Genomic DNA, 72,089 nt, shown 5'->3' on the forward strand with positions numbered 1-72,089 from the left:
ATACATGAATATAGTAAAGTAGTAAGAAGATAATTCTTATTTTTGCAGGATATTAACTGAAAATAAGGTGAAATGTAGGTGAGAATTGAAAGAAATAAAAAGTAGTGTTATTATATTTTTCTTTTTCATATTTAGTTGGTCTTATTTTTTCTTTACATCCTAATTTAATAATGAACAAAATATAAGCATTAGAGGATAAAAAAATAGATTAATAAAAAATTACAAAATAACCTCTATTAAATTTCATCCCCTTATTAGAACAAATATTTCATTCTCTCTTTTCTTTTTTCTTTCATTCTCTCTCTTTTTCTCTATCCTCGTACAAATATGGTCTAACTTGATATGGTTCGGTCACAAAGATTCACAAGGACACTAGCTAGTTCAACTAATATATTACTTAAAGAGAAACAAAACTCAACTCAACAGAGAATAAGAAAAGATAAACTCAACTCAAATGATAAAATTCGTAATAACTCAATAATCTTCTTACAAAATGATTTTGGGCACTTATATAATCATATTCCTTCCTCTAAAAGCTATCTTACAATTATTATAACTCTCAATTACTTTTGCTAATACCAAACTACACTTACTAGCCTCCTAGAGACTCTAAAAACTCTCCTACAAACCCACAAATAAATATAATTCAAACACACTTTTAACCATATTTAAAACCCACTATCAACTCACAACCAACTAATTAATTATAACACGCAGTCCAAACCTGACAAACTCTTTTGACACGCCTTTTTGACTATGACTTCTGATTCTGGAAAAACATGAAACACCAAAGTTGTAGATAATGTTGTCAGCTTTTCACAGAACTTTAAATCACTTTAATCCGAGTTCGTATGAACCAGAAATGACCAAAATATGTATTGAAGCATGTCAAACGACTTCTGCTTGGGTCCGATGTCCATTGGACCCAAAGTGGTTCCAATAGGTTTAGTAACCGCCGGATCTGCTTTAGAATTCGTGTATACGGATTTTAAAGCAGACGCGAAATTACGGACGCGGATCCTAAAGCAGATCAGACAGTTAGCGAACCCATTGAAATCACTTTGGATCCAATGGGTATCGGACCCAAGCTGTCCTCATGTCAAACAGTTGCAGATCTATTTAAGTGTATGAATATTCTCAAGTCCTGTTGAAGTACTTCATATGACATGCCACATTGTCACTAAATAATAAGAACTATTCAAGAATATCAGAACAGTGCAATTTGGCCGATGTGATAACCTTTTCTTTTTCTTTTTCTTTTTTTACTTTTACCTGTTGAGCACAATATTTTTATTAATTATTGCTAACCGTCAATTTAATAGGTTTTCATTAAAAAGTGTTATAATGCTATCCTACAGTGTCCAAACTGACATGCGCATTAATTTTCTTTGATTTAAATTTGTCAATTTATTTATGAATAATCTTCGGTGAAACCAAAGAATTGTGACCCTCGGTTCTCAGCAATCTATTTTTCATTCGCTACAGACCAGATAATTAATTATGAGTGCATTAATAGATTAATAACAAATAAAGTATTCATTTTGATGCGCCTCACGATTCAGAACTGATAAGCTGTTTATGTTTGTAACTCTTTTTAAAGAAGAGACAAAATGGAAGAGTTATTTGTAGGGGTGTAAATGAATTGGATATTATCCGATTTTGTTTGGATCTCTATTCAAAAAATTACTTAAATTATTTGATTCGTATTCATATCTGAGACTATCTGTATTTGTATTTGTATCCAAAAAATTATAACGGATAAAGATACGATAAAGATTTTAACTATCCGTATCCGACCGTTTACACTCCTACCACAACAAATGTACTCTATTATCTTAAATTGATTTATTAAATTGCATATACATATCAATGATTTATTAAAATGTATATACATATATATATTTTGATAAACAATATAACACTATGACATGATTAGTGACTAATGTTTTGATAATATGATATATATTTTGTAACCAACAAACTTATTATGAAAAATACTAGATCTAATTTATGAATAAAAAAAATTATATTTAGATGTTATTATTTACTATAATGTACATTAGTAATTTATTTTTAATCATTCGAATTATATTTATATCTGTATTCGTATCCATCCGATATCCAATCCGTATATGTATCCGTTTAATATTCAATCCGTATCCGTATCCGAGACTATCCACATTCGTATCTATATCCGAAAAATTATAACGGATAAGAATACGGTTTAACCACTATCCAATATGTATCCGACCGATTACATCCCTAGTTATTTGCATCCTTAAGCCACATTTTCTTCGCAATAATATAAAAAGACGAAGGTTCATCTCCAAGTTTCTTATAAATTCTATAATTTTTATATGTTTGTAGATTTATTTATATATTGAGTACAAATAATAAAAAAACTAAAGAAGTGTTAATGAGGAAAAACCAGAGGCGGAGGTAGTAAAGACTAAAGACCAATGGAGCAATTAACTTTATTTTATTTCAATTTTTTTATATTTATATGTGATTTTCTATATAATTTAGAATAAAATATTATTAATACAGTAAAATTTACATCTTTCATAACATATCAAATTTACTACCAACACAGACAACAACAAACAACCAACACAGCCAGAAAAGAAAGAGAAAAGAGGATGAGAAAAAAGATAGCACATAGCAAAACGCCAACAAACAACCAACACAGACAACAACATATAAAGTAAGTATCTATATGCACAACTCAGTCCACCCACTCTTCAATTGTCAAAAAGAGGAATAAGAGCTTGAAAGAAGATAAGAAAAAGTTAATCAATTATTGTGAAGAATAAAAATCCCAGAAAGATGAAGCAAAAAGCTGGAACTAGATTCAGAAAGCAAAAACACCAAAAAAAAGAAGAAGAGCCAAATGACTAGGTGAAAGCGGAAATAAATCAGTTGAAATTCTGAGATCGGGTACTGTTCACTCTGAAATTCTTGTAATCTGAAATCCAGCCATCAAATTTTTTTTTGAGAACGCATCTCGAAACAGCTGGTTTTTCCTTGCACGTCTTTCGAAACAATTTGACGGCTGGATTCGGATTGCAGGGATTTCAGGGTGAACAGTACTGACCTCGGATTTCAGCAGATTCGGATCCGGTGAAAGCACATGCTAGAAATAAAAACGAAGCAACGAGCGGCACCGCTTTTCCTAGGTCGGCTTCATTCCGGAAGACCAAAATTGTTGGGGAGAAACATAGCAATTCTCTTGTAATAACATAAACAACAAAGCTATCTTTAATACTGAGCATGTGCGTTTAAAAGTATTGATGAAATACGCATTCATTTGTTTTAGGTGTAGACGTCTACATCATTTTGTATTTGTTTCACACCTCAACACATTCGTTCAAATAACAATCTTGAAACGTATCTATTAAAATTTAAAAATCCAAATATGAATAATAATATTTTTGTTTCTAATTATGAAATGGGAATGGAAAATAAAATGATGTTGATCGAATTAGGGGCGGAATCAGAATTTGAATGTAGGGGAAGCTAAACATCATTTTAAAAAAAATAATAAAAAATAAAGATTTTATAACATAAAATCTTTCAAATCGGCTAAACATAATTTTTAAAAAAATAATAAAAATTTTATAACACAAAATCTTTCACTGTTTGACTTCATAAAAAGATACAATAAATAACTAGCATCAATAAAATACCATGTCTATCAAAACTAAATTAAAAACATGAAATTCATATATTATTTAAATTTTGACCTATGATTTTCTAAAAAATCAAATTCAGCAATAATCTCATATGAAACCGGTAAGACCCCTTAAGTATGTAAAATTTTCTAACTACATCTCTTTCATTAGAAGAGTAATCTGACAGTTGGAGACGCTTACTTGGATCTCTTTCATATTTAAATGATCTTAAAGAACTCTGTAAAGGCCGCTCTTGATCAATATTCATCACATGTGGAATTGTTCAGAAATCTGATTATCAAGACTTGAAATTTTAGTCAGAGTTTGAGAATTTGAGTTGCTTTCCTTCACTTTGAAATAAACAAATATAAAACTCAATTAAAATTGAATTGCGCAACTCTTTAATTTTGTTTTCTGAATTTCTGCAAATTTGCTCTGTGGGATTTCGTCACTTCTCTGAATTTCTTCTTGAAGAGGAGGTGAGGTATTTAATTGAGGCTGTTTCTGGTAAAGACAAAAAGTAATAAGAAAGTAGAACAAATCACACAATCTTTTACCTCTGATCCGCAGATTCCTCTGTGACATTTCCCTTTTTTTATTTGGTTAACTTTCCAAATTCCAGTAACAAATGGAACGCAAATTTAGGAGTCAACAAATGCAAATGGGAAATTAAAAGGCGGTCAAAAGTTGCTCATCAAAATTTAATTTTAGACCCTATAAATTTACAATATTACATAGGAGGGGATATCATGTAAAAAAATAAAAAATTACTTGAACTATGTACTTGATTAAAAAAAAAATTAAAAGGGTGGCTTAGCACCCTTTGCAATGAACTATGTTCCGCCACTGGATCGAATAGATACAATAGCTTAACTTCTGTACTATGTAACAATTCTGACAATACGGAATGGACAACATGTTGTATCGCTATAGAAATAATTACCCGATTAATAGTTTATTGTTATCTTTTAACTCGTGTCTTTTTTTATTCTTTTTTCTCTTTTTTGCAAAAGTGCATGCCCGTTGGCTGATTTCATGAGTCCGCATCATCTACATTAACTCAAAAAAGAATCTTTTCAGTTCATACATCTGGTTGATTGTAAACGTAGCCCATCCGACTCTCGCCTATAATATAGGAGGTCTTTAATATTAGTGCGGATCTAATCCGCACGGATTTTAAAGCTGATTTCATTTTTGAGTTAATGCAGAGGATACGAATTCTGATTTCATTTCCTTCACAATCCGTTACAGTGGCTTCATTTTTTAAAATTAATACCATGACAAAGTCATATTCTATGAATTTAAAAACCGAAGTAGACTCCTTTTAATATTCAATTAGTACGACTCCAAAGCTATTGGTTTAGTGGTTAATTAATTACAGTCGCAATCTTCTAGAAGACAGCGATGTGTGTGATTACTGATTAATAATTGGACGAATTAACAATTAGGCTTTTCAATACCAAAAGATTTCTAATATTTAATTCTTATAATAGATGCTTAACCGTGTGCACTATTATTATTCCATTGTTGTGTGCAAGCTTAATTAATAGATATTAACTAATATTTTTTATTTATGCAATAGACGGCTATTTTGCACTCTGTTATTTCGTATCACTTGTCTTTTCGTTTCAAGCTTATTCTTCTATTATATTTGTTTCTTGATGTTAAAAAAATCCACAAATTTAAACAAGTATAGATTTAAACCTGTACAACATTCACACATAATAAAAAAAAATTATAGATAATTTAAACTTTAACTAATGTCAAATTATGTTAAAATATATAAGGTATCATGCTACACAAATTTAAATTTATATAAGTTTCACACTTAAAAAAAATATCAAATCATTAACAAATATATCTTGCAAAATATGAGTCATGTATAAATTTAAATCGGTATAGGTACAAGGTTGATTCTGTTGGAGCAAAATAAAAAAAAAATAAAAAAAAAGTTGGAAAGTAATAAAAAATAAATGAAATAAAGAAATTAAGATTGTAATATCGTGGATTGCTTTCTACTTGTAAAATATAATTGTGGATTTGATTAACTAAAATACCAGATCACAAATGTGGATTAGAAACCCTTAAACATCACTAGAATCAATTTTGAAGTAAAAGTTGATTAAAATTTAAAATTTAATTAAGTATGATGATAGCCTACATCTTAGTAATTGCATCTCGTAACCTTTTCAATCGATTACTATTAGAATTTAGTTTTCTATAAAATTTTGAAAAATCTGAATTGACTTAGCTTATTGAACAAATATAATTTAATGGATCAAAACTATTATTATGATTGACACCCCATCTATACTATTACGGTAAGTTTATACGCTTGTACATAGTGGCAAATAAAATTATCAATTTATTAGTTTTAATTTTGACCCATCATCCTTAGAATGCCCTTTCTTTTTTTTCAAAGTTAGGTGATTATATCAAAGATAGGTTTATAATTATTATATGTCCCAACTTAAATAATATCATTATAATGGAGGAGAGAGAATGCCAGAGAGGGTTTGTTTAGTTGATCATCTCTTAGACATGACTGAAAAAAAAAAAAATACATTTTAAAATTTCCATAGCATAGTTTCATACCAAAAGTATGCAATTTAGTTAGCCTCATGCACATATCATTTTTCTCTCGATCGTTATATAAATTCTTAGTAATAGGATAAATGTTGAGGACTGGACATTAAACTAACTTTTCTTTTTCGAATATAATTATGCATGTTTATCCAAATATTGATTAAAAAAATAAGATAATGTAGGATAATTAACTAATAGCAAATGATTTAATCTTATATTTTTAATATATTATCTTACATAATAATTTATATTGATTTATTTAAAAATATAATATGAATAACAAGAGTAATTTAAAATATATATTAAAATTAGGAAAACACTGAAATCATAATATTAAGAATTGAGAGAAAATTTTGTTTTATTGTACCCATTTTGTCCCTATTTAAGTCTCTTATATATTTACTAAGTTTATGTCACAATTAATAGCAAACACATTTTCCGATTTTTTTATTTTGCCTATTAAATACTTTCTTTTTTCCTTTAAACTTCATAATTTTAATTTAGATAGAAAAAAAAAGTTACAACTTGTAACAATTTGAGGGCTTAGCATCTCAACAAAATTAAGAGTTTAATCATATGAACCAATTAACTTAACTTGATTTTAGTTGTTTTAAATGTTGTAGTCAATGGATCTTAAAAACATTAAATAAAAAAAATTTGAAATTAACTAAGTTACAACTCTTTTGTTGCTAACCCGGAAGACTTGTTAAATATTTGATTTGTAAATTTTATTTAAATCAAATTTATAATTTATATTTAATAAATTTCAGAAGAAAAATGTGAGTTAAACTGGAATAAGTTAAAAGGATTGGATATTAAATTAACTTTTTTTATTTTCAAATATGATTAGGAATGTTTATCCAAATATTAATCAACGTTAATGCTCCTCATAGCATCTGGATTAACTTACTCCGCGCCTAAAAGACCCGCTGTCATAAGCAGAGGTTCATTTTTCAAACTCCTACACCTCTAGACAGATTAATTTAAGCCATATATGAGTAAGATGGAGTAAGCAATTTAATACTCATTAACTCTACCCCACAACCAGGCATGATCTTAGGGACGTATAAAGCATACATGCTGCTGTGCTTATTGCAAGTTAGCTAGCTAGCTAAAAGAATATATAAAACCTAACGACCGATACACGCAACCTTTGTGTGTGTGTGTGTGGAGCAACAAAAAAATTTAACAACTGCGCCCATGTAGCACCTAAAGCTTGTTACTCCCTAAAACCCAAGCCCAATACTTCCATAATATCATTGAAAAAGCCCACAAACAATGAAGGAAATAAAAATCCACAATAACCAACAACCCAACACCACACCACAATTTAAAAGAGCATCTGGCATGCAACAAGTTTTTAATCAACGAAAATACACAAATAGCAGTTACATAACTCCTGGTGAAATTAACATCTAGACAAAAATGTTGAAATGCCAAACTACAGTCCATGCTAATAATAATACACACAAAGTATGCTACAACACAAGCATGGTAGGTACTAATATAAAGCCAAAAGAACAAAGAAGAATAGAGAAGGGCTAGGCTGAGTGAGTGGGTGAAACTACTATGCACACGCTAAAAGTGGTCGACCTTGAATTTCCACTCACCTTTGAGGGTGTTGTAGGATATGAAGTAGGCCCCCTGCTGGCCAGATTTTTTCTGTAACATTTCAGTGTACTTGCGGATCCTGTCAGGCTCAAGGTACTGCTGCCCAGTCTTCTTGTTGACCCACTTGACATTGAGCAGGGTGACCTCGGCCGGCTTGTTGAGCCCCTGCCCCACCGGAGGCTTGCTGCTCTCGTCCCGGTAGACCACCACCTCACGGTTCCCGAACTCGATGATGGCATCCAGGTCCAGGCCACTGACATCGGTCTCTCCATAGAACATGATGCTCCCGTACCCTTCCCTCCCTACAACAAAGTCCTTCACCCGCCGGCAGTACCCAGGCTCTGCACGCTCCCTCTTTTCCAGTTCGGAGATGCGTGGCACCGTGTAGTAGTCCTCACGTGTCAGCTTTGGCAGCCTCAGGGAAGTGCCCGCCTTATTTGAAGTTGTGCTGCCGTTAACCTCCCTAAGGGACTTGACAGGGGTTTTGTTCTGCACCGCTGTCTCGAGGTGGTGGTCCAGCCGAGTGCCCATCCCCCCATTTACTGTTCCTGCTGGCATCAAATTTGAATGCAATGAGTGTCACTCACTATGATGGGATGTTAGAGAGAGAAAGAGATTGGCAGTTGCTGCCAAGGTTTTAAAATTGTGTAGAGAGAGAGAGAGATGCATACTATCAGCATGTTCAGTCCAGGGCTCTTCTTCTGGTCCAAACCCTGACGACAACCAAAATGAAAACAATTTCAACTCAAAAAATGCCACACAAGCTTGAAACCAGAGCAGCTTAAACCTTTATAGGTCAACACAAAATTTAACCAAATCAAAACAGAATATGATGAGAGAGAAAAGCAGACCATTTGTGTTTTCAGTAGGTCCATCTGTTGATAAGACCTCGGCATCAGTGCTGGTGTAAGGGGGCCACTGCTCAATGGGACGGAGAATGAGGGATCTGGGGTTATCTCTAGGGATTAAAAATGCATCAGCTTTAGGGGTCGATGGCACTTCATCTTCATCCGCAAAGTAAGGCACCTATTTGTTGGTTTGGTTAAATTAAAAGCACAGGGAAGTTGAGATTATTTTCAAGTATTAAATAAATGACAATATGGTTCTAAAAAGGTCAAATTAGGCACACACGAGAACATGCATATTACCCTTGGGCCATCCGTTTTGGAAGGATATCTACGAGGAGGCAGCTTTATTCTCCTTTGAGAAAGATGCCGTGGTACCAACATCGACGATGTTCTAGTAATACCCGAAGAAGCCTTGTCAGCAACCTGTTTAATTCAGTGTAGTTCAAAGTTGACCACCATTTCATTACTAGTATATAAAATGAAAGCTACTTATTGTCTAAACCTTGGAGAGAAATATTTACCGGCATGCTTGAAATACCATACTGAACAGAGGGGGTGGAACCCACACGGCCGATGGACATTGTTGGCATGGCTGGAAGAGCCCCAAAAGGATTTGTAACAGCAACCTGCTGAATGGCCCCATTACTCTGAGTAGCCGACCTAAAACAACACAATGACAAAGTATCATATTTTTCTACCTTTTAAATCTAAAAAAAAAAACAGGTAATGTCATAGAACTTGAAATTCGAGAGAGAGAGAGACTTACAATTGGCCATAGGCATTCTGACCAAAATTGCCACCAAAGCCAAATCCACCTGAGCCAGCTTAATGTACCAAAAAAGAAAACAACAAATGCTTGTTTTAAAGGTTAACAAACAAACAAAGATAAGAAGAGAACTCTGAATGCAAAAGGAACCTGATTATGGATCAACACGAACCCAAAATTTTGACTCTATCCAATTTTCTTATATGATCTAAAACAGTATGTTCAATAAATACTCTTCTTCTTTTTTATGATCCAGAGAGTCCAAAAGCAGAGCCGAAGGTGTACATTTAAAAAGCCAGAATCACATACAAATAGACAAAGAAAAGATTTCTGAACGTTCAGTGGGCATTTCCAGAGGCACCAAAATAAAAATCACTAGAGTATAAAATACCTGATGGGGTCTGACCCAAATTGCCAAATGAAAAGGCACCCGAGGATTGAGCCGGAGCAGCAGGCTGGAATGGGGTAGACAGGGTAGGCTGGGATAATACAACAAATGAAAGTACAAAATCATTAGTACAAGTTCAAGACATATAAGAAACAATATTCATCAGGGAAGTTCTTATCTAAATCAAACAGAATGATATAACTACCAACAAAGCTGATGCATGAGGCTTACAGTAGTCTGGCCAAACCCAGATGGGGTAGTGGAAGGAAACAATGAAGAGGTGGTGTTGCTAAACATACTCCCCCCAAAGCCAGTGGAGGGGGTATTGAGTAGGTTTGTCGATCCAAATGCAGGTGTAGTTTGCTGAAACCCAGGTGCAGTGGCAGGCTGACCAAAAGGGGACGGATTCTGGCCGAATGAAGGTGCTGATGAGTTAAACAGCCCCGACGACTGGGTCCCGCCGAATGTTGAGCCAAAAGGGTTGGATCCAGTAGCTGGAGCAGAGCCAAAAGCAGTACTGGTGCCGCCAAAGAGAGATGAAGAGCTGAATGAGGGGGCAGCTGCAGAGGAGGGGGCGCCAAAGATGGAAGGAGTTGTGGTGGTGGCGCCGAAGGAGGTCGAGGAACCGAATGGGGAGGAGGAGGCAGAGCCGAAGAGCGGGGTGCTGGTGGACCCAAATCCAGTCGAACCAAAACTTGGGGTGCTGGTTTTGGGGCCAAATGGGTTTGATGGGGTTGATGATGAGAAGGGGTTAGAGGCTGCTGTCTGCCCGAATGTGCCTGTCGCACCGAATGGGCTCTGCTGTGTAGGGGTTGTCTGCCCGAATGCACCTACGGGATTTGGATTAGGTCCTCCTGACACATATTTTACATGCAAATCAACATATGATCAGCAACCAAACCATTATAATATAATATGAACTGGTGTACAAATACAAAAATCTTTATATACATATGAAATAAAGGAAAATGCAAAAACAAGAGAGCAAGAAAAGAAGACCTTTATCACCACGCTGATAATCCTCCCATCTCAACTCCTCGTGACTCTTGTCTTTATAAGCCGGCATGGCTGAAATGGACTCCAACTTAGCAGTCTGGCCCGTCGTCCCACTGGCACCTTCTTCAGGTGTTGGAGTGAATGGAGTTAACCGGCTTCCACCTCCTTGGGCCCCAAAACCGGTTTGTTGCCCAAAACCCGGGCTTCCATAAGTTGGGGTTGTTGTTTGAGCACCTGGCCACCATCAACAGCAAGTTTTTAAAGATTATTTAATGCATGCACGAGTAATTTAAATATTATCATCAAATTTAATATGTGCAAGAAAATCAGTACTCAGGAGAAGAGTTCACTTGATACATTTTCCCTATAAAACTGATATAGCTTCAAACAAAACATAATGATGGCAATTATAGGACTCAATCCAAACCCTTGTTCCCCAGCCTAATTCAACCACTAAAATCAATCTTGGTGAAGAGATAAACAAAGTAGCACATACCAAATGGAGAGCTCTGGGCACCAAAAGGGGAAGTGCTGGTTCCAAAAGTAGACCCCGTCTGGCCGAATGCTGGCGTCGACCCAAAGGAGAAAGATGGTGTGCTTGCTGCACCAAAAGCTGGTGTGCTTGACGCGCCAAAAGACGGTGTGCTTGAAGCACCGAACGCTGGTGTGCTGGATGCGCCAAATGCAGGAGTACTTGATGCACCGAACAAAGGGCTGCTTGAGGCACCAAAGGCGGGTGTACTTGAAGCCCCAAATGCTCCTGTGGTGTTGCCTATCAAATAAAAAAAATAACAATAATATTGTCTATTAGATTAAACATCCAGAACAGACCACAAATAGTTCAATGCAATTGTAAAGTATAACTGTGTATATCTGAAGACACGATGATGTTGGAAGTATTGAGAATATATAAAAAAAAGAGTAATAGTACATACCGAACAAAGAGGTTGAAGTCGACCCAAATGCAGGGGTTGACGAAGCACCAAATGCGGGGGTTGACGCAGCACCAAATGCTGGAGTTGATGAGGCACCGAATGCAGGGGTCGATGAGGCGCCGAATGCAGGTGTTGAACCAAAGCCAGTGCTACCAAAGGCAGGCTGCTGCGTTTGTTGAAAAGTGGAGCCAAAAGGAGTGGTAGACTGGGTAGGTGATGACCCAAACCCCCCGAAAGCTGGCTTCTGCCCAAACAAAGAACCTGTGACATTGGAGAAAGAAAATAATAAAAAGCAATCCATGATTCAATTCAACAGGAAAAGGAAAAAAAAAAAAAGAATTACGAGGCGGATGGACAGGCAGACGAACCTGAAAAAGCGGAGGAAGAAGCGGCTCCAAAAGCAGGAGTGGTGGGAGCACCAAAAGCAGGAGTGGTGGGGGCACCAAAAGCAGGTGTGGAGGAAGAGCCGAACATTGGAGTCGAAGATTGGCCAAAAACACCCGTTGATGTCCCCCCAAAGATAGAGCTCCCCGATTGTGCCCCAAAAGGGGTGCTTGTGGGGCTGCCAAAGGGCTTTGGTGCAAACGGGTTGTTCTGGTTGGATGGTGGCGTCTGACCAAACGGAGACGTGGACCCGAATGGGCTGCTAGAGGACTGCCCAAACGGGCTGTTAGAGGACTGCCCAAACGGACTGCTCGAGGACTGCCCGAATGCTGAATTGTAAACATTGCAATATTGGTATTAATTGTCAGATCATCACAAATAAATTGCAGTTTATACAGGAACCCTTACCTCGAAAGAAAACCAAATTACTATTAGGCTAAGTATAAGAGGAAATTTGTGAACAGCTAATCCAATCACCAATAGATTTCAAATTCAGTCATAGAATAAAAAGAAAAGAGGCCCCTTGTAGAAAAGAGGAACCAAACCCTAACGGACATGGACACCGAGATTTGGGGATGCAAGAAGGGTTAGTACATTTAGACCAAGAAATCCTAGAGGCAAAGAAAAAGCATAGAGCATTCTTACGATTGGTGGAGCCGAACATCTCCGCTGCGTCGATTTGGTTCGCCTTGCTTTGCTTTGCTTTCGTTTGGTTTGCTAACAACGAAGGCAGAAGGGTTTGCTTCTTCGCTTCTGGCGATCGGCACCGGGTTTAGGCACCGTCAAAGACAGATCGAATGGCACACCGCGCCAGAGGAGGCGCTTTGAGTGCTATAAGACTGTTGAGGAAGGAAAAGCGAGAGAGAGAGGGAGAGAAGTTTAGGTCTGGAGAAAGGAGAAGGCGAAAGCGCACAAACTTAATCACGCAAGGGCCTTCAGCTTAAATTTTAAGCTGGGTGTTCATCGGTTCAAACCGAACCGAACCGAATTGATTTAGCATTGCAATCGAACCGAACCAAAGTTTTATTTCGGTTTGTTCGGTTCAAACCGAATTATATTAATTTAAAGTAATTGATTTATAATAAATCAAAGTATGTTAAGATATAAACTGAAGCATTAAGAAATAAACTGGAATATTAAGAAATAAACCGAAGTATTTAAAGCAATTGATTAAGAAATAAACTGAAGCATTATGAAATAAATTGGAGCAGTCCGGACCAAATTCATAAAATATAAAAGTTCAGTCGGTTCGGTTATTTCGGTTTTAAAAAACAAATCGATTTGAACCATTAAACAAAAAAAATGAACCGTTTAGTCCAAACTAATTCGGTTCAGTTCAAAACCGAATAAACCAGACCCAATAAACACCTCTAGGCCTGTAGTGAGGTAGCCTTGACAAATAAAATTGAAGAATAATTATTTTAAGATGGTTTTTAAGTTAAACCATGTCAAATTATAATTTAATAATTTCGACAAGCTTAAAAGATTAGAGAGATAAATAAGGACTAAAGAAGCAATGTTAAGCTCTATAAAGGGAACAAATGTAAAGCTTGTGAAAATACTAAGAAATTTTAAGGAGACTTAATCTGGCAAGGGATTTTAGCTTAAATTTTAAGCTGCAGTGAGGTAGACTGATCGATAATAAAATTGAAAAATATTTTTGTAAGAAGTTTATTTTAAGTTAAATCAAGTATAATTTAATAATTTGATTGAGATTTAAACTATAGAATAAAGGATTTTTGTCACAGTTAAACTGTCAAATATGATTTAATTGAATCAGACGAAGATTACATAAGCTGATTTTTAAGTAGGCTTAAAATGTAAAAAATTAAGCTAATTATCAAGATTGGGTTAATGTTTAGTTTACGCTTGTGACTTAATCTAAAAGAACTAGAATTAATGAGAAAATCGCTAAATTATCCCAAATTAGGCTTTCAAATTTTTAAACCCCAACCAAACACCACCTAAAGAAGTAATATTAAGCTCTATAAAAAAATACTTGTTTGACAAATTTAGAGCTTCTAAAAATACAAAGAAATTTTAAGAAGACTTAGTTTTTTCTCGTCAAACAGCACTACTATTTTAGTAGTAGCCCAATCAACAATAAAATTTTAAATTGGCAAGGACCTTTAGCTTAAATTTTAAGCTGTAGTGAGGTAAGCCCGATCAACAAATAAATTAGAAGAGTGATCTTTTTAACAATATTTTAAGCTCTATAAAGAGACAGACAAATAACTTAAGGACTAAGAAAATGTTATTAAGCTCTATAAAGGAAACTTGTTTGACAAACTTAGAGCGTCTTAAAATACTAAGATTTTAAGAAGAATTAAAGTATTTTCTCATGAAACAGCACCCCCTTTATTTATTGGTGATCCGCATTGGACAGTTATTGGGCTGTGTAGCTACAAAATTAATAAGTACAAAACATTCGTTAACAAAAAAATCATATTTTCTGTAAGGCCCATTGGGCCAATTTTAAAAAATCATATCTTCTGTTACTTGATTTTTAGTATTGCTTTTCTTCCATTTACACAAAATTTGGAACATTTTAACTTGATTTGCTTATTAGCGTTTCCCAGTACAATTAATTTAATATTTTTTGCATATAACATCTCGAAGAAAATATTCTACTCCATGTACAAGAGTTCGGATTACATATTTTAAAGTGTTTATAAAAATTTAGAACAAACAATTTTAAATAATAAAATTGTCTTTAAACAAATATTTCCACGGAGAATTTACATGCCCAGCTAATAAACAATGAAACTCTAATCTTGCTGTCAACCAAGAAAAGCTTCTGATTTAAATTCACGCATCTCTCAGTGTTATAGATAGAGATAGTGGTACTGACATAAGAGAATTATATAAATTTGAGACGTGCACTCAACATTACTGAAAAGCCCAAAACAAAATATGATTGCTATACTGATTACAAGCCTTAACTAATACAATAATTTATTTCCAATTTATGAACAAAATATATAAAAAAAAGTTATACACAACCTACTTACACTTCTCTGTTTTGATTTACATAATGAAACACGATGCATATCACCGGAATTAAATACAAGGTAACAGTGAAATATTATCAATGGTATTAATTTAAGCAGAAGCTATAACAACATCCCCAGAGAAACGTTGCATGCTGGATTTGCATGCGTGAATGCGGGTGCACACATCCTGTGTTTCTAGAAACTTCTCAAGCCTCGCCAGAAACAACGGACCATATGTCAGTACCAATCTCTTACACTGAGTGGCAATAAAAAGGAAGCACAAGTGAGTGATGGATTTAATTAGCAATTCAATTTTCTGGAACTCTTCAATAAATTGAAAACTCACCTGCTTTACATAATTATCAGTCTTCTTGCATTCTTCGAGAAGTATCTTGATAATTTCATACTGCCAATATACAATAACAAGCTTAAGAGAGTAATTTTATCAACAAAAAAGTAAATGAACTAAACAGTAAATCTTAAAGAAAAACCTGAGTGTCTGGATCTTTGAGCTTTGTGGCAATTTGTTCAACCGCCTCCTCACATATCGAGCAAGTATCCTCATTAAATTTCTCAATCTTTTTATGAATATGAGTAGCCATCGATACGTCCTCAGAAATGCAGAAATGTGTTTTTTCACAAAATTTCTCTGGGCTTATTTTCTTTATCTCAGAAAATAACAGAGGGGAATAATAATCCACCAGTACAATACACTGCCATGACAATACAACACTAATAAATTAACTGAGAAGCACAGTTTCAAACTAATAAATTCCCCTGTATTAGATGCTAATGGTTTGTTATTAATGACCACGGCATCCTGAAGCACAAGAAAATTACAAGAGTAAAAAATGGAAAATTTCATAAAACCTAGACTAGTAAGGTAAGATACTTTTGGTTCAATTGTCATTTGAGTTATGTGGCATATTATCTATTTAATGTTTCAAAAGTCAAGTAAAGGAAGGGATCAACTTGTACTGACAGAAAAATTTTCCACATACCTTCTCCTCAAAGTTATCTAATTTTGCACAGTCCTGATGAAGAAATTCAATGATCTCAGCTTCAGTTTGATTTTTTTCAAGATATGAGAGGGCATCTGTTGCAACCTTTTTGCAAGTTTTGCACCACTGTGAACTTTTCTTACTTACAACCAGCATATTCTCCATCTTAGTTGGCTTATAATTATCACCTAGCATGGAAGAACGCACTTCTTCATTGTACTTAATTTACAAATATTAGATAATGTATAGCTAAAAAATAAATGCACACAATGTCATCACACCTTCGACAAAGCTCAACCATTGTCTGGCATCTCCTTTGCATAATTTAAATCTATCACAGAGATCATCTGGGCTTATATCCTCAACCTCCTTGAACAGAAGGGGTACGTAATAATCCACCATTGTAATACACTGGAAATGAAAACATCAAAGGAAATTAGCATACCAACAAATGACAGGTATGACCTTATGACTACTTAAGACCAATACACACACCTGCTGTTTAAGGTAATCTAGTTTGGAGCAAACGTGGTAAAGTGTACTAAAAATCTCAGTTTGCGTCTCACTACTAGAAAGATAATCTATAGCTTCTGATGCATATTGTTCGCATAATTGGCAGAATTGTGAGCTTTTAACAGTTTCCACTGGTAAAATGATTTCTTCTGTAGGTTGTGATACTTCAGCTGGAACAACAAAATGATGTAAATATTAACCATGAAAGTATAGCTGATGTTGTGTTAGGAGCATAATTTATATAATTTGGTGTAGTTTTATCTGTGGCCTTTTGTTGAAATATGATACAGTATGATGTCTTCATTTTATGCTTTTACTCTGTCAGAATGTCTAAGCTTCTATAATTTCATTACCAGAATCTATTTTTGACATCTAATGATGACCTAATTAGCCAAGTTCACAACTATAAGAAGCAACAACAACAACAAAGGACAAAATTTAAAGCAATCATTGGTCTTCAGTTGGGTTAGCTAAAACCATTATTGGATGGGATGTACCCCTTACAGTTCCATTATTATTTTTATTTTGTTTATTTTTCAATTGGATTGTTGGCATAATGGCATTTGCATAAATCTAGGAGAGCATGAGGCAGAATTTTGTGAAGCAGAAAACATTAAACTGTTATAATTCCTTGTTTAGAGCTTCCAATTTTCTTACATAATGTATTCTTGCTTTAACATAGATCGTACCATCTTTGGTGACTGGTACAAGCTGGTTGGTACCTCTCACTATTTCTGATTTTAATGAAATTGATGGGGTATTCCCCCACTATTATAAAAAATAAAAATAAAAACATAGATTGTACCGTAGCTTTTAATTTTCAGTACCATTGACTCCAATGTGTGTTCTTAATTTGAATGACATGTCATATACCCTTTTTCTTTAGTTATTTGTGCCCCTAAAAGCTTGGATGATATTTACTTAAAAATGTAGTTCTCAGCCCTCAATAACAAATTTCCAAAGACATTGATTTACATGGTTATGGGAATGCTATAATTTACTGCTAATGGTATGAGAGAACTGTACTTTTAGCAAGTATAAGTCGAGAACCATTCTAAAGCAGATCAATTATCAATTACTAATATGAAATAATTCGATCATGAAGAACTTGTAACAATATCAAGTGGAGAAAACTGAGTTTTGAGACACATCAACACAACATGAAAAAAAAAAAAAAACAATGTTTGTTTAGATGAACACATCAGAAAATGATTTGCAGTATCAAAATTAAATTAAATTAAATTATTTCAAGGGGTGAGTTGTTCAATAGTCAATAAGGCCATGAGCCTATGAGCAAAATTTATGCAAACAAAGAGCCCTTCAACATCTAAAATGCTCCAATGTCGCCAAGTCTTATTAAGTCTAAGTTTATGTACCAAACAACTACACATCTAATTTTAAATTTATACAAAATGGGATTTAAATTGATACCTAATTGCATAACTGAATAGGAGTTAAAATCAACTATGATATTAGGGGTTTGATTTGGGTTCGTCAGTGTTCAATTCATGTACATGTCAGTCTAATGGCGAACCAGGAATTTGTGCTGGTATTGGTTACCAGAATAAAATACTTTACCCATAGTTTGTGAAGGCAGCATAGTTCTAGCATTGGTCATTGCAAAGCAGAAAACCAGTGCAGAAAAGAACAACATCTTCTTGTATGACGCCATTGAACCTATGCACAAATTACAGAATAGCTAATTGCATAATACAAAAAGTAACCAAAACCAGTAGTAGATCCCTCAAACAGATTATAAATTAGAAATTAACATCATTGAGATCTAATGAAAGAGAATTTCATATTACTACTAGCCTGTGAAATTCCGCAATTGGACCTAGAAATGACAATGAATACTTACCTAGAATAACGATTTTAGAAGAAACCTTTCTCTTCAATCGGTCGACTGAAAGAGCAAGAGGGGTGGACTCTGTACAGGAAAGTGATAAGAGGTTGAGAAAATAGGAGTAGACATTGATTGATTGAAACGCAAATCAGAACTTCGCTTGCATAATTTCCCAATAATTGATTAATTAATTAATTAGGTCATTTTCGTAAGGGAGGATCTGTGGAAGAGAATAATAGCATAATTAATGCCGTCCTTCGTTAGGTTTAGAATGCGTCACTTTCAGGGACATAAATCTGCTGTTATTCCAAAGGGATCACAGAACCCTGTTATGTCTATCACAACAGTTCAATATTTTTGTGCCCGAATCTCGATAAAGATCAACGGCTGATATTGGAATAACAGGGTCTTGTGATCCCTTGGGAATAACAGCAGATTTATTTCCTGCTTTGCGTCGCGTGCAGGTCTGGACTCTGGATAATCATCCGAACGTGTTGGTTGTAACTTGTAATTCACCAATCAAAACGATTCACCAATCAAAACGAGTATTAGACTCTTCATGTATAACTGTCACTGTCACAGAACTTTCTATCGGAATCAGCCAATCAGGTCTTCAAAATAAAACATAACGTTAAAAAGGTAAAAATTAAAAATCGTCGACAGCAGGGTTCGAACCTGCGCGGGCGTAGCCCAACAGATTTCAAGTCTGTCTCCTTAACCACTCGGACATATCGACTTTGTTTTCATCTAACTCATTAAATAATATTTATACAAAATATATATTAACTATAGGCCCAACTAGCCTAGGCCCACATATTATGGGCTAATAATTAGGTTGGGCTTCTATTGAAAATTCTGGACAAAACTTCGCTTACGTAATTTGATCATCGACTTGTAGTTAATTAATACAGTCCCTTTTATTTTGCCTAATTTTTGCATCGCACTTTATGTACACTTTTTGTGCACTTTTTTTTCAGTAATTGTTGTTGATATTTTGGACTCTTCTGGATGATTGCACTAAAATAGGTGCAAGGCCTAATGGCTTTCAAGCGGTTATATATCAGGTAACTATTTTAACAAAGACAAAAAAGGTTGATAATGAGTCTATATATGTTGAAACACTTCAATCAAAATAGGCACTTTGAATCTACTAATCACAGCCTTCAGAAAATCACATGATTTTGATTCAAGTGTTTGTCGCTTGTAACGAACAGAAACTCTATTGATGTTGGATGTGACTACCAGACAGATTTGTGTCTTCTTTTATATTTAGTCCTTCTTTTCTTTAAAAAGAAAGAAAGAAAGAACGAAAAGTCTATGGTTTACAAATTACAAACAATGCACATGCAATTGGTTTATCTTTTACAAACAATTAATGCACATGCACCATTGCTTCAAAGCCCTCTTATGTTGTCATGGAGACTAATGAAGATCAAACACATGGTTTTATGGATCATAAATCATTTGTATACTAAGCAAGCATTCCTCTTTTGAGTCATGCGTGATGAATTTATTAAGCAACTTCAACTGTTGCTAAAATACAATCCATTGATCCTTTGGTCGGTTATATTATATGCACAGGCGAATTTGTACCAGTACCGGTACCGATCCATCCATATTATACTAATACTGAGTCATGGTAATTCAAATAATTCAAGCACGATATTTTTTTAATAGATAATATATTAAAATTGATTTTAGTTGTTTGATTGCTAAAGCATTTAAATTAGGGGTGCAAACGGATCAGATAATATCCGACTATATCCGGATTCGTATCTGAAAATTAGATACGGATATCCGATATCCGAATATCTGTGCGGATACGGATACGGATATGGTTTTGAATTTTAATTATTTGTATCCGAATAATAGATATATACCATATGGTTTAACATATATTATGAAAATATTTATGTATATATCTACGGATATCCGACATCCGATCCGTATCCATCTAATGTTCAATCCGTATCCGTGCGTATCCGTCTAATATGCGATCCGTATCCATATCCGAAAATATAAAGACAGATATGGATATGGTTTTACCACTATCCGATCCGTATCCGATCAGTTTGCACCACTAATATAAATAAAGAAAATTTAAAATTAAATTTTTATTGTTTTAGTATATAAATAGATTGAATTATGATAAATGAGAGCTAGACATGATGGGGTCCGCTGGGCTAAATCTATGTTTTCTCTATTGAATTTGAAGGTTAAAATAATTTAAAAAAATTGATCATCTGATAAAATTACTTTGAACTATTTAATAACTTGTCCTTGTAATTGATTAATATATACAGCCTGTTGTCATTTGTTACTTCTATGTATTGGTTCATTTTTAGAACTAATATTGCAAAGTTCAATGCTGTAAAACCAACTAACACAGAAAACCAAGGAATTTTTTCTCTCTTTTATAAGCATAGTCAATGTGCATCTTGGGAAAAGCAAATCTTGGATTCATAAAAGACAATTATTAAATTAAGTTGCTGTCTTAGTCATTGGTTTTGCAATGTTGGGTCAATTCTCTGATAATATAGAATTTGATTGCTCTAAGAAGGATCTAAAATTTGAACAATGCTGATGCTGACGTCTCTCAGAAGACCTTACTATTTTGTATTTTCAATTCATTTAATATTCTACTGCACATGAGTACATCACAAAAGTAAACTATAGGCCACCTTTCAGCTTCTATTAGAATTTAATTATGACTGAGAAAGTAATTGAAATTCTTTTTGATTATTTTTCTGATTATTCAACACATCAGTACATCACAAAAGTTAACGATAGGCCAACTTTCAGCTTCTATTAAAATTTAATTATGACTGAAAAAGTAATTGAAATACTTTTTGATTATTTTTCTGTTAAATTAATATGGTTTGGGTTACATATACTGCTTTCTATACTTGAGACTAACAACTAATTGCTATGGATGTTGAACAAATATTACAAATTACAAACACCCAGAGAGAGAAATTACCACTAAAACTCAAAATCCAGGAGATGGTAGCCCCTCCCCGCTCCCCCCACACACACAGTGGGTCCGCTAAATATATTGTAAGCATAATTACTGATGTTAATGTGATAATAAATGCCATAATGTATAGCAACAACTTAGATCTGGTATCAAACTGTAAAGAAAAGAAAAAACAGAGGAAACGAATAGAGCGATGTGAAAAACGAATAGAGAGATGTGAAACACAAGTGCGTATCTGCCCAGGTACCTGAGGTGCAATTTAAAAGAACGAACGGTCCAGATTAATTCTATTCAAATCAAAGTCAATTCAGTAGCTGCTGTGAGCCTGTGACTGTAGGGGCTGCTTTAAGATTTGTGCCATGCTTAAAGAACAGTCCTGATTTTGAACTTTCACCTCAGGTACCTGGGATGATACGGATTCTGTGAAACACCCCCTACCCTGCTCTGGTTGTTTCCCAGCTTTAATGAGAGGAATAATTTATCTTACCACTGTAAGTGTAAGTGTAACTGTAACTGTAACACCTCACATTTTGGTAACTCCTCAGATTGATATGGCCTGATGCCTGATGGCACATTGGCATTTATCTCTCCAATCATGTGAGAAGTTAAAATATATCTGCAACACACTCACATAGCCATGGATAAAGATTTTTAACAAAGCAATTTTAACTTGATGCAACATACAAGTTATATACAACACTATTATTTTGATTCTATAATTTGTGCACTGTATGTAGTCAAAACTGCCCTGTTAAAATCTTTCCACACTAAACAAATAGTACAAACCTATCTGATTTTTTTCCTAACTACATTATATCTAATTATTCACACAAATTATGTTTGTGGTAGGCTAAAATGCTTTTCAAAGTTGGATGGTTGTACCATGGTTGTACCTAGCTTTTTAGTATGATCTTACATATTGAAGTCTTATAAAAAACTAAAATTTAGATATAATGTATTTTGAATGGTTGTACCTTCTTTGTTATTAGATATAATGTAGTTAAGAAAAAAATTGTCTACGGGGTAAAAATTTGTGTGATGACTTGGATGGTTGTACCTTTCAAAATACATTATACATTATCTGATTTTTTTTCCTAACTACATTATATCTATGGGGTAAAGATGACTTGGATAGGTGTACCTTTCAAAATAATTCACACATTATATCTAATAAACTCAATTTTCTTTTTTGACCTTCTTTTGCGACATCCACTTTTCTCTTTGAACTCTCTCTCTCTCTCTTAAAAAAAGAAAAGAAAAAGAAATTATTTTATTTCTTTCATCATTCACTCATCTCTTACACGTTTTCAATAGATGATTTTTTTTCTTCTGTTTAATTTCACTCATATTTCTGATGATATGTGATTTTTTTTGTAAAACTAAAAATATAAACGTCTTGTACTTAATTTTCTCTTTTATATTATATCTATATTTAAGTACTTGGTTCAATTCACTTCACTATTTTTTCTTCTTGTTAATATGCTATGTATAAAGACTTAATATGTTAAGTATAAATTAATACTTGAAAACTTAAGTATTAAGACTTAATAACTCAAGTATTCAGACTTGATAGTTTAAGTAAAAGACATAAACTATATATGTATAAATACCTGATATATATATGTTAGATATAAATATTTGTTATGCTATATATATGTACTTAATACACTATATAAAAACTTGATATTTTTCTAGGCATGGTGAAAATTTTTAAATCATTTTTATAAAATATTTTACATTAATTAGTTCTACAAGTAATGGTTTTACATTAACTAGTTCTACTTCATATGTCATTCAATTTTCGTCCTTTATTTCATGTCTGGTATCTTGCGCATGCCAACATTTACATGTGCGGGAATAGATGGTAAGGAGAAAGGACAAGTACTTATGTACAGTACACTTACCTTTTTTCTTTTTCTCATCACACATGATTGGTCATAAAAAAAAGTACAAAGACTGCACACGGTCTCTTGGCAGGAAATAAATCTGCTACGATTCCCTCCTTTTTCAAATCCAACCACTCATTTATTTAGAAATTCGTCTATAAAAATTAACTGTTTTTAAAATTCGTACATTCTAAAATATTGATGGTTAGATTTGAAAAAAGAGGGTCTACAATTCTTGTTAGAATCGTAGCAGATTTATTTCCCTCTTGGCATTTGGCAACTCCTTTTTTTTGTTTCTTCTTCTTGAGAACTACTGAATTAGCCGTCGGGCAATTTAGCAATACTTTTTGCTCAACTGTTAATGATCTAAATGCTGATCTGGCGTGAGTGAAGTTTTTTTTTTTTTTAAATATTGCGAAGTTGTGAGGGAAATTAAACTTTCGATATTTGAGTATAACAATTCTATAACTCTTTTTAGTCAACTATGCTACCTCTTTTTTCTCTACTTAGTTTAGTTAATGTGCTATTAATAGGCCATTTTTTTGTCAAGAGTAAGGGAGTAGGCATAATAATAATGATAATAATAATGATAATAATAATAATGATAATAATAATGATAATGATAATAATAATGATAATAATAATAATGATAATAATAATAACAATAACAATAATAATAACAATAACAATAATAACAATAACAATAATAACAATAACAATAACAATAACAATAACAACAATAACAATAATAACAATAATAATAACAATAATAACAATAATAACAATAATAACAACAACAATAATAATAATAATAATAATAATAATAATAATAATAATAATAGTAATAGTAATAATAATAGTTAGGGGTGTCAACGGGTACGATACGGGTCGGGTAGAGATATTTTCATACCCGTACCCATTATGATAACGAAAAAAAATCTTTATCCTTACCCGTCTTTATGAATACGGTACGGGTCGGGTAAACGGATAAAAAAATGTCATTAACATTTCGATTTGTGCTTTCGATAAAATATTTTTCAAAATAAGAAAAAAAATAATGAATACAACTACTTTGTATTATGAAAATTTAATAAAATACAATATTGTGTCATGTATCATCTTCATACAAATATATCTCTCTCTATATATATAAATTTATTTTTAAAAATTATCTTATAGGAAAACGGGTAAGATAATGGAAAAAAAATCATTATCCTTACTCGTACCCGATTAGCTAACGAAAAAAAAATCTTACCCTTATCCATGTTTTCGGATACGATACGGGTCGGGTAAACGGGTAAAAGGGTGCCATTGACACCCCTAATAATAGTAATAGTAGGCATACTAATAGTATTACTGGTATCAATAATAATAGTAATAGAGGAGGGATCGGATGACACCGTGCATTTTCAAAGTCCAAACAGTCGATCCAAACCGTTCAACTTGATCGATATGTTAAAATATGCTTGCAGATCAAATTTTACATTTTTCTGAATTTTTTTACTATTTATTAAGATGGGTACAAAAATTCAGCGGTCTGAATATAGTGATTTTGTTGAATACTTAATAAATAATAAACAAATTCAGAAAAATGTAAAATTTGATCTGCAAGCACATTTTAACATATCTATCAAGTTAAACGGTTTGGATCAACTGTTTGGACTTTGAAAACTTTGAAAATACACGATGTTATTCGATGTCACCAAAAAAGGGTGTCATCCGATCCCTCCTCATAGTAATAATACTAATATTAATATTAACTATATTTTATCTAAACTATCAATCGTAGGGGTTAAAGTCCCAAGCATCATTGACTCTAAATTACTAGTCTTATGATCTAAGACCTATAATACTACCTCTAAATAATCTCTAATTACTATTAGGTCATTGTTCTGGTACGTAGATCGCTAGCTTCCACGCAATCATGTCCGAAATCCACTCCTTAGATACATTCCACTCCTTCAAGTCTCTTTTTACTGCTTCATTCCATGTCAATCGTGGCTGACCTCTGTCTCTCCTTGTATTTTCGATACGCCTTATAATTCCAGTACGCACAGGTGCTTCAGGAGGCCTTATAAAAATTAATTTACAATTTCCTATTTCCTCTATATATATGGACGCTAGAAAAATACATTATTTATTTAGTAAATCATAGCGATGATGTACTTAATTTGTTTCATTCTAAGAACATATTTAGTGATCTCTTAATCTCTATGCCACATAGATTAGTTAAACAATATTATAGCAATCCGATAAATTTGACTAAAATTTGACTAACCTGATCAACTTGATCTAAAAATTTGCGAGTTCAGAAATTGTTTGATTGGATACTGGTTGCATTTTGATTAACACAACCAATAATTTATGTGTGGATTCTGATAGAAAAACAAATAGAATCCGACCCGATTTGACTTGGTAAAATTTAATAGGGGATAGATCGTCTGCACATCTGGGCTCCTCTTAGTGACAAATGAATTATTTGAGTTCGGTTCAACGAAGTCAAAAATTCATGATTCGGAAATAATTTAGGTATAATTCGAAAATGATTTGGAATTATCCGGATCAGAGATCTCAGTCTTGCAAGAGAGCAAAAAAACAAAAAAATGTCTTGGGAAAAATTTGAAATTTTTTTGCAAATAATTTATAAAATTCGGGAAAAGTTCATAAAATTCGCAAATTATTTGAGTTTAATTCGGTTAAAGTTCGGTCAACTGAATAATTGAACGTTCAGTTTAGAATCACCAAAAAAACGAATTATTCGAGTTTAATTCACGAATCTTGTGACTATGCTCTTAGGGGTGAAAATGGGTCAGATAATTTTATATCCGTATTCATTTTTTTTACGAATATGGATAAAGATTAGATATTAGATAGATACAGATCAGATATTAAACTGGATATAGATTAGAGAGTAGAACTAGGGTGCTCTTAAGCTCACCAAAGTTTTGGTGAGCTTAACTCTAAAACTCATCAAATCAATTTCAAATGACGAATCCAAACCGTTGAAACCCGCCTACCTCATGTGTGATGTATCTACATGTGAAATTTTTAAACATTCGAATTAATTTAGTATAAAGTCAAGCAGTCAAAAAACGTTCAAAAATGAATGTACTAAAATTAATTTATTAACCTTCTAATTTTGACCGCTTGACTTTATACTAAATTAATTCGAATATTTAAAAATTTCACATGTAGATGCATCACACGTAAGGTAGGTGGGTTTCAACAGTTCGGATTTGTCATTTGAAATCGATTTGATGAGTTTTAGAGTTAAGCTCACCAAAACTTTGGTGAGCTTAAGAGCACCCTAGTTCTACTCTAGATTAGATATCAATTTTTTAATACTATTATTTATTAAAAAAAGGAAGCATCTAATTGTCTACAGCTTTTTGTCCACAGAAAAACTATCATTTGACTTGTGTCAATCCTGTAAAATTACTAATTAAATGCTGTAACTTGTATAACAAATCTTACAAAAAACAGACTTTAAGTTTCTAACATTCAGCAGGACCACTTTGTGTACTTGCAACTTGCACAACTTGCCAAACTAACTGTACTTGATGCGGGACCACTTGATATACTTCTCTAACTTACAGTTAATGACAGTTTTAAAACATTCTAAAACATTTTACAATTAAACCACTTATCAAACTTGCAGTTTTTTCAAAATAATCCCGGAAATTATACAAAATTAATTTTTTTGAATCAAAATTTCTTTTTCAAAATTAAAATTAATTTTAATTTTTTTGAAAAAAAATTCATAATTCTTTTCTTCAATTATTAATATTTATATATGCATCTATATCCTACAAATTAAAACTACACATACTGTAAAACATAAAGATGCAAACTGTAGAACTTCAATACTGTAAAATTTTCAAATGTAAACTATACAACTAACATATGCAAATTATAAAACTGTAAATCTGAAACCTAAAACACAATAAAACTGAGATAAACACATTGCAAAATTCAATACTATAAATTTAAAAGATGTAAACAGTAAAACTAACAGATACAAACTATAATCATCAATACATCAAATATTCACAACCACATTGTTAAACATTAGTAACTGTTCACAAGATGAATACTGTAAAATTAACTGGGTGAATACAATAAAAAGACAATATCACTACTCCATTTCGCCTCTCTATCATCTCTTTCCTCCATATTTTCACAAGATGAATACTGTAAAATTACAAAATGAATACTGTAAAATTAATGGGTGAATAATGTAAAATGACAAGATTAATACTCTATACCACCTCTCTATCATCTCTTTCCTTCAGATTTGTACAAGATGAATACTGTAAAATTAACAGGAGAAATACTGTAAAATTAACAGATCAATACTTCATATCGCCTCTCTACCATCTCTTTCCTCCAGATTTGCACAAGATGAATACTGTAAAATTAACAGGAAAAATACTGTAAAATTAACAAATCAATACTCCATATCGCCTCTCTATCATCTCTTTCCTCCAGATTTGCACAAGATGAATATTATAAAATTAACATGAGAAATACTGTAAAATTAATAAATCAATACTCCATATCGCCTCTCTATCATGTATCATCCATGTCGACTCTCTCAGATCATCTCCTCATATCAATACTCCATATCGCCTCTCTAGATCAGTTACTGCACACAATGAAAATAACAAATTCAACAGAAAAACTTACTAGATTTGAATTTCACTGTTTTCTATCCGATCGAGATCCAATCCTGAAGGTTCTGTCGCGATCAAGTTTAAAAAACGAGACCGAGTCAGTAATCTCAAAAAAAAATCTGCATTGCAAAGGAAAATTGAATGAGAGAAGAAAAATACAAAAAATACAATTTCGTTTGAATGAAAGTCAGTACCGATGAAATGGTGACTAGAAACTCGCGACTAGGAACTCTTGAATCTTCCCTTGAGATGAAAGAGGAAGGAAATAAGAGAAATCAGATGAAATGGCGACGAACTCGCGACTAGGAACTCTTGAATTTTCTCTCGAGACGAAAGAGGAAGGAAAATCACGCTTGAACCTTCCCTCGAGACGAAAGAGGAAGGAAATCGCAGAGTATCTGATAGGAAATGAAAGATTCAAAAATGAAATTAAAAAAAAAAGGAAGGTACGGTGTCACGCGATGACATGTTTAAATAGGAGGAAACGAGATCCGTTAGAAGGTGGGGACCGTCGAAAGTTAATACAGTTGAACCCGGGATTGGATAAAGTTGTGGACAGTATGTGGACCAAGATCTTTTCTCATTAAAAAAAAATATAAATATTATTAAAATACAAAAGTCATAGTATTTTATGTAATTATAACGGTGAATAGCATAAATTTTTTCATAATATATATTAAATTATTTGATATATACGAATAATTAAAATTTAAAATTTTTGAATACGAATCCAAATTCAGTTGAATAATATACAACTCGTTTTCACCCTTAGCTCTTCTTAATTGTTGATATATAACTTCTACATAATATATGCAATAGTTAATGTTCATCTACAATTTGAACCTTTATAAAAAAAGGGTTGGTCTTTTTGTATATTTAAAGACAGTGGTGCTAACTTTTTTTTTATTAGAAAGAAAATGGAAATTTAAGTCTTCTAACTTTTATTTAATTTCCGTAAAATTAAAGATTTTTCATTTGGATGTTGAACTTCTAACCTCACACAGACAATGTTTGTCTTTTAGTACTAGATTAAAGATGGATTCTTGTATCAATTTTTCTTTTAAAAAAAACAATTATTATTTTCATTTTGACGGTCAATATATAATATTGTTACTGATCTAATTGTAAAGTTAGAAAGTAGTTGTACGATATCTATCTAATAACCATCCCATTAAGTTCTTAATTAACCTTCAATCTATCTTTGATTTTGACGGTCAATATATAATTTTATTACTGACCAAATTGTAAAGTTGGAATCTTTGTAGTTATATATGTGATTCTTTCTAATAACCAGTGTAGTAATAGTATATTCGGTCAAATATTTCTATTTGCTCGAATATTTCTATTCGGTTGCAATCCGAATAGAAAATCTATATTCGGTCCGAATATACAGTTTAGAGCATATTACCAGTTTAGAGTATATATATTACCAATTTAGAATATATTAACAATGATAAAAATACCGGTTTATAGTATATTAACAGTAATTTATACCACATATTATCACATACTTATTTATATATATGAATTATCATTTAAAATCTACATATATAAGTCCGCATATGCGACCGCATACCGCATATAAACCGAATATTAAAACACTGTTAATAACCGTCCCATTAGGTTCTTAATTTACCTTTAATCTATATTTCATTTTGACGGTCAATATATGCACTCAACTATCATCTAACAAAATAATTAATTACATATGGCCCCGTGTGTTCATGGAATAAATTTGAGATGAGCAACAGAAGACAAAACACTATATATCTTGAATTAATAACTTGTGTACGAAAAGTAACTTGCACCTCAGCAAATTTTTGCATTGTTTAGTCAATTTTAGGCTTTCTAATGTACAAAGCAATTTGTTGCCCGATTTGGAGTGTAATACAAGGTTTATAATTATAAGCATGCACGCATCAAGCGCTGCTCGGCCCCACCTTTCAGCTGCTACCTGAATAGATGTGCTTTTAGTCTTAATTTGTGATTATTCTACGCAATTGCGTACTAATTATCAAAATATTAGGAACGGTGATATTTCTTTCCAGATTCATGCATCCTATTCCTTGCTAGTCTAAATTTGGAAAAGGAGCCTTTACAATATTTATGGACCACAACAATTTTAGTGCAGCGCTAGACTAATTGAATTCGGATACATATTCATATATGCATCCCATCAAATCTTTGGGTGCATTGTTACCTATTCATCCTAATGCAAGTAGGGGTGTCAATGGGCATCCACGTCGCTAGGATTTTCATCAGAAGTAGGCAAAATAAATTATTATTATTTTATTTAAATTATTAAACTATAAAATATTATTAAATAATTTTTATTGGAAGTGGAATCGGTAATTAATCATGAATTAAAATTGAAAAAATATGTAGAAGTCAACCGAATTAGATCGAAAACTCAATTTTTTTGAAAAATTATTAACACAAAAAAAATAATCTAAATTATTAAAGTATTAAATTTTACTTTGAAGCATAGTTCACAAGACTCATCTATTAAAATTCAGTCCATTTTAAATAGTTGAATCTAATAAAAATAATTTAATGCATTATATTAAATTTCAGTATATTGCTTTATAAAAAAATTTGTTTATTCCTTTAAAAAAAATAATAGGTTTGTGGTCCCACTATCATACCATTCTTAATTACCTTTCTCTTGTCGGTATATTTCAAAATAGATTGATGAAAGACTACCAAACTTGTAACAACTCGGCCAATTTCACTAATCGAGAGCTTTGACTTAGTCAGGAGTAGGAAAAACTCAAATCCAGGGCTAGGAAGAACCCAAACCCAAACCCAAACCAACTATATACAAACTTGGTACCGCATTCCAAAATCCAGGGGTAGGCGCCACTGTCAATGGGTACGGTACGGGTCAGGTGGAGGCATTTTCATACTCATACCCATTAAACTTGACTTTGTCCATACACTACCATATCAATTAAAAATTGACCTTATCCTACCCTACCCTTACCCGTTAATATCATCGGGTAACGAAACATTAGCGAGTGAATAACATATAATACTGATATAATAATTAGTTTTATTATATTTTACAAATTAAACATCAAAAACTCATTAATTTGTAATTACATTTTTAATAAAAAAATAAAAATAAATGTGCAATCAATTCCAACTAATTTTTTTTATAAAGAAAGAAAATTCAAAAACACGAATATATATTTAGGTGGGTTGAAAATTGAATTGAATATATATTTAGATTTTATAATTATCATATAGGGTAACAGGTATGAAATAATCATTACACATACCATTTAGAGGTGCTATCGGGTCGGGTCGGGTCTGGGTACTATTATATTTGGACCCGGACCCTAAAAGTGTTCGGGTCCAAATTTCGATTCATATACTTATTTGTTTCAAATCGGGTCGGGTCCGGATCCGGATACCTATCTACCCGTAGATATTTCGGGTCCAGTCTTTCGGTTCCGGGTAGATAGATACCCGTAACTTGTTTGTGGATTATCGGGTCCGGTTCGGATACGGGGCGGTTCCGGATCCAGAGCGGGTATCGGTCACAACTCCAAACTATTCGAGAAATTATTTACATTTAAATATAATTATAATTTCTTAAACATCTCATACAATAAATCCTTACAATATAAATTAAAAACTACTGCAAAATAAAAATTATACTATTAATCATGTTTATAAATAATAAAATATATCATGCTACATAGCAAAATCAAAATAATAACTCTAAATTATTAGTTGGTTGTTGGTTGTTTGGAGTACTCATGGTGTAACAAAAAATATTGAATTCAGTTTTTTGTTAATAGCTTTTGAATTCAGGAGGATGGAGGAGATATAATTTTTAGAAAGTAAAATATTAGAGATGATGATTTCCTTTTTTATAATTAAAAAAAAATCTATGAATTGAATGTAATAGAAGAAAAAAGGTATAAAATAAGCTGGTTATGGAAGAATAAATTTGACAATCATGTGTCATGTGTCACATGTGTATAATATAGAATAAAAATTAAAGGGCGCAATTAAAGGGCTAGTTAAGGATGTAATTAAAGGGTAGTGTAAAACAGTAGCATAAATTTGGTTAAGTTTTATCAAATTATAACTCAGCTGAAATATATTATCTAACACAAAAACTTGATGCAGAGTTATTAATATATATTTTATCGGGTATTTATACGGGTATCGGGTCGGGTCCGGTTATGGGTCGGATAATTAAATGATACCCATATCCTACCCATTACAGTATCGGTTCCGGTTCAGATCCGGGTCGGATATTAAATTATTAATTTTGTACCCATACCCATAATTTAATCGGTTATATTTTTTAAACCATACCCTATCCAAATTAATCGGATCCGGGTCGGTTCCGAGTCGGATCCGGTTCGGTTCCGGATCGGATCCGGGTAATCGGGTAAAAGTAGCACCTCTAATACCCTTACCCATTTGATAAACGAAGCAAAAAATCTTATCCACACCCATACCCATACCAAATAAGCTAACAAAAAAAAAATATTACCCATATCCACCTTATCAAATACGACACGGGTTGGATAAATGGCTAAAAAGATACCATTGACACCTCTAAATGCAACCATATATAATCTAGGTATAAGGGAGAAAATATATCGTCAGAAAATTATATAACAAATTAAGTAACATGAATTGCAAGTGATGTATTATTAATGATATATATTCGCTATGATTAATGTGAAATCCGGTATTTTCAAATAGTAATTATTACATATTTTACTATTGACATGAATTACTACATGAATTTATGTCAATTCAGAGATACTAGCTAGCTATTATATAATATGATCTTAGTATGGCATATATGTAGTAATTATGTTAAGTCATCAGCACATGTATTAAGTACCGCTGTTGAATTACATAATAGTTTGAGAACAATTAATTCAGCTCCTTAATTAATAAGCTTCTATATATAGCTTATTTATTTATTTATTTATTATATATTATTATTATTATTATTAGTATTATTAGTATCATTAGTATTAGTTTTTGTTACGACATTCAACCCCAACAAAACATGAAAGCAGGCTCCCCCCAAAACAGGCATCTCATTTAATAGATCCTCATTTGATCTTATCTAACCATGTGATGATATTCCTATGGAACTGTGATTCTGTGAACAATCAATAAAACAGGGACAATTTAGCATTAAAATGAAATTAATGTACAGCTCCCTATACCCTAAAAAATGCTTCATAGGGAACTCCAAATTAAAAACCCTCAAAAGCGGTTGCCAAACTCAAATGTACCTCTGAGCAAATTAATGTACTCTGTTTTGACCTATTGGTGCTCTCTCTATGCAATCAACATACTAATTTCGTTTGCCCTTTATTTTTTATTTTTCATATATATATATAAGATAGGAGTGAAAACAGAGCGGATAATATCCATTCAGATATAAATACTAATAAGGTTTTAAATTTTAATTATCTGTATCAAAATAATAAATATATATTATGAATAAAGTTATGTTATTTATCATTCAAAATTTATAATTAGATAAATATTATAAATTTTAGTATTTTTTTAATAATATTTATATAATAATAATAATAATAATAAATATCCAATCCAATCCGTTTAGTATTCATATCTGAAAAATAAAACAGATATGAATATAATTTTGCCACTATTGTTCGGCCGTATCCGATCCGTTATCACCTCTAAAATAAGGTCAAGTTTTGGCAAGCAAGGCAAGTAACTATTTTTGGAAGAAGTGAATAATCATTAACTATATTAGCTATTTCGTCTCATGCAAAGAGTTACTCTGTCTCGTAGTCTGTCTCATTTGCAAATTGAGTTTTGCAAACATCAACAAATCCCAGCTATCTAGTGACAGTCATTATCATAGTGATAATTGAATAATTCGGGTCTGGTTTAGCGGAGTCAAAAATTCGTGATTCGAAAATAATTCGAGAATAATTTGATAATGATTCGGAATTATTTAGATCAGAGATTTCAGTCCCACAAAAGAGCAAAAATAAAAAATAAAAATGTTCTGAGAAAAATTTGGGAAAAGTTCAGAAATAATTCATACAATTTGGGAATAATTCGTAAAATTTGCGAATTATTCATGAATAATTCGGTCAAAGTACGGTCAACCGAATAATTCAGCGTTCAGTTCGTAGTCAACAAAAAAACAAATTATTTGCGAATAATTCACGAATCTTGTGACTATGATTCATTATCCCTCATCTTTTGTATCAGTAATTTAATTCCTATGTCTTAATATATTTTAGTTTACAATTTTATAATTTACCCAAAACATGTACGCTCTTGATATATGATAATATATTTAATGCACTATTTTTCATGCTATTGTAAAATTTGTCAAAATGAATAACCAATTAATAATTTATTTTCACAAATATATGAAATGTGTTCTTTTCTGGACATGTTTAACATATACCTTTTTACACAAAATTTTGAGCAAGTGATCAATTAATGAAATCATGTTAATTATAAGGGTATGTCAAATACAGTACCGAGATATGGTTATTTATGTTAATTATATTATTCATATTACTGAATTTGGTAAATCAAAAAAGTTTTATATGATGGAAAAATTAAAACAAAAGGTACTATATATATCTCATCAGAAATATAACCATTACAGATTTGGTCAGGAAATCCATAATCAGATCGGATACTTAATTAATTCCCCATCTAATCTTAGAAACCCAATACACAAAAGATGTTATTAAATATTTTAATCTTTCAATAATTGTAAAATCCATTGCGCAAATCCAGATCACCTTATTTCCCGGCTTGGTAAAAACCCACTATCTAAATTAATTAATCCACAAAATCTCTTGCTCATTTGAGAACCCGTTACACCTTGTTTGGATGGAGAGTAGAGGAAGGGAGAGAATGAAAAGAAAAGAAATTTTTTCGTCAAATCGTGTTTAGTTGACAAAATTATGTCGGATGTGCGTGAAAGGTTTAACTTTATATCATTGTAAATAATAGAATCGGTTTCCCTTCTAATTTGGAATGTAACAGATGGATATAAATTTTGTTGCAAATATTTTTAGAAAAAATAACACAAATATTCAACTCTATATCTTACCAATATAATTCTCATATAAGTTTTTTTTTGTTACAAATCTACAACAGCAACCAAATTTCTCATTAACCTTCTAAATTTTAATCAACAAAACAAGAAATAAAACGGAAATGAAAGTTAAATTTATTTTCTCTCATTAATCATCCAAATACAAAAATATTAAATATATTAATTTTTCTTTCTATTCCATTTCATTCTCTTCTATTGTTCACCTCCCCTTCCTTCCTCTACCCTCCATCCAAAATGGGTATAGGAAAAAAAAAGTAAACCAAGAAAACTTAACTAAAACTAACCGCCTCATTTTGCTCCATTTATAAAGCATAGGGGACCTCAAATTATTTTCGTTATACTGCTTTATTCCCTTCACCTCCCTCTACAAGATCTCGCACTAATCTTCTTTCTCCTAATCCACACACACACACACACACACAGAAACACACAACAAAAGCCTCTTTTAATTCTCTTCTCCATTGTATCTTTCTTCTCCTTTCAAAAATGCCGCCTACAAACTCAGAGAACAAGTCTCTTCATATAAGCAAAGAAGATAAATTCTACTCAAGGCTCCTCACAAAGGAGAGCTCTGTAGCCAACCCTTCTTTTAGGGTTTATTATGGCGGTGCATCTAGTGCGGTGCCATTCCTCTGGGAGTCGCAACCGGGTACCCCGAAACATCGTATCTACGACGCCACACTGCCTCCCTTGACACCTCCTCCTTCATACTTCTCCAACCTAAAATCTAACAAAACCCCTAAAAGGTCCACAAGTAGGCCCAATTTAATCACTACTATACTGCCAAAACTCTCTCTTAAGAAGAGCCAGAGCCATTCTTCAATTTCTTCTACTTCTTCATCATCAGCTTCGTCTACGTCATCGAATTCGAATCCTTCTTTTTCTCCAGCTTCAGTGGGTCCACAATGCAGGCGTACCAGACTGTCGAGTCCACGATCTTCATTTTCGTCAAGAGGGTAAATATTTTCCTAATATGCATCTAATCGTACGTATCGACAAGCAATGTTTAAGTTTGAATATCGTCTTTACGTACCATTTGTCATGTCTTTGTTTTGTTAACTTAAAATTTTGTATCTAAAGTGAAAGATTAGTACCATATATATAACTTTTAGTAAAATATAAATTAAATCTTATCAGTTTCATTTGTGTTATATTAATTTTGTATCTAAAGTGAAAGATTAGTACCATATATATAACTTTTAGTAAAATATAAATTAAATCTTATCAGTTTCATTTGTGTTATATTTTTCTTCGGTTATAGGGATGATTACGATTCAGATGATGGGTCACCGACCTCAACTCTATGCTTTGGTGGACGACATGGCCCGGCTGGCAGAGTCAGGGGTTACAGCTCAGTTGTCGTAATGAAGAATGCTCTTCTGTCTATAGTTGGCCATGGATCTGGCCATTGAGGTACTTGATGGTTATTTCTAATTAGTTGGAGGGCCTGAATGATAAGTAATTATGTATCTCTTTGTTTTCTCTTTGGATGTAGAATGGAAACATATATCCATCTGGGGTATTATACCTTGTTCTACCACAGATGCATTTCATGGCTTGAGGCATGGTTGGTTGTAGTAGCTCATAGTTTGTTTCATATAGTGTTGTTTCTCTTTTGAAAACAATAATATGATTGTTCCTAAATCAATTAATTATTAAGCTTGTACCAACTAGATTCACTCTTGTTACTCTCTACTTTACTCTTACTTTTACTTTTAGAAGATGCTTTCTTCTTTTTTCTTTTCCTTTTTTTACTCCATTGTTGAGAAGTGAGATTATGATGGCATCTTCTTGTTGGATGTTGTATGATAGCTAAGTCATATATTTTGAGTAATCTGTTAGACCTGACAAATAATTTGTTTGCTGTTCCACTTTTTCTTTTGTTTTTTGTTTTTCCTTGAACAGACATATATATAGCCACTTGTGTTTCCATTAAGAAATTATATAAATATCATTAATTATATTCAACTTGTTAATTTCTCTATGATAGCTGTGATATGTGCTAAAATAGTTTTAGCATATTCAACAATTTAAAAAATTATGTTTAGACATTTTGACGGAAATTTATAACAAAAAAAAAGAGACATTTAACAATTAAATGACAGACAAGAGAGGAATGGACTGCATTAATTTGGTGGTCCTTATATTATTACATTAAATGCATGGCAACAAGTGTCATATTTTAATTTGTTTCTTCATCTCAATGCCTTGCAATTGTCACGTGTACCCACGGAACACATCAAAATATCGATCGGTACAACAGTGTCCCTATATAGATATATATATAATTTCCCAAATTTCATCAAAGATATATATAATTTCCCAATTATTTTTTCTTTTTATTTGGATAGGAAAGTGTTTCAAATTTCCATTGCCAATATTAATTCTTACGTATTTCAAGTACATGTGAATTTTGTTATATATATTTGGCCTTGTTTTGCTATAAATTAACAAATTTCCAGACTTTATATATTTATGTTTTTTTTTTCCTGCAAAAATGAAGTCAAACTGCAGGAGCATCTCAGATTAGAATTAATAAAAATAACAAGAAGATGCTTTCTTAGCTAGTTATTGCATGGCAAGAAATATTGTGACATAGTTAATTATTGGAAGTTGACTAAATTAAGTCCGAATCTAATTCATAGTCAAATTTTGCATTAATAGATCATCATGTTTGAGATTCTCATTGATTTTCTATTTGTATTTTATATAGTTCATTAATTAATTGATATACTACTTAAACTAATTAAGATGCAAAGTCTAACTTGGATTCCCTAACATTATCATTTGACTGTTAATTATTTTAAACATAAATAAAGTTTATTTTAGTATTAGGGAGTCTAGTTATAAATAAACTATGCATGTACTATTTGCAAACTACGTTGAAGCTAAGTTCAAGCTTAAATAATTGAGCTATGTACTATTATATATATTTAGCACAACATTTGAACTTAATTATACATGCAACTTGGTTGGACCAATGACTTTTACATATTATGTGTAGTATTTAATTAGGAAAAAAAAGCATTTGAAATAATTAATATTACACACAATATGTTTTAGCAAACATATAGTAGGAAGCGTATCCTCTGCGGAGTTTTTCCGTGCGGAGCTGTGTGAAGCTTTTAATCTGGTCCATTCATTTTGGATCGGACGTACCCGATTAAAAGTTCCGCAAATTTTGATTTTTTTTTCAATTCGGGCAAGATCTGATCTGATCCGTCTGATCCGAAACGAACGGATCAGATTAAAAGCTCCGCACAGAAAAACTCCGCAGAGAATAAGCTTCCCATATAGTAAGCCTTTTTTCTCATTTTGTTTCCTTAAAGTATGAACAAATAACTTTAATTATGGTTATCAATTTTATAAATCTATTCGTACAAATACAATGAGTTTTGTCTCAGAAATCATGAACTGCTGCTGCTGCATCTGCATGTCCTAGTTAATAATTGAAGCGGCACCACTTGTACGGCATAAACTTATCGTAGACAGAGGAATCTTTTTTATAAACCATAATTAAAAAAAAAAAAGATTTGTAGAAAACCAACATGATTACATATTTTTTTACAAAAAATAATAATAACTGAAATGCTATTTTGGTTCGAATTTTTTTTTTCAGGATCAAAAAGGAAATTCGGTCCAAGGTATTTTCACAATTTTTCAAACTATTTTTTTTTTCGAAATCTGTGAACACAGCTCGGGCCGAAATACCAATTCGGACCGAAATGATATCTCGGTTCTTATATTTTTTGCAAAAACCGCAAAGCAATCAAGTTAGTTTGATAAAATCTATTTTTTTATTTATGATTTCTAAAAAAAATGCTAGAAATAGCCCAAGTCCCGACATTTAAAAAAATATCCAATTAGCAAAATATTTTAATAATAATAACCAGGTTTTAGATATAATTTCAAAAGTATCCAAACCGTGGAATTTTTTTTCATGGTTTCGAATTTTAATTTGGAACCGTGAAAAAAATTGACAGTTCCAACTTTTTTTTTCTTTTTGCAAAACTGAAATTTTTTAAATTTTTTTATTTTTTTGTATTGAAATATTAGAAATATTGAATATATTTCTTTGAAAATAGATGGAATACAATATAATTTTATTTATTGTAAAGACTGCAACAAATAACCTGGATCACTATTTTTCATTCCGAATTTTTCGGGGCAGTAAGAAAAGTTAATATATTTCTTTATGTGTTATTGTCAAGCTTCTAAATAGCTAGCTATAGCGGTTTTGGACTCAGAAAGCTAAGCTACGGGCTAAAACTGCGCTAATCAAGCTACGACCGCTATAGCGCGTAGCGGCAATAGCGGTCTGCTATGCTACATGGGTTATGATTTTGCTTTTTTTTTTTTTTTTTTTTTTCTGAAAACATGATTTTGCAATTTTAATGGGCCTTAATATCTAGATTGGTTTTTTTTTTTTTACTTTATTAAGCTATATCAATACAATGAAACATGTGCGGGCTATACCGCTATATCAATTAAATTTTGTATCATGCATTAATATATGGTAGTGGTATATTTTGAATATAAAATATATCAATAGTTTTTGAATTAGGGATATTTTGAATGACAATTTGAACCTTGTATTGGTTTAATATGAATATTAGAACTTCTTAATTAATTTGATATTTTTTTTCTTGATGAGACATTTTTACTATTAGTAGAAATATAAAATATAATTTTTGAAATAAAAAAACGCTATTTATAATAGCTTTCGCTATAGCTCCGCTATTCGCTAAAGCTTTTATTTTTGTCTCCCCACTATACCGCTATAAACGCTATTTAGAAGCTTGGTTATTGTAAAAAAATAAAAATGCTTGGATTCTGAGTTATTGATCCCGATTCAAAAGTCACATCTAGGTAATATAGAAAATATTGCCATCCTTCTAGTACATTTAATTTCTAAAAAGTTGTATATATTTTGAGAATTCTTTTTTAATAACAATAATTAAATAACTTAAAGTTTTTTTTTTCAAAATTAGATACAACTTTTTAGAAATTAAATGTACTAGAAGGATGACAATATTTTCTGTATTACCTAGAAGTGACTTTTGAATCGGGATCAATAACTCAGAATTAATCCAAGCATTTTCATTTTTTTTACAATAACACATAAAGAAATATATTAATTTTTCTTACAACTGTGAAAAATTCAGCCTGAAAAATGTTGATCCCGGTTATTTGTTGCCTTCTTTCTAATGAATCAAATTATATTGTATTACATCTATTTTCAAAGAAACATATTCAGCATTTCTAATATTTCAATACAAAAAATTAAAAAAAAAATTAAAAAATTTCTGTTTTGCAAAAAAAAAAAAATTGGAATCGTAAATTTTTTTTCACAGTTCCGAATTAAAATTCAAAACCGTGAAAAAAATTCACGGTTTAGATACTTTTAAAATTTTATCTAAAATCTGATTATTATTATTAAAATATTTTTAAAAATGTCGGGCCCAAGTCCCACCCGGTTTTATGAGGTGGTTTATTTCACATGCATGATTTTATGTATAAATAGGTACCATGCATATAATTGATGGATATATCATGGGCATGAAACATGCAAAGACTGGTACAGTTTTTGCGTCGTAATTGCATGCCACATGGGTCCTAGATCTGCTACTATATCGATCTTACCTAACAGACTGTATACTTTTTTTTTCAGATATATATGTTGCAACTTGATCAATCTATGACTGAGGAACTCAATTCAACCGAACTGATTTCAATTTTGTATATTAGATTTTTAGTTTTAGGGGGAATTTCATGTATATCCCTCAAAAGTTTTAATATTACGTATTTATCCTTTTAAAATCTATAATTACATATTTATCCTTAAAAATTATAGAAACTCACATATTTGTCCAATTCATTATATTTAACATTAATTTTCTATTATACCCATTTTACTCTTCTTTTATTTTCCCTTCTAAGACCATTGTATTAGAAAACAGTATTAAATCGTACCAATACCAATCCTTCCATCCATGTTTGTCTTAAAAAAAAATGATCGATTATACCCAAATATTTCGTTATCTGAATCAGTGTTGTAAATAATAGTATGCGGTCGTCGGACGGACAAAATACCACAAAGCGATTCATCGGTCTAAACCGAAGTTTTTTACAACACTGATTTGGACACCATTTGTTAATGTCATTTAAAATTTGAATGTCACCGCACAAGCTTTGAGAAGAGATTCACTCAAAGAGCGGCAATTTTTTTATAGGGTGTAATATATATAATACAGCTAGCTATTGTATAATTTGTTTTATATAATTTGACCTAGGTGTTTCAATCCATTTCTCAAATTATATTAGCAAGTGTAGATATAATTTTTCACAATTTATTCTAGATATTCAATTTAATATAATTGTTATTTCGGACTCAAATAAACACGTTTTTTTTTTTCTTCTATTTGCTTATGTCATCTATAGACTATAGTTGTTGGTTTGGAGCTACTATACGCAAATCTCTGTGTAAGGAAAACACATGAAGAGCTCCTTTTTGAAATGTAAGCAAGCTTTGGTCGGTCGTGTATATGCAGGGGCAAGCTAAGTACGTAGAAGAATTTGTACATAGTAGATTGTAGTTCAATTCATCTAAAGACAATTATGCAAGGGGGAATAAAATAAAATAAAATTGGGAGGCTAAAGTGTAAATATTTGATAATTGAAATTTGAATCCAAAATTTCCTTACCTTTTACGCTACTCAATTGATTAAAATCACGGCATGGACCTAGTTAAATATAACTTATTTTCGTTGTTAATTTGTTACGATGCTGAAGCATTTTTCTATTATAAGTTACAATTATATTAACAATTTTGAGCTCTAATATAAGTTTGGTTCTTGCATTATTCAAGATTGATGGTTGAAACCATTAGTTGCATTATTTGAGATTCGAATCTAAATAGTTCACGAACCAATTTCGAACGAACTGTACTCAGTTTGAGTTTAGAGTTTGAATAAGATTCGAATCGAACTAGTTTGATTTGTTTCATAACGAACTAATTTCGAATCGAAATAATTACAAACTTTTGTCCAAATCAAACTCAAATTGAATCACGAACTAGGAACTTTTTTTGCAGTCCTAATTAAACATTGTTAAGTCTCTATGTACACAGTTTAAATCAATTTGTTATTGACTTGCTACAGTTTGGGTCAATGAAAGATGTAGAACATTGAGCAGGTAGAACTGAAAACGAAATGTGGTAGCTCTGTTTAGAAATTCTAAACCGACACAAAATTGACAGGATAATATAACAGTCCACGTAATAATGAAATCTGGCTTTAGTGGGCCAAGCTACCGACTTATCTTTGTGTTAGAGTGTTAGACTGGGCTCATTTATGGAGCCTATAAGTTGGTTGAGTAGGAATCTGTTAGGTAAACATATTAACAGATCTATTTTCATTTCATCTAATGCACATTGCACAACAATAGAAATGAATGATGTAGTATATATAATTAGTGCGTTGTACAAAGTTAAATTATTAGCTCTGTTCATAATCAGAGGTAGAGCCGGAGCCACAGTGACAAATGAATTATTTGGGTTTGGTTCGGTGAGATCAAAAATTCTAAATTATTCGGATCAAATATCTCAGTCCTGGAAGAAAGAAAAAAAAAATGTTCTGAAAAAAATTTGTGAATAATTCGGAAAATTCGGAAAAAAATTGTAAAATTCGCGAATTATTCGGGTTTAATTCAGTCAAAGTTCAGTCGACTGAATAATTCGGTGTTCAGTTCGACATCACCAAAAAAACAAATTATTCAGATTTAATTTGCAAATAATTTGCGAATTTTGTGACTATGGCCGGAGCCAGTGTATAGCATAGCTGCTCATTTCTGAATTTGAATTTTTTTTTTATCCGTCTTATTATTTAATTGTTGCCCTATTTTGATTTTCAATTTTGCTCAATTTTGATCTAACAACAGCTCATATTTTCTATTCTTATTTAGAAAGTATGTGTTTTTCTTAATATGAAAAAAAATACAACTTGTTAGAACTTTTAATATTTCAGCTAAGTTTCATATTTGTTGAATTTTTCTGTATGCTTCTAACTCAAATCTTGATTATACCACTATGCACAATTGTACACATTATAACATTTGTGACTTGTAGACGACAATAACTGAGAGAAAAATAAATTGAAGAAGAATAAAATATGGCCTTAGATTTATATTGTATTAATGATTGAGATTGAGATTTTGTTGCTGCTTTTGTGTGATATGAACAACTGTATGACTTGTTATATTTGATTTTGGTATCAATTTTAGATACCATATTAGATATGCTCTAAATTTTGATTTCAGTGAAATCGGCTGTACATACCATTTTTTTTTCAAAAAAAAAAAATGATTGAGATTTATTGGCATCCGGAGACAATGGCACCATAAATACCTTCTCAAGTGGGTTAACCTTCAATTTGTATTTTTATCTGTTCTCCATTGCTTCTGGACTGGAGAGATGCCTATATCAAGCTGTTAACTTCAACTTGGAAATAAATGTATTACATTTTTTCTATGTCATATTATGAGCTGAGTGCAAATAGATGAGGATATATATCTTGAATAATTGCCAGAAAAGGAGAGCATAAAGAAACATAGTTTCGTTCTAATCTCGTGATTCTCGTCTTACGAACTCATGACTCGGAATAATTATTTATTTTTAGAAAAGTACCTTTACTTATCCCTCGTTTGATTGAAAGATATTCCCATTTCCCTACACACGTCGTTTTTCATTCTTGTTCTTCTGTAACGCACTTTAGTATATATAGCCTGTTGAGAGCAGGGGTGGAAAAGAAATTAGGAAACAATCACAATATTTCTCTTTTCTAAAAGAATATTAAAATTTAGTTGAGAAATTTGTTATATGGCATCAAGTTTTTGGAAAGAATTGTCATGGATTGTGCAGTGAAGAGATAAAGACATTGTTTTGGAATGTAAATTTTAGAGACAGATAAACAGGGAACTGCACGTGAGGGCGCTCAACTGTCTTTAGAGTGTCAATAATTTATTTATTTAATTTGATTTTTAAGAAGTTAATTGCAAGATTGTGTTAATTAATAAGTATTCATCAAGACAATTATATAAATAATTTCCAACAATATATTGCATATTACTTTACATATTCACAATTCTTTATATTTCTTTTCTTCGTTCTTAGAAAGTATCATTACAAAGGTAGGGATAATTACTACAAAAATGAAAACAATATCTGCGAGGGTAAAAAGTGATATAAAAATGTTTTTTTTTAATTAGCGACGGTAGTATACGGTATACCGATCCCTCGCAGATACTATCCCATTATATACATGTGCACACCAGTGTTGTAAATAACGGTATGTGGTCATCGAACGGACAGGATACCGCTAAGCAATTAATCGGGAATAATCAGCTGATTTGTTGAAAAAGTTTATGATGGTTTAGTCACCGCCAACGACTAAATGACCGATTAATCGGCCTAAACAGATGTTTTTTACAACACTGCACACACAAAAGCAAATAGCTGATAAAACTTGACACATAAGTAAGAAGCAAGTAGGTACTTTGCTTGTTCATAATGGTACTTACATAAAGGAAGTGTTAACGAAGTAGACAAGTGTCAAAGTGGGCTCCAATTGTTTAAAAAAGACTTGATCGATGCCTTTTCGTTGATTCCATATTAATGTGCATCGATCAATATACATGTGTCATGATATGACAGCTCGTACAATGTATGGGTTGGTAAAACATTACATAAATGCTAACATCTCACCTAATTCTTCACTAATGTAAAATCTCAAGGTTCCACGTCGAAAATTAAAAAAATAACAAATATATATATATGAGGAGGGTTCGAATGGCTCGTGTCTTTTATACCTCATAATATTTTATATTTTATATCTTTATTTTTAAAGTTTAAATTATCGATCCGAACCGTTCAACGTGATATTCATACTAAAATGTAGTTGGAGATGAAATTTTATATATTTTTTTGAATATTTTTTAAGATGGATAGAAAATCACTATTTTTTGAACGGTCCAAAAACAGTGATTTTGTATCTATCTTAAAAAATAGTAAGAAATTTTCAAAAATTATAAAATTTCACCCTCAGGCATATTTTAGTATAAATATTATGCTGAGCGGTTCAGATTAACAGTTTGAACTTTAAAAACAAAGATATAAAATATGAGTGTTTGAACCCTCTCTCTCTTTCTCTCTCTCTATATATATTGAGGCGACGTTGAGGAGATGTTGTAACAATCTACTTCTTGCATTAATATTTTAAATCAAACAACTGATTGGAAATATTAATCTTATTCTAAATACCCTTGGGTTAATTTTTTCTGAAGTAAGCAAACGAGATAATTTTTATGATGTATTTACTTTCATTTTCATTGTAGTTTAGATCAATGATTTAGATCAAACATTTAACTTTCAAAATCTACAAATAAAAACATAAAATAGAAATATTTTGTGGTACTTAAACTTGTGATTTGAAAACAATATATATATATATATATATATTTTCCCTTCCTCTGAATGTTTGATTTATAATTTGAGTTAAATTTAGTGTTAAAATCAAAATAATTTTTTAAACTATGATTGATAAATAGAGTTATAAGTTAAAGCATCAGAAATTATTAACCAAGATTGAAAAATATAAGTCAATTTTTTTTTTCAAAAAATATAAAATTTGATCTCCAAACACATATTAATATAGAGAACAAGATGAACAGTTCGAATCGACCATTTGAATTTTAAAAACTCAAATATTAAACCGTAACACTGTAAATCTCTATGCAACCCATAGTTACCCAAAAAAGACAACATAACATCGCCTTGACCCTGTTGTTTTATTTGCGACCCCCCAATACATCTTGTATAATAACACAACACATGCAACGCTCATTTTTAAAGCGAAGAAAAAGCGAATGAGATAAAAGAGAGATGCAATCAATGATTAGATTCTGTATTTAATCTTTTTTCAGCACTGTGGCTGGGCCCACTTACCTGACGAACCCTTAAAAAGACGAAAAGATACGCGCAAACAGCTATTCGTTCTATTGTTATCCCTCTTTCATTGTCGGTGTGGTCAATTCGTGATTTTTTTAAAAAAAAAATCATAAAAAAATAATATTTTACCAAACAAATTTGATGCTTTGGTTTTTATAAAAATCATACGAACCAAATTTTTTTTTTGAGGATGGAAATGTCATTTCGGTTTGAGCAATTTTTACAGATTTCGATAAAAAAAATGATGGTAAAACTTGTGAAAACACTTCGGACTGAAATTACATTTTTTTTTCAACTTGATTGCTGTAGTTTTTACAAAAATCATAAGAACCGTAATATCATTTTGATCTGAGCCATTTACACAGATTTCGATAAAAAATGATGGTAAAACTTATGAAAACACCTTGGACCGAAATGACATTTCGTTCCTTATGATTTCTGTAAATACCAAAGCAATTAAGTTGGTTAGGTAAAATATTTTTATTTATTTATGGTTTTTAAAAAAAATTCTCAATTCATTTAGCAATTTTACATTTGAGATGGATAAAAAATGCATTTGAGTAAGGACACAATTATTTTAAATAATGTAAAATTCAAGTTTAAAAGAAATGTCAATTTCACATAAAAAATCATCGACCTTTTTACATTAGTAGAAGATTGAGTTGCTGGCTTTTTTTTCATGATTTTCCCTGAAAAGGGAATATTTTTTATTAAAAATAATTTAAAAATAAAACAACTAAGGTTGTTCTATCTTCCTTAATATGTTAAAAATTATAGATAGAAAATAACACAATAAATTGTGTGAAATTTTTGGCAAAAAAAACCAAAAATAATATTATTACTTTAAGATTATTTTTCATTTTGGATACATCAAATACAAACATTTTGAATGAAAAGAGAAGCATGTAGCCTGAATAAATGAGAATAAATAGGTAAAATTAGGCGGATATGCATGATAAATTTGGCAAAATTAAATACTTAAAGAACTGAACTCCCTTTGTTGAGCAAATTTTTCCTTGATAGTAGAAAATCTTGAGAACTTCAATAATTTTTTATTTCTAGATTTCAAATACTTGGATAAATTAAAAGTGTAACTTTGAATTTGAGAGAGGTACAGGTACTGTATTTTTGTGCCAATTCTGACATCTCAATTATTTCTTTCTTAGACCAAAAAAGAGTTCTTACAAAAGAAAAAGTTATGTAGAACAAACATATGGGCCATCTTATGTATTGAGCCCATAAAACAAATTATTGTGTCAAAACTTAGAACTAAAAGATGAAAGCTTACCAAGGAAAACTTGAACAGCAAACTAGAACAGGCCCAGTAATAAAAAAAATTAGATAGAGATATTAGATATTCAAATATCCGTGAATATGGATATATATATACACACGTTTCAATCATCTGAATAGTAAATATATACCATATAATTTTATATATATTGTGACAAATTATGTTATTTGCCATTATAATTGAATGAATATTATGAATTTTAGTAATATTTTAATAATATTTTTTATATTTTTTTAATAAATATATGTATTTGTATCCATATCCATCTAATATTTAATCTGTATTCACATCCGGAAAATTAAAAAAGAAATATAGATATAATTTTAATTACCACTATCCGCTCTGGATTCGCTACATATTCACCTCTAGACCCGGTACCTGGAATTTGTATCCCTCACATATCTGAGGGCATGGATATGATATAATCAGAATTTAGATCAGGAATGAACAAAAATATTAACGGTTCATATTTCATAAAAATATTAAAATTTAAATTAAAAAACTACATACAAATTTTATCCAAAATAATACAAGTTCTAATATATAATATGAGTTGGGCTACGGTGAGTTGCGAAGTAAAGTGACTATTTTACTTCACGCTCAAATGTTGTGATTTTAAAGTTTAAAATGTCGATCTAAACCGCTCAACATGATCTCCATATTGAAATGTGCTTGGAGACCAAATTTTACATTTTTTGGAATTTTTTTACTATTTATTAAGCCACTTTGAAAATCGCCGATCCAGCGGTCCAGAAATTTTTACTGTTCACCCGAATTTTCAGATTTTCAAAGTGGCTTAATAAATAGTAAAAAAATTTCAAAAATGTAAAATTTAGTTTCCAAGCATATTTTAATATAGATTAAATATCTAACGGTTTGGATCGGCTATTTGAACTTTGAAAATGAAGATATTGCGTGAAGTAAAAACGTGTTTTACTTCGCAACTCACCGTAACTCATATAATATTATATTAGAGACTTCATTATTAACATACTGGTAAGTATTTATGTTGCATGAATATGAGTATGGGTATTGTATCAGACACGATATACATACAACAATACAATAATTTAAGGAAATCGAGAATACGATACATCTATTATATATTATTATAATGAGCTAGTCTACGGTGAGTTGCGAAGTAAAACGCGTTTCTACTTCACGCTGTATTTTTATTTTGAAAGTCCAAATTACCGATCCGAACCGTTAGATATTTAATCCATATTGAAATGTGCTTGGAGACCAAATTTTACATTTTTTGGAATTTTTTTACTATTTATTAATCATTTTTTAAAATTGCTGTTTTGCTGTGAACAGTAAAAAAACAGTAAAATTTTCTGGACCATCAGATCAGTGACTTTCAAAATTGCTTAATAAATAGTAAAAAAATTCCAAAAAATGTAAAATTTGGTCTCCAAGCACATTTCAATATGAAGAACAAGATGAACGGTTCGGATCGACGTTTTGAACTTTAAAATCGCAAAATATAAGCGTGAAGTAAAATAGTCGCTTTACTTCGCAACTCACCGTAGCCTAGCTCTTATTATAATTATGGTATTTACATTAATGATAATTATAACTTAAACAAAACTTGCACAAAATACTAAAGACTTAATCCAAATAAATATAAACTAAATACCATATTTATTAATATATACCACATAAGATAGTTTAGTATATATAGTAGCTAATGTTAGTTGTATGCAATCTTTTAATTACTTTATTTTACATAGTTTACAAAACATACATTAGTTGAATTAACCATTTCAATGTATGAGTAAGTTTGTAGGTTTATGATGATTATAATTGCAAGATTATATTGAAGAATCAAATATAGGTTTATGAAGACCCGAAGACGAATCCCAAATATTGTACTCTCCTCCGATATCCAACGGGAGACGGGGTCCCAGATACCTATCTAGTTAAATTCAAACTGTTCAATCTGAATTTGTATACATTTTATAATAGATGTCCTATTATTAATTAGTTAGAATTCTTCATGATTCAGTCAGGATTTTATTGGAAATACAAGCTCCACAAAAATAATGATGATCATAAAACATTTCTCTCAAAAAGAAAACCGAAAACCTATTAAATTTGGTCAACACCACAAAGTGGCAAAGGTACATAGCTCTTATATAAAAAAAGTAAAATTATAAAGTGAGAAAATCTTCTATAATATACATGAATAAAGATTCCTTTCCCCAGATTATTTTCCCCATTCATCTCTCAATCATTAATTATATGAGGGAACCACAACTTCCAGCACAAAAAGACAAAATAAAATGCGTATTAGTCATTAATAATGCGGGGGACCGCTAATTAACTGGGGGACCACTTATATTTTAAAAACTTTACAACTGATGCGCATAAATATGTATACTTATACACGCAGGTATTAACATCTAATATAGTAAGTATTTATATGTAAGATATCAAGTATTTCTTTAAACAATCTTTCTTATCACATACTCATTTTTTACACATTTTATGATTTTTTTTCTTACTTCAATGTCGCTCATATTTCTGACAATCTCTGAATTTTTTTGCGAATCTAAAGTCACAGACGTTTTCTACGTAATTTTATCTTTCAAATGAGATCTATGATGAAGTACTTTTGAGTTGTTCGCCGCGCAAGTATTCATACTTAATATATTATATATTAACACATACGCGCATATGCATCCATATTTACACGTGACATTTGTAAAATCTATAAAATATTAGATGGTTACCTAAGTAGTTAGTGATCCCCCACTTAATTAGTGGTCCCCACAGTTAATGCATTACGAGGTATGAATACTTGCTCAACAAGATATGAATACTTACACGACAACGATGAATATTTGCATGACGAGGTATGAATACTTCCACGATGGACAACCTGAAAGTATGTCATCATGGATCTCATTTGAAAGAGAAAATTATGTAGAAGACGTCCATGATTTTAGATTTACAAATTTTCTTACAGATCGTCATAAATATTGATGAAATTGAACGGAGAAAAAAAAACCCAACTCTAAAAACGTGTAAAAGATGTGTGTGTGATGTGTCAATTTTTTTTTTCGAAATACTTGGTATCTTAGGTATGAATACTTGATATATTATATATTAACACTTGTGCGCATATGTATTCATATTTGCACGCGTCACTTATAAAATATATTAAATATTAGGTGGTCCCCAAGTAATTAGTGAAGTTCAGTTAGTTAATGGTTCCCACAAGTAGTTATTGACTGGGAGATGAATAGGGGAAATTGACTGGGGGATAGTTAGTCGATCCCAATATACATAGGAGTTTGAAAGTTTGTTGGTTGGCTTACCTCCAACTCATAATTAAAAAAAAAAAAAGTTGGTCAACACCACGATCTCCTGTAGAGATGAGGCCATACACGATCCCTTTAGTATTCTAAGGAACAACAAGGCGAGTTTGTAGGCACCAAAGACGGGTCAAACAAGAACACCCTTGAGGCCTTGACCAATAGCCTATTAATCTTATATGCTACGCATACATCCCTAATCAAACTTTTTCAGTAATCAAGCCATCATATATATTTTGTTTTCTTTCCCAACTAAGATTATATACTGACCTCAATCTTTCAGCAATCAAACCAATATTCCAGGACAATAGTAAACTCCGTTAGTTTTTATATTATTGTATATGGGCTATGTTATTATTGTACACTAATTTTATTTAAAAAAATTAATAAAAAGTTATTTGAATTTTTGATGGAAAAATTCAGATTATTATTAATAAAATATATTGGTCTCAAAGATTGTCTTAAAATACATTTTCTCTTATTTGAACGCACCACAATTTTGAAAAATTCCGTCCACTTTTTTTTTTGAAAGAGTAAAAGAAAAATGTCTAAGGTCTCTATTATTACGTTTGAGGAAAACCATTGAAGATCAGTAATTACACTTTTGCCTAACAATGTCGTCACTTCAGAACTATAAGATTTAAATTTGTTATCGTTTTTATATTAAATTTACGGATTTTAGATTGCTGGTGTTCTAATTAGAAAACATGTTATGATTTAATTACTTCTATCAAACTCAATTTATGTTAAAATAAAGCAATTTCAGATCACTGTTTGCTTTGTAATATGGAGAGAAAATACAGAGAGAAGAAGCCAAAACATTGCAATCAATACAACTAGAAATCAATAGTGACTTTATGGATTGGTTTAATTATTTGCGAGATATATTTAGTTGCATTGCCATTGTACAATTTTTCTTTGTTATTTTTATATATATTTTTTTTTATAGTTTTCTCTTATGTAAACTTGACAGCTCTTATGTCATTCATCGATCAATGAAATTTAGAGACCTGAAAATGAATAAAAAAATACCGATTTTTTTATTTATATCCAAAAATTAAATCAAATTACAAATAATAACCGAAGCACTGTTGAAATTCGAAAACTACCCAATCCAGTTATCCAATAACCGGATTTGGGATAAATGTCCGGTTATCCAATAACCGAACTCAACAAATATAACCGGTTATTCACTAACCGGAAAGTTATGTTTTTGTTTTTTTTTTTAAAAAAAACCGGTTAATAACTAACCGGAAAGTAATTTTTTTTTTTTTAAAAACAGAAATTTCGAATTTTTTTTATTTTTTATATTAAAATATTAGAAATGTTGAATATATTTCTTTGAAAATAGATGAAATACAATATAATTTGATTTATTAGAAAGACTGCAACAAATAACCCGGATCAATATTTTTCAGGCCGGATTTTTCGCGGCTGTAAGAAAAATTAATATATTTCTTTATGTGCTATTGGAAAAAAATAAAAATACTCAGATTCTGAGTTATTGATCCCGGTTCAAAAGTCACTTTGAGGTAATCTAGAAAATATTGTGATCCATCTAGTACATTTAATTAATAAAACGTTGTTTCTATTTAAAAAAAAATAAAACTTTAATTTATTTAATAATTGTTTTTCAAAAAGAATTTTCAAAATAGAAACAACTTTTTATTAATTAAATTTACTAGATTACCTAGAAGTGACTTTTGAACCGTGATCAATAACTCAGAATCTGAGCATTTTTATTTTTTTCCAATAGCACATAAAGAAATATATTAATTTTTCTTACAGCCGCGAAAAATCCGGCCTGAAAAATATTGATCCGGATTATTTGTTGCAGTCTTTCTAATAAATCAAATTATATTGTATTTCATCTATTTTCAAAGAAATATATTCAACATTTCTAATATTTTAATATAAAAAATAAAAAAAATTCGAAATTTCTGTTTTTAAAAAAAAAAAAAACTTACTTTCCGGTTAGTTATTAACCGGTTTTTTTTAAAAAAAACAAAAAACAAAAACATAACTTTCCGGTTAGTGAATAACCGGTTATATTTGTTGAGTTCGGTTATTGGATAACCGGACATTTATCCCAAATCCGGTTATTGGATAACCGGATTGGGTAGTTTTCGAATTTCAACAGTGCTTCGGTTATTATTTGTAATTTGATTTAATTTTTGGATATAAATAAAAAAATCGGAAAAAATAAGCAATATTTTGACTAAACATGTGTTATGTTCTTACTTGTTATTTCTGAGAGTATCGTTATTAGTGATAGGAGTATCCACAACGACACTGACAGTGGCGAATCCAAGTTGATTGAATGGGGGTCAATTGATCCCCATTCATTTTCAATTTTTTTTATTTTTATAATTATACTTGATTTTTTTTATAATTTAGAATAAAATGCTACAGTAATGTTAAATTGACCCCCATATGATGTATGTAAATTTGATATGATTGTTCCCATTTATGTTTGACTCCCATAACTTAAAGTCTGGCTCTGCCCTTGTATACTGATATTAATAAATAATTTTACTCTCACAGATAATGACAAATTCTTGTAGTATCAAAAATTTGAATGGTCGCATAGGGTACTTAATTAATTACTACTTAATTAGAAATTAACTATCTCTTATTTTGGTGCATTAATTTTGAGTTACATGGTAAAATCACATACTTAATTAGAAACAATCTCTTCTTTTGTGTAGTCATTGGCGCCTTTGGAAGGATCACATGCAATTACGCACTTCTTACGTAAGCATGATAAAAAAACCAAAAGCTCATTATTCTTCAACTAAGGCTAAAATCAAATTTGGCCTTGGAATATTGCGCTTGGGCCATTAAACAACTTTTGTCATACTCAGCAATTTTTTAATTTGTTGTTGACAAAATTAAACATTTCTGCTCAATTGGCCAGAAAAAATATAAATATATATGCAAGAAAAGAAAACAGTTAAAAACATGTCAAAAAAAATGTGTTCAATATTTCAAAAGAGAAATGTTCTGGTACCCCGAGCCATCAAACCCGAGCTCGTCTCCGAACTGGTTTAAATGGGTTTAACTGTCTGCTAATAACGAAAATTTGTTAATTTGCCATTAATTAACGCATCAATGTTTTAACACATTGCTATTTTACATTGATTGCTTTAAATGTCAGCTTTGCACGGTTTTGTCTTGCGCTTTAATTTCGTGGACAGTCTGTTAGGAGTTGTAATCACTAATCCCCGAGTTAGTCCCCCAGCTTATTAACAGTCATGTAATCATTAATTAACTACTTACTTGAACATACTTTAAAGTACTTTAAAGTACAATTTAAACCCAGTTAGCTCGGGGACGCTAGGGGATTGGTTCTAATTTTAATTATGCAAATTAACAGCTTTTGATATTTAATAACTAAAAATACAGTCTCCATTTTGAACAAATAATCCATTAAATGAAGATTTTTCAATGTTTGTAAACACATGTTTATTTGCTTTAAAATGTGTTTGTAAACACATGTTTATTTGCTTTAAAATGTGTTTGTAAACACAGGTTTATATGTTTGTAACACATATTTTTTAATTTTTGTAAACACAAGTTTATATGCTTTAAAATGTGTTTGTAAACATAGGTTTATATGTTTGTAACAAGTTTTTCAATTTTTGTAAATACAGGTTTATATGCTTTAAAATGTGTTTGAAGAATAAGTTTTAAAATGTGTTTGTAAACACAGGTTTATATGTTTGTAATACATATTTTTTAATTTTTGTAACCACAGGTTTATATGCTTTAAAATGTGTTTGTAAACACAGGTTTATATGTTTGTAACAAATTTTCAATGTTTGTAAACACAAGTTTATATGCTTTAAAATGTGTTTGTAAACACAGGTTTGTATGCACAAATTTTCATTGCTTTGTTTATGTTGTTTTATTGCCCGTATATATTGGTTTACTTGCTTTACACACAGGTTTATATGCTTTAAAATGTGTTTGAAGAATAAGCTTTAAAATGTGTTTGTAAACACAGGTTTATATGTTTGTAAACACAGATTTTTCAATGTTTGTAAACACAGGTTTATATGCACAAATTTTCAATGCTTTGTTTATGTTGTTTGCTTGCCAGTACATATTGGTTTACATGCTTTACTTGTTCACATGTACTGTTCCTGTCACATTCTGCACAAATGAAGAAAATTTGTGCTGGGGGACGCCCTCGGGGATTAGTACAAATTTAGAGGTGTAAATTTCTTGCTCGGGGACGCGCTTGGGGATTGGTTCCAGTTTAGATTTGTAAATTTTTGCTCGGGGATGAATTCGGAGATTCGTTTTTGTTTTTAAAAATGAAAATTTAACTCATTTACAATGAAAGTTAAACACTTGAACGCAGTAGATTAAACGCTTTCCTTTATATGTTTAAATTATATGATTGTTTCGCTGCATTTGGCGGTGCTTTTGTTAAATTTGTTTAACAGAGCGTTTTTCTCTTCATGCAACGAAATTCTATACAATAAATAAAGATTGGTACTGTTATTGCGTTGTATGAAGTAAAACCTGATTTTTTTGTCGCTGATATTCTAGAAGGTTGGGGAACACGCACGGGTACTTTATTTGAGGTACAATTATCAGCTTCCATTTCAAAAATCTCTAGAAAGTTCCTTACCACCAAAAATAAAAGATAAGAAAAAAGACAACAAGAATGGGCCGTTATATATACTGTCACGAATACTACCGTCACTTATATAAAAAAACACTTTATGACGGTATACCCTCGCAGATAGTTACTTTAATTAATTCTAGAACCAATTATGTTTGGCACGTACTTTGCATAATCCTAAATTTACAAACAAGGAAAAGAATGAAGAAAATGGATAGATAATGACCTTTCTAATTTCTATATCTATTTTTTGTGTAGATTTAAATTAAATTCAATGGCTTGAATCAATCTTTCTTAATATTTTACAATAAGTCAACACCTCACATGAGCATGCAGTGCAATAGTTGGCATCACCTCTGACCTCTCCCTCTCTCTCTCTCTCTTTTTTTTTTGAAATCTGGCAGAGGCTGCGTAGGGTCCCTCTCTCTCTCTCTCTCCTCTCTCTTTCTCTCTCTTTCCTGTCGCTCTCTCTGTCTTTCTCTCTCTTCTTCTCAGGAGCATGCCTGAATGTCCACGGTAAGGTAAGAAAAAGAAGTTGCACCTTTGAGAATTTTTTTTTAGATATCTACTCAAATAACAATCTAATCTCATTTTTCTCCTAATCATGGCTTCTTTCAAGTACATGACAAACTCTAAGATTTATTTGTATTTACTTCTTTTTTTCTTTTTTTTTTCCTTTTAAGAATTATTCATAATTTTTTTTTTTTTTTTGTTTGCTTTTTAGTAGGGAGAGGCATGAAATTGAACTAGGAACGAAGATCAAGAGAGAAACCGATGTGCCAGATTGTGCCATGTCGCGCCGTCAGATACTGGGTTCGACCTGTTCGTTGAACACCATTACCCCATGTGCTGCGTGTAAGCTTTTAAGGCGACGATGTGCTCAAGAATGCCCCTTTTCTCCATATTTTTCTCCTCATGAGCCCCAAAAATTCGCAGCTGTACATAAGGTTTTTGGTGCAAGTAACGTCTCCAAGTTGTTACTGGTAATAACTAGATCAATATTTATGTGTATATATTGTTGGAAACCCTAGAATCTGTACTGGTAATATGTGATAATATAGAAACTTATCGATATTCTTATAGTGGACTCTTAACCCTAGAGATATATAATTGGTTCCCTTTTTTATATTTGAGAGCAGTCATCTAAAATTATTCTGTTGTAGCTCAATTTTTTGTCTTTGATTGGAAAGAGCTAGCTTGAATGCTTGATTAAACAAAAAGGCTATTTACAAACGTACATAAAAATTAATTACCAGTTCTTTATTTGAAGTTAATAAAAATTACTGTTCCTTAACTTCTTTTGTCTCGTAACACAAATTCCATAAAATGATAACTTGAGATTCCGGAAAAGCCAGGTCGTATGAAAGTAACTGGTACAATCCCTTGATTAATTTATCTATCTTTCGTCATATAAACTCCTCGAATAATTTTTGTAATTATAGGAGGTACCAGAGAGCCAAAGAGCGGATGCAGCAAATAGTCTTGTCTATGAGGCCAACGTCAGGTTGCGGGACCCAGTGTATGGTTGCATGGGAGCAATTGCTGCCTTGCAACAGCAAGTCCAAGCTTTAGAGGCCGAGCTGACAGCAGTAAAGACCGAGATCTTGAAGTACAAATTCCGATCGGTGACAAATTCTTCCGTGCTTCCTACAACTAATGCAGCTTCCCTTCTTTCTCTGACTGGAGGTACCAATAATGTCTTGGCTGCTTCTGGACCAACAATCACTACTACAGCTCCGACTGCTTCGGTTTCTATTGCACCGGCATCCTCATCTTCATCAATGTATGCAGGTGCAGGCTCTGCTAGTTCTACTGATTACAGCTCAATTACAAATGAGAACAATGTATCTTACTTTAGTTGAGTAGAGCTGATCCTTTAATGTTTTTGTTTAGTATATTGTATGTCATAAACCATAATGTTAGTATTCAAGAAATGACAATGGGGAGAAAGATGAGGAATTTGTTAATTTGGTAATACTATTTCTGGTGTTGGTCAATTTAGGATGATCTTGAAGCTCTAAGCAAATCTATCTTGGCCTGCATGCTATATATGTTGATTAATATAATATTTACATTTTAAAGTTAGTTTCTGTTTTCAACCCCATAGAAATTAGTTCAATTTTTAAAACATAAATTAAACATATTTTAGTTAGGTTCTGCCAATTTCACTTCATTTACTTCACGGCAACACTTATGTTGTGTGGATGAAATCATGAAACAAATTAAACAAATTAATATAATGAGATTTTGTAGCATGTAAGCAAGAAAAAGCCAAAATGCCTAGGAATTCCATTTAAGTTGCTTAATTCCTAATATACATTTTTAATTGGTGATCAGTTCCGTTCGATTTTGATTATACTGTTGCGATGGATAATGCCGGGCGCCCCCAAATCCGTATACTCTCAGGTATTGCAGAGGATTATCCTCACTTTACGGTTTGATATTAAATCTCAACCGGTTTGGGATTCGAGTCATCATAGGGGGCAATATTATTAGGCTTTGAGATTTGTGTCAAGTTAAAAAGAACGGTCCAAATCTAGTAATTGTAAAAGATTCCCTTATCAGATATTGGAGAGGATGTGATTTCCTCCCCCTTACATAAAGAAATTATCATGGGTATACAGGGATTAGTTGCACGTGCAAGAAAGTCCAGGTTCCATTTCTCTCAATGTTTTTCTGTGCATTTTTGAATCTCAAGTTTTGAATGCAAAAAAGAAAAAAAAAGAAATCTCAAGTTTCTATGCATTTAATATGATGCCCTCTCCTTGGGGACAAAAAGTATAATATGATTAATTTATTTGATCATCCCAATGTACCTTTCAACACTGGGATCACAATCATTTTTTTTAATCGATATTTTAGTAATTGTTACAGGTGGGCTGTTGTCTGGTGAATGGTGATATTATTGATAGTTTGTGCTGATTATTTCTATATAACGCTCAATATATATATTAGAGAAATATTCAATACATACTCAATCACATCATCATATAAATTATTTTCGATTAAAAGTGGGTATTTTATAAAAAGTTCAAAAACTTGGTTAAAAGTGGATATTCATATTTAAAGTTGAGTATTAATAAAAATCACGGCTATTTTTAAAAAAAGCTCAATATATATTTTAATATGTATATCATATGTGGGGCTATTAATTATTTTTCAATTTCTAAAATTCAGACGAACAATCTAAATTGTTCAATAAAATTGATACGTAGACTCCCATTATTCAGAATCCTGAGGGTACAATTCAAAATCCAAATCATTTTTTAACTCTAACATGAATCTCAAAACAAAACTCCTATGTCTACAATAGATACCAAATTTTTTTAGATCCGTCTGGGACTAAATTCAGACCGTTCTTTCTCAATTATATCCTCATATATCTGGAATTCGTATCCTCCGAGATATCTCAAACTTTGCGTGACTTTATGAAAAATCACAACCGTTGAAATACGTTCTGCACGAATCTCAAAGCACACATAATACTGACCCCCTACATCACCTCCGAATAGGCACCGGACATGTCGGTCACGCAAAAGTTGAGATATCTCAGAGGATACGCCCTCATATATCTGAGGGGATACATATTCAACTCTTTATTAGTAACATATTATCAGTACTGTTTTTCTATCAGAAAAGACTAGTCAATTCACAACAACAGAGTGGACACTTTTCGAGAGAAAAAAAGTGCATTTATGATGGTACTCCATCGCGAAAAGTACAGTCGCGAAAAGAAAAGGCTGAACAATGACGGTACAGTCGCGAAAAGTACATTCACTTTTTATCCTCGCGAAAAGTGTCTCATTCTTGTACAGATCCGAGTTCCTCCGTTTCTTCCTATACCTTCTGCTCTCACAGGTGCAGTACACCCCGTCTTTGTACAGCTCATACCAAATGGACACAAATAGCACAAATCAAAGAGAAACATATATGAATCATCTCATCAATTACCAAACAAACCAACCAATATATACAAATCAAAGTCACAGAACTAAACCACAATCTTTGCAAGTGAAAATCGCAGTGAGAACTAGTCTTTGGTCTAGTGACAAAAACAATACTCTCCGTGTAGAAGATTGCAAGTTCAAAATCCGGAAGTGACAATCATTGCAAGAAAAAAAAAAATTCTTCTTGCAAAAACAATTCGACTATCGATCCATCTTCGTGTTCACCATGAGAAAATGAAGCTCGTTGCAAGAAAAAAAAAATTATTTTCCAACTCATGATCTATATATAGTTTACAACACTAAGAGCATCTCCAATTCAGCAATTGAAATTAATTACTAAATTAGCAATTATGAAAATTTTAAAATTTAAGCAATTCACTCTTACATTGGTGCAATCAACCAAACAATTGAGAATTAAACATTTGACCAATAAAAATTAAACATTTGGCCAACTCATCTTTAGAAAAGAATTTCTTATTAAGCAATTCTTTCCAACAATTGCTAAATAAGCAATAGCCATACAACTCAGCAATTACAAAAACAATTGACACGTTAGCATAAGCAATCCATAAGCAATCACTGTTAGAGATGCTCTAAATTGATGAAAATCTTTCATCTAGCTATATGTGTCTCACAGCACGAGCGAACGAGCTAGCTTGGCTCGGTTCGAATTGTTCTGGCATGAGCCGAGTTCAAACTTTACCTTGGCTTGATAGCCACAGACAGGCTTTAAATCTAAAGGCCGGTTAAAATTTTTTACATTGGGTCCAACCTACGGGCCTCAATTAAAGTAAATTTAAGCGATCTCTTAAGGCTGAGCTACTTGGGCCACACAAATTCTCTCTCCTGCCAGTTAATTATACCTTCTTGTATTTCAGTAACAAATAAGAAATTACAATTACAGCCCAGGGAAAACTTCTCAACTTAACATCATAACCATAATGCAATAATTAACTGATTACTACTACATTCGGAAAACAACCATAATGCAATAATTATTTAATTTCTTGAGAAAATAATAAGAAATAATTAAGAATTAAACCCATTAGGGTTAATTGACCACCCTACAGTTCTTCCTAATCTCGCCTTGAGACCCGGTAAGTGGACTAATATCTCCCATCTTGATCATGGCTGCAGCAAAATCAGACTTAAATTTAACCGGGTTCGTGCTGTAAGTTTGCACTTGTGAGTCGGTCGAGCCGTTATTGTACAGCTCTTGATCGGAATGCAAAAGGCCTTTCTTGTTTATTAGGTTCTTGTAGTAGTTGTTGTCAAAGATATACTCTGTTTGGAGATCCAACGGTGCCAGGTTGTCATCGCCTGAGCCAGACGTAAGTGGGCAGTTGGATTGAGTCGACTGTGCGAAGGAGCTGTCTATGTTGGTGTCGTTGTATATGTGGGACCTGAAGTTGGTGCACCTTGCAAATCCAATTGTGTGGCCCCCTGTTGTCATGGTAATATATATGTATACTTAGTTTATAACTTATATGACTGTATTAAGGTGTAACTTAATTTATTATCTTGTGATTCAGAAAAATAAGAAATAATGTAAAATGCCATGCTTCATTAGTTAATGTGTTTTAGGTTCTATTAGGACTAAATTTAATATGCATTAATTGCTTCATCTTAATTTATCTCTACTGCTTATTGCATGTAATTTAGTGCTAGAAATTAAAAGACATCTGATTTGAGGGTACATATATTGACTAAGAGCAAGTTGTTATGTACTAAATTACCTTGACATTCCTCAGGGTTTGAATCTAATCAGCTATAATCAGGGACAAAGCCTTGGTGTGGAATAGGATGGGACTTAAATGAGGCATTTAAAAAAAAAAAAATTAAGCATATTTAAAAAATTTATGTTCGGAAATAGTGTTTTAGAGGCATATTTGAAAAATAATCTCGACAAATGGCCATAATTGCAAATTATTTTGAAAATCAGGCATATTGTTTTAATTTCCTACTTTTGAATAGAGACTTTTAAAATATTCATCACTCAATTTGTTGAATACTACAACCTTGCCAGATTTTAGAATATGATGTTTTTGTTAGTTTTATTTTATTATGTGGCCTATGTTATTATTGGGCACCAATTTTATTTAAATTTTTTTAATGAAAATGCATCTGAATTTTTGATGAAAAAATTCAAATTGCTATTTAATAAATATGCTGATCCTAAAGGTTGCCTCAGAATTATAAAAAAAACCTCATCTTATTTGAACGAATCCCATTCTGAAAATCCCATCCACTTATTTTTCTAAAAGAGAGAAGAAAAGAAAATGTCTAAGGTCTCCATTATCAAGTGTTTACGCTTCTGCCTAACAATGTCATCACTTCAGAACTGTAAGATCTAAATTCATTTGCTATTCTAGATTGTTTGTGTTCTAATTGCAAAGCATGTTATGATTTTATTACTTCTATCAGTTTTTAGTTTTCTGTTCTAAAAAAATGTATGTGTTTGTACCAGAAAGTGTGACCATATCAGTTGTGCTGAGGCCCTGAGCAGAGAATTTCGAGGTAAGAACATTGAGGTCCATTGAGGGTGCAGGGATGTTGTTATTAGCACCAGACATGCTTGCTGTCAAAGCATCTCTTCTCCCTAATTTCACATTCCAGCTGGGCCCACCTAGCTTCAAGTTGCAAGTTTTTAACAATATTTAATTACACTGTAAAATATGAAATCTACACAAGTAATAATTAAAAGATGGGTGCTTTCCTAAAGATCAATTTTAATCAAAATTTGTAACTGTAAAAAAGTTGTTGGATGCCATATCATTAGATCAATATATATATATAGAGAGAGAGAGATAGGCTAATATACAATCGATTGTTCCTAGCCTCCCGTGCAACCAAGTCGTTTTCTGATTTTTATAGTCCAAATGATCGATCCAAACCGTTAGATGTGATCTCCATATTAAAATGTGCTAGGAGACCAAATTTTACATTTTTTGGAATTTTTTTACTATTTATTAAGCCACTTTGAAAATCTCTGATCCAACGGTAGCTTCTGATTTCACTGTTTGGTTAAGCTACCGTTGGATCAGCGATTTTCAAAGTGGCTTAATAAATAGTAAAACAAATTCCAAAAAATGTAAAATTTGGTCTCCTAGCACATTTTAATATGGAGATTACATCTAACGGTTTGGATCGATCATTTGGACTTTAAAAATCTAAAAATGATTTGGTTGCACGGGAGGTTAGGAACAATTGATTGTATATTAGCCTCTCTCTCTCTCTCTCTAGGGTGTTCCTAAGTTCATCAAGTTTCTTTGCAACTTAACTCTAAAACCTATCAAATTGGTTTCAAACGACTAATCTAAATCGTTGAAATCCTTCTAGTTTATGAGTGATGTATTTACATGTGAAAATTTTAAAAGTTTGAATTAATTTAGTATAAAGGCAAGTAGTTAAAATTAGAAGGTTTATAAATTATTTTTAATGCATTTAATTTTTGTCTTTTTAACCACTTGATTCTATACAAAATTAATTTAAACTTTTAAATTTTTTACATGTAGACGCATCACTCATAAGGTAGAAGAATTTCAACGGTTTAGATTTGTCGTTTGAAGCTAATCCGATAGATTTTAGAGTTGAGTTCACAAGAGTGCTTGGTGAACTTAGGAACACCGTAGTTCTCCCGTAAGGATTATATATTATTTGAATGCAGAGTATTTGTTTATATTATAAGTTTATAACCAGCTCTGATTGTGCTTTTTCTTCACAGTTCTGCTTTGCTATATCTGTCTCATTAATTTTCAAATTTGAATTATGAATGTCAAGATGTATAACCAACGCAGGGGTTCATACTTACTATGACCACAGAGTCTCGAGAGGCAATGGCAAGAATGTCGGCACATGAGACGATGCCTGGGCAAGCTTTCTCAACTGCAGTCTTTATATCATCTATCACATCGAATCCCCTTGCCGAATTCTTATTAGGAGTCGCATTCTTCTCTCCCGTAAAGTTGGCTGTGTCATCGAGTAGCAATGATCCGTCGCATCCCTATATAAAACACCCAAAATTAGTTATGAATATACATGCTGGATAGTAATTATATTATATCTATGACTAGTTAAGTACATTAACAAAGCAGTCATGGAAGAAGAGGCGAAGAACGGAGGCTCCCATTCGCTTTTCTTTCGATATAGCTGACTGTACTACGGGTTCCACAGTCAAGAAGAGATTTGGGCATGAGGAAGAGTAATAGTTTGTTGAGAGTTGCGCTGCTGCGCACCCGATAAATAGAAAAAGGGCTACAGGAAAAAATGCCAAATTAGAGGTTGAAGCCATTGCTTAGCTCCAAATAATGGACTTGTTGTAGTATGAGATCACACATGATGCTTGTTGGAGGCTTATATAGAGGTTCCCTTCATGCCATTTCGGTTAAAAAGCCGAAATTTTCGGCAAATTTCGGCAATTTGTTCCTGTTTAGACAAATAGAACAAGCAGAAAAATATTGTACCGTCCCTATTTTTCTTTGGCGAGCGATATCTCTGTTTTCTCCTTTTGAAACAGAGAAATTGCAGAAAGGGCATGTGCATTATTTGAAATTTTCAAAAATGAAGTACACTGGATAAAAAATTAACAAGACCTTGAAGAGTAACATTTGGGAATAAATTATAGTTTGCAAGAGATGACACAAGAATATATATAGAGGCTATTCGAAATAGCAAGGAGTATTCAAACAATATTTTTGTTATTCGGAATAGCTAAAACAATTGCTATTCTATATTCCTTGTAAATGTTGGAATAACTACTATTTGAAAGTGTGAAGAGAGAGAAAAAAAATACTTCATTTTCAGATTTCCGTCAATACAGTTCCGAAATGACAAATTTGACACTTTCAGTATTTCCACATTGTGACAATTCGTTTGAGATCCTACTTGTATATCTTTTCTTTTAATTAGCACATTGTTAGCAATATTTTTTGTTAGTTACAACTATTTACTATTTCATATGTAAAATCCAAACAATATTTTTACTAATCTGAATAGAATTATTTTCACACTAATCTGAAAATTACTATTTTTTTTCACTATTATCAAATTTAGCTATTTTAGCTCTCATCCAAACGTACCCTTAAAGTATGTGCAATTTTCAATCATTCAGGTTATCTATTGTAAATTTCTCTTTGTAATAGTATATATATATGTACACTAAAATACCGACGTCAAGTGATCTAGCTAGAATCTAACCAATTTACACTTGTAAAATGCTACAGAAAGCCCTTTGTTGCATGGCTGATTGGGAATCAGAGGAAAATGATGTGAATTCACATTGATCCGTTTGAAATATATTAGACTATTAGTGCACTGTACATAAGAAAAGAAACAAAGCGCGTAAAGCAATTGAGGTTTTGTCAAAAGAAGCCAGAAGAAACGGCCATTTTTTATTAATACCCAAAAAACAAAACTTAATTTTAAAAATAACCATCAGTTCTTGTTTTTTTCAAAAATAACCAAACCGCCAGAACTACGGGCGGTTTCCCTGGAGACCAAACCGCCAAAACTACGGGCGGTCTCCTATGGGACCAAACCGCCCCCCCACGGGCGGTTTCCTATGGGACCAAACCGCCCTCCCCACGGGCGGTCCTATATAGGTATTTAATCCGATTTTTTCTCTCTCCTGCCCACTCCAACCATTCTGTAAACCAAAATTTTACTGTGCTGCGATTTTACTGTTTGAGAGAGAGCTCTGGCGATTGTTGGGCGATTGAAAGGCGATTTTACTGTAGCAACAGGTTTTTTTTTAGTTTCTTGTTAATTTTTTGCTAATTATTAATTACTGTGTGTAACTATTGCATTTACTGTAACTGTTGCAATTTTTTTAATTACTGTAATTGTAGCAAATTTACTGTTACAATTACTGTAACTGTAGCAACATAAAATACTGTAGCAATATGTAATTTTTTTATTTTCTAATTTTCCATTGATTACTGTACCCGTTATAATTACTATACAAAACTTTAATCCTTATGAAATAATTTTTTTAAATGTAGGTTGTTAAGGAAAAGATGTTAGTTGCACTGTATGTGGGCGGCAGGCTACAAAGGGGTGAAGATGGCGTGCAGTACACGAAAGATGCCGCATTTGCCTTCGAGGTTAATGAAAATACCACATTTCAGGAACTGAAGCAGCTAATATACGAAAAGACTGCTGTAAACCCCAACAGGTATGAAATAGAATTGGCTACACGGATTGACAACTCACCTGGGGTGGGGGGTAGACCTTACTTTGTGAAGTTTCCAATAACAGATGCGAATTTGTGGAGAGTTGTGTACACTCAATTTGCGGCTAGTGGGGTCCCGATAATGGAAATATATTTGAAGAGGGTTCCCCGGACTAGGGCTGGACCTTCAAGTGCGGCTGGGGCTGGGCCTTCAGGTTATGACAATTCGGGTTATGACAACCAGGGATACCACCACCACTCCCCTTATGACAGCCAGGAGTACCACCACCACTCCCCTTATGACAACCAGGAGTACCACCACCACTCCCCTTATGACAACCAAGAGTACCACCACCACTCCCCTTATGACAACCAGGGTTACCACAACTCCCTAGAAAATACTGAAGTGTTACCACCACCACCCAGACAGACACCCATAATCCCTAGATTTCCAACTATGCCAGAGTCAGGACCGGTACCCGTTAATCGAACTGATATTGATATTGATGTTGATGTTATTGATGTCATACCAAAAAGAGAAATGGAAACGGGAGATGAATACCAAGGGGTTTGGGAATCTGATGACTTATCAGATGGTGATGCAAATGTACCAGGTTTATCCAGGGCAGAAAAATTCCCGATTAGAGGTCGGGGGAATAAGCATCCAGTCGCCACATTCAATGATACCACAGCTTTCGAAGAGGCAGACATTAGTTTCTTTGGTCCTCGTGTTCAATACAATAAAGAACTTGCCGCAGGGCAACTTTATACCAACATAGACGAACTTGTAAAGAAAATCAATGAGACCCATGTTCACGGCAACTGGGAATGTCAAATACAAAAAAGAGAGCGAACAAGGTTAGTTGTGCTATGTAAAACTCAACCGCGGTGCGAGTTCCGCCTTTATGCAGCCTCTGCGGGTTCAGGGGAAGCATGGATGATTAAGAAGTGTGAACCACCTCACACATGCAAGTCTGCGTCCACAAGGACAGACCATGCGCAGCTGATGGCATCATTAATTGCCGATGCAATTGAGGAGGACATTAAGTTGGATCCATCGATGAGCATCAAGGCGGTGGCTATGACCGTCAGACACAAATACAAATACAGGTGGGCAAAAATCTCTACTTAATGAAGTACATGCCTAAGACAAATCTCTACTTAATGAAGGTGGGCAAAAATAATCCCCGAGATGTCAACGAAGATCCAGCATACGAGAAAATATATCAATCCCGTGATGGAGGTTGGCGTTGGGGAATTATGACCACCAACGGATCCGAGTCGCTGAATGCAGTATTCAAGCAGAGCCGGATGTTGCCTGTGGCTGCAGTTGTAGAGGACACATTCTACAAGTTAAATGCCTGGTTTCAGGAACGGCGTGCTAAGGCCGCAGAATTAATAAGGATGAACCAGTCATTTTCAACAAGGGTGGAGGAGAAACTAAGACGACACAGGGACAAAGGTGCAACTATGACCGTGATCCCGATGGGTAATGATGGAACAGAATTCGAAGTGCAAAATCCAAATGAGTACGTTCCTACCAGCCGTAAACCAGATGGCACTATGGCGTTTGTCAAGAGGGCTTGCAAGTACGTGGTTAAATTCGGAGATGCCAGGGCGGTAACCTGTACATGCCAAGGACCCCAGCTAAGTCACATACCCTGCAGTCACGTGATGGCGGTATGCCGAGTGAGGAACTATTGTGAGGATCACTATGTTGCTGACATATACCGTACCGATTACCTTGCTTCCACTTGGGGTGGATCTTTCCATTCTTATCCTGATCAGCATGAGTGGCCTGCATATGTCGGTGATAGAATACTCCCTTCAGAAGGATGGATAAGAAAGGGGAGGAGGAGACACAAGCGTATTATAATGACCATGGATGAGATGAGTGGCAGGCGATCGTCGGGAAATCAGGCTCGCCGTTCTGTTTCTGACAGGCGCAGGGCAGGTATGTAGCATTGTACGAAATTCATTTATGATCTTATTATATTACTAACTGAATTGTGTTCTTATGTTCAGATGCTATAAACGAGCACAACGAAAGAGAAAATGCCAGAGTTGTTGCTGAAGCAACTGGTAGAACACAACCCCCCCTCCTCCGAGCCAATCATCTAGTTGCCAAGGCTCTACAAGTAATGCCGCACCTGCAGCTGGTACCAGTAGAACTAGTCGTTTGTTAGGTCTATTGAGACGTGGTGGCAGGGGCAGATAAACCTGCTATTTTGCTAGTGTGAACTTATTTCGATTTGTTATAATTATGTTGTAACTAATTAGTATATGTGTATATTATACATATATTATAAAAACCGGAAAAAGATCAACAAGCTATCAGAGCTTGGAAATTTTTGAATAAAGGCCAAGTCCTTCATTAGTGTTATATTTAGACTTGTGATATCTAACTGACAAATAAAGTCAAAGTTATAAAGAGTAACGACATCACTTCATAAATTTATTAAATGTCTTAATTTTTTGGCATACACTCTAAACAAGAAAACTTTTTTTTTTCACAACATTATTTAAATCAAAATACTCAGATGTCTCTCTATAAAAAAAAAAATAAAAAAAAGGAGACCGCCCGTGGGAGGGGCGGTTTGGTCCCCAAGGAAACCGCCCGTAGTTATGGCGGTTTGGTTATTTTTGAAAAAAAACAGAACTGATGGTTATTTTTAAAATTAAATTTTGTTTTTTGGGTATTAATAAAAATGGCCGCAGAAGAAATGCCCACAGAGCTTAATGGGCTAGTCAATGATAACTTTCATGTTTCAACAAACTTTGGTCCTTTGTGGTAATAAATGTCTGACTTTACATAAATAGGAGTAAGTACGTAGGGGGGCAGATGGACAGTAGGGATAATGCAATTTATGACTTTATTTTTTCTAAAAAAACACATGTTATCAAAATTAGTACATCTAACAGTTATAGGATTGTCATTAAAGATTTTCGCGCATTTTATTGTACAATTTTAAAAGTTTTAATTAATATTTATGCATGGATATGTATTTTTTTATGGAGAGACGCAAGTTCAATTTTCGATGATAATATCTAAAAATATTGAATGTACCAGAGCCTGCATGTGCTTACGAAATCTGTAGCGGGGGGGGGGGGGGGGGGGGGGGGGGGGGGGGGGTAAACAAATGAGTATATTTTCATTAAAGTTTAAATTATTGGTCATTACTAATGGCAAAAAGAAAGAACAAATTTTTAATTTAATCTCTATGTAAAAGACCAAACCTCTATTTTTCTAAAAATTAGTAACAAAAGAATGTTCCCAATAAAATTTTGACTAACTTTTTTTTTCCCATATAAGATTTTCATTAACTACCGGAATGTAAAATTAGCAGGGATCTAAATAACTAGCTATAGCTACACAATAGCTGCATTATAGTTTTTTTGGACCTTAAAAGCTATAGCGCTATAATCGCTATTTAAAAACTTAAAAATTAGAACGGTACTTCAAAAAAAAAAAATTAAAGAACAGATCAGGCACAACAATAATGTAAAAACAAAGTCCAAAACATATATTTAAAATCTAGTGCACGCACTGAAAATAAAGTGAAGGACTTGTATCTTTGACTTTTACTTAAAAAAAAGGTTGCCGAAATTTTTATTATTAACATTTAAAATAAATAAATTACATAACATATCATGAATTTTATGGAAATTTAAAATATAACATTTCTGCTAGATTATTCATAGAAATACATAGTCAAATCCACTGGATTATTCAGCGGAATTAATTATTTTTGTTTGAGAATAAGATCTATTTATATAGAAGAGTAAGGCTTAGGTGTTATATATGAATAGCATAAGGTCATCCGTGTTATGGCCTTAGAATTGTATAAACTTCAAATTTCGATTTAAGTAGCTCAATAAATTAATGAACTTGTAGAATACTAATTTTTATTATTTTTGGAAATTATTTACTATTTTTTGTGATTTATGATAGATGGCAAAAAATGGCATAAAATATTGATAATTTTCATTTATTTTTAGACCATTTTTTGCTATCTTTCATAAATCGTAAAAAATAGTAAATTTTTTTCAAAAATAATAAAAATTAGTATCTTACAAATTTATTGAGCTACTTAGATCAAACTTTAAAGTCTATAAAATAAGTTTTTGAGACCGTAACACAAATGACTTTATGCTATCCATAGCATCCAAGCCTTTACTCTATACTCTATAGAGAAATACCTCGCAAAAGAATACAAATCACTATATGTTTAAGGAAACATTAAAACTACCAGAGCAAATTTATGTACGTGTTCGATTAACAAGATTTGGGCAATAAGACTTGTACACGACCAATTGTTCAGCAATTAATTGACAAGAAAGTGATGCTCCATAATACACGTGTGTTGTTGACTAGGGGGCAACGAATCAAATCAAATCAAAATTATTCTAGTTTGAATAAGATTCGATTTGTTTTGAATCGAACTAATTTCGAATTGAATTAATTACAAACTACACATTTTTTTAATAGAAGTCAATCGAATTATTAACTACAAATTTTTTGGCAGCCCTAGTTATACTGGCAGTTTATGTATTAGTTTTCTTCTCGCGAAACAAAATTCACATGATTTTATTTTACCTTTCACGAATTCACACTAATGGATTATGAGTCAGTTTAAGATTTTCTTACCTTTTACGCTGCTGGATTGATTAAAATAAAGATATGGATCTAGTCAAATGGAACTTATTCCATTGTTAATTTGTTATGCTGCTGAAATTTTTTTCTATTATAAGTTACCATTATATTAACAATTTTGAGGTGTGATATAAGTTTGATTCTTGTATTATTAAAGATTAATAGTTGAATTCATTAGTTGTATTATTTGAGATTCGAACCTAAATGGTTCGCGAATCAATTTCGAACGAATTATATCCAATTTGAGTTTGATTTGAATAAGATTCAAACCAAACTGGTTTGATTTGAATAAGATTCAAACCAAACTGGTTTGATTTGAATAAGATTCAAACCAAACTGGTTTGATTTGTTTCAGAACGAACTAATTTCGAATTGAACTAAACTCAAATTAAATTCAAATCGAATCACGAACTATGGATTTTTTGGCCACCCTTATTGTTGACGATAACAAAAATGTTATTCAGATTGCCGAATTTTTCTATAGTTAGCATTCTTACAAAAATTAAAAATTAATCATGATCTGAATGAGTATCTCGTAATCCAATACACTTGAACCGTTCTAAAAATTAAGAAAACAACTTAAATTAGTCAACAAATTACATGTAGTTAGATTGGTTGGAACAAGAAAAAACATAATTTTTTGGTCATGCATTTTGCTGGATAATCCAACAAAAATATTATATTTAAAATTTCTATAAAAATCATGATATGTTATGTAATATTTTCATGTTATTAATAAAAAATTTGGAAAAAGGTGGGTCTCGAAACCTGAAATTTTTATTAATAGAAAAATAATTAATTAAATATCGATAATGGAGAATGAATCTAAGCTTTTTCGAGATATAGAAAAAATATGATAGTTTATAACTTCCGGAGGACGTTATAAAACTATTACGGCCTGAAACAGTGTCAGTTCATGCCAAAATAGTGCTAGTTCTTGCCAAAACAGGGTATGTTCCTGACAGAAACAGATGCTGAAACATGCTGTTCCTGGCCGTGATGGTCTATAACGTCCAAATGACATTATAAACTATCACATTTTCCCTATATCTCGTAAAAACTCAAATCTGTTCTCCATTATCAATATTTATTTAAATAATTTCCTATTAATAAAAATTTCGGTCTCCAAACGACTCTTTAGTCTCCCGTGTTCAGACTCTAATGATTGACGACTTTAATTATATTCAAAATGAATTTTTTACTACTGACACTCATATAGATCATGTCTAGTTTGAATTTTACAATTAAGTTTTATTTTTAATTTTTTTCAAAAGAGTGAGACTATTAATATATGTATATTATGGAACTCGTGCGATACATATATTTTTTATTTATAAAGTTTAAACAATTTATTCAAATTATTAAACATAATCTCCATATGAAAATGTACTTAAACATCAAATTTCAGATTTTTTTTACTGTTCTTCTAAATAGATAGAAAATCACTTTATTTTAAAATTCTGTCTATCTAATAAAATGTAAATTTTTATATGCAACTGAATTTTCATATGACAAATATATTGAAAAATTCAAATTAACTATTTTGTATTTTGGAAATAGAAATATGAGTCCATCACACGAACTGTTCTGTAATATGCATTTACACACTTACCAATTACCATTGCCTCACTTTTGCCAAAATTATTTGAATAATAAAATGTCAAGTGATCCTCTTCTCGGTTAAATTGGTTATATTTTAAACATGTATAATTAGTTTTGCAATTTAAAAAATCATTAATTGGTTAGTTTCAACTTGTAGTCCGTAAAAGGATTTTTTTTTTTAAATAGAATTGTTTTTAAATTTTTTAACAGAACAAGCACTAGACGTGGAAAAGCTATAAAAAAAGACTCGACCGATTCTAGAAATCGGTGGAGGCAAAAAAATTATTCTCTC

General features: G+C 32.0%; 5 protein-coding genes and 1 non-coding gene across 10 annotated transcripts; 2 read left to right on the forward strand and 4 right to left on the reverse strand.

The window, feature by feature from the left end:
* Positions 1–7,584: 7,584 nt before the first annotated feature.
* On the reverse strand, positions 7,585–13,106 carry LOC144573004 (nuclear pore complex protein NUP98A-like). Of its 2 annotated transcripts, none has more exons than XM_078322659.1 (13): positions 12,831–13,106; positions 12,170–12,514; positions 11,802–12,062; positions 11,363–11,638; positions 10,870–11,100; positions 10,102–10,724; positions 9,874–9,961; positions 9,483–9,540; positions 9,238–9,376; positions 9,017–9,139; positions 8,720–8,894; positions 8,540–8,581; positions 7,585–8,416 (listed from the first exon to the last, which is right to left on the reverse strand). In XM_078322659.1, the coding sequence occupies exons 1-13, from the start codon at positions 12,847–12,849 to the stop codon at positions 7,836–7,838; spliced, it is 2,961 nt and encodes a 986-aa protein (XP_078178785.1). In that variant the 5' UTR covers positions 12,850–13,106; the 3' UTR covers positions 7,585–7,835. The 2 variants fall into 2 exon arrangements, with proteins under 2 accessions (XP_078178785.1, XP_078178783.1); XM_078322657.1 differs by having other exon boundaries at positions 7,585–8,419.
* A 1,968-nt stretch (positions 13,107–15,074) lies between these two features.
* Positions 15,075–18,728, reverse strand: LOC144573510 (uncharacterized). Its single transcript, XM_078323293.1, has 8 exons — positions 18,554–18,728; positions 18,271–18,369; positions 16,675–16,862; positions 16,461–16,590; positions 16,180–16,367; positions 15,670–15,891; positions 15,525–15,584; positions 15,075–15,434 (listed from the first exon to the last, which is right to left on the reverse strand). Exons 2-8 carry the CDS (start codon positions 18,362–18,364, stop codon positions 15,288–15,290), a joined length of 1,029 nt encoding a protein of 342 aa, XP_078179419.1. The 5' UTR covers positions 18,365–18,369; positions 18,554–18,728; the 3' UTR covers positions 15,075–15,287.
* Positions 18,729–19,192: 464 nt separating this feature from the next.
* Positions 19,193–19,274, reverse strand: TRNAS-UGA (transfer RNA serine (anticodon UGA)). Its single transcript has one exon. It is a non-coding gene; the product is annotated as a tRNA-Ser (tRNA).
* Positions 19,275–35,512: 16,238 nt separating this feature from the next.
* Positions 35,513–37,078, forward strand: LOC144573579 (uncharacterized). Its single transcript, XM_078323359.1, has 2 exons — positions 35,513–36,132; positions 36,438–37,078. Exons 1-2 carry the CDS (start codon positions 35,663–35,665, stop codon positions 36,586–36,588), a joined length of 621 nt encoding a protein of 206 aa, XP_078179485.1. The 5' UTR covers positions 35,513–35,662; the 3' UTR covers positions 36,589–37,078.
* Positions 37,079–55,822: 18,744 nt separating this feature from the next.
* On the forward strand, positions 55,823–57,446 carry LOC144573250 (LOB domain-containing protein 15-like). 4 transcript variants are annotated; one of them, XM_078322985.1, is made up of 3 exons: positions 55,823–55,946; positions 56,153–56,408; positions 56,868–57,446. In XM_078322985.1, exons 1-3 carry the CDS (start codon positions 55,933–55,935, stop codon positions 57,285–57,287), a joined length of 690 nt encoding a protein of 229 aa, XP_078179111.1. In that variant the 5' UTR covers positions 55,823–55,932; the 3' UTR covers positions 57,288–57,446. The 4 variants fall into 4 exon arrangements, with proteins under 4 accessions (XP_078179111.1, XP_078179109.1, XP_078179108.1 ...); XM_078322983.1 differs by having other exon boundaries at positions 55,844–55,946; positions 56,150–56,408; XM_078322982.1 differs by having other exon boundaries at positions 55,851–55,941; positions 56,150–56,408.
* A 2,921-nt stretch (positions 57,447–60,367) lies between these two features.
* On the reverse strand, positions 60,368–63,684 carry LOC144573180 (peroxidase P7-like). The gene is made up of 4 exons (XM_078322888.1): positions 63,454–63,684; positions 63,184–63,375; positions 61,837–62,002; positions 60,368–60,815 (listed from the first exon to the last, which is right to left on the reverse strand). The coding sequence occupies exons 1-4, from the start codon at positions 63,661–63,663 to the stop codon at positions 60,424–60,426; spliced, it is 960 nt and encodes a 319-aa protein (XP_078179014.1). The 5' UTR covers positions 63,664–63,684; the 3' UTR covers positions 60,368–60,423.
* Positions 63,685–72,089: the final 8,405 nt, after the last annotated feature.

This window comes from Carex rostrata, chromosome 21 (assembly GCF_964058835.1).
Source record: "Carex rostrata chromosome 21, lpCarRost1.2, whole genome shotgun sequence".
NCBI classification, from domain to species: Eukaryota; Viridiplantae; Streptophyta; class Magnoliopsida; order Poales; family Cyperaceae; genus Carex; species Carex rostrata.

What these genes read in the sequence shown, in the direction of transcription:
- LOC144573004 (XM_078322657.1), bottom strand. An exon ending in TGCCCAGAGCTCTCCATTTG is followed by an intron (nt 11,101 to 11,362) that starts GTATGTGCTACT and finishes GATGGTGGCCAG; the next exon opens with GTGCTCAAACAACAACCCCA. An exon ending in ATGGTATTTCAAGCATGCCG is followed by an intron (nt 9,140 to 9,237) that starts GTAAATATTTCT and finishes TGAATTAAACAG; the next exon opens with GTTGCTGACAAGGCTTCTTC.
- LOC144573510 (XM_078323293.1), bottom strand. Translation starts at nt 18,364, where the DNA reads ATGGCGTCATACAAGAAGATGTTGTTCTTTTCTGCACTGGTTTTCTGC. An exon ending in GCTGCCTTCACAAACTATGG is followed by an intron (nt 16,863 to 18,270) that starts GTAAAGTATTTT and finishes TTGTTGTTCCAG; the next exon opens with CTGAAGTATCACAACCTACA. An exon ending in TAGATTACCTTAAACAGCAG is followed by an intron (nt 16,591 to 16,674) that starts GTGTGTGTATTG and finishes TTTCATTTCCAG; the next exon opens with TGTATTACAATGGTGGATTA.
- LOC144573579 (XM_078323359.1), top strand. Translation starts at nt 35,663, where the DNA reads ATGCCGCCTACAAACTCAGAGAACAAGTCTCTTCATATAAGCAAAGAA. An exon ending in TCTTCATTTTCGTCAAGAGG is followed by an intron (nt 36,133 to 36,437) that starts GTAAATATTTTC and finishes CTTCGGTTATAG; the next exon opens with GGATGATTACGATTCAGATG.
- LOC144573250 (XM_078322982.1), top strand. An exon ending in ACGTCTCCAAGTTGTTACTG is followed by an intron (nt 56,409 to 56,867) that starts GTAATAACTAGA and finishes TTGTAATTATAG; the next exon opens with GAGGTACCAGAGAGCCAAAG.
- LOC144573180 (XM_078322888.1), bottom strand. Translation starts at nt 63,663, where the DNA reads ATGGCTTCAACCTCTAATTTGGCATTTTTTCCTGTAGCCCTTTTTCTA. An exon ending in TCCATGACTGCTTTGTTAAT is followed by an intron (nt 63,376 to 63,453) that starts GTACTTAACTAG and finishes TGTTTTATATAG; the next exon opens with GGATGCGACGGATCATTGCT. An exon ending in TGATATGGTCACACTTTCTG is followed by an intron (nt 60,816 to 61,836) that starts GTACAAACACAT and finishes CCATGACAACAG; the next exon opens with GGGGCCACACAATTGGATTT.